We start from the raw sequence: 72,089 nt of genomic DNA on the forward strand, positions 1-72,089 counted from the left end.
AAACCGTCTCTTCGTCAAGAAAAGATTGGTCACAAAAGTTGGATGACACACTATGGGCTTATCAAACTACTTTTCAATCACCAATAGGTCAAACTCCATACCAACTAGTTTATGGCAAAGCTTGTCATTTACCAGTTGAGTTGGAGCATAAAGCCTATTGGGCACTTAAATTTTTAAATTTTGATTTAAATAATGCAGGCACAAAAAGAAATAATCAATTACATCAACTCGAAGAAATGAGGTTCTAGTCCTACGAATCTTCCAAAATTTACAAAGAAAAAACGAAGAAGTACCATGACTCCAAAATTCAATTGAAAAACTTTTCCAAAGGACAAAAGGTGTTTCTTTTCAATTCAATATTCAAATTGCTTCCCAGAAAATTCATATCAAAATGGTCAGGACCATTTGTAATTAAAAATGTAAAAGAATATGGGACAATTGAGCTTGAAGATGTTGAGTCTAGAAGAACTGGGATAATCAAGGGATAGAGGTTAAATCCATATCTTGATGATGGGTTATTTGTCATCAATGTAGAACAAAACTAAAACCTATGCGGGCTAAAAACAGGCGTCAAGCAATTGACGTTAAATGAGCGCTTGCTGGGAGGCATCCCAGTAGTTGGTTAGTTTTTAAATTTATTTTTAATTTATGTTATGTTTTGTGTTTAATTAAATTTGTGCTTAGAGGTAATATGTCATTCTTTAAAAAAATCATACACATCAAATATCTCCTTGAAACTAATTTTTCCATTAGCTTGAGGACAAACCATCATTTAAAGAGGAGGAACATGGTTTAATGCATATGAAATTTTTTAAAGAAAGTTAATAGTGTATATAAGATTGTATAGTTATTTAAAAAGTAATTTGATTGTCCTTAAAACTCAAAAAAAAAATCAAAACTAAAATCAAAGTGGCTAAATGAAAAAATTGTGGCATGATTGCATGATTAGAAATTGCTAAGAATATCTTGACTTAAGCTTTTATTGAGCAAAATGATATATATGCTAAACTTTTTGTGAAAACATCACATAATGTCATAACTTGAAATTTTTTTGAAAATAGAATTTAAATTTGTGTAACATAATCTTTGCAAACATTTTTTAAATCAAAAGTGTAAATCCAAACCAAGTGAGGGAGTGAGCCAAACACGTGAGGATGAAAGTTAAATCATCATTTGATTTGTTTAATTACTCTTGTTTGAGTCTTTAAATCTCTTAATTGCATAAAATTGATAGCAAGTGATCAAGGCATGTTATTTCTGTAGTTGAATCAAATGGCCAAAAAGTCTAACCAAAAATTAGGATTATCCTTTGATAAGCCTCTTTGAGCCAAACAAAGTAAAACATTTTTTCAAATTATCCCATAAAACCGAAAATGAAAACAATGTTCAAAGAGAGCACTAATTTTTAAAAATGGTGTTTGAAAGAATCAAGTTGGGGGACAAAATGGTGGACTTGGCTTCTAAGCTTCTTAAAAAGAATAGGGAGATTTTTTCTTAATATCTTTATAAAAACAACAAAAAAGTTGTAAAAGAAAGTGAAAAACAAAAAGAGAATGAGAAATACAAAGAAAAGCCAAAAAGAAGTCAAAGTTCAAAAGCTAAGAGGTCGGAAAGGAAAATTATGGAAAAAAGTAGAGTGAAGTGCTTCATTGGGAAAATTTTACAAAATGCACTCTTTTTACTTGAACTTAACTTCATTATCTAGAAAAACCATGATTGTCCAAACCAAACCTCATTCCAACAAAAAATAAGACCTTAGTGATCCTTGATTGATTATGCAATTTAAGAGAAAAGGTGAGACAAAGAACAAGTTCAAATTACTACAATCAAATGGTTGAAAAATTGAGTGAAACACTTACCCTTTAAAGTTCCAATTTTGAACATGTGTGCAAAAACATTTTTTGATTGAAAAATATTTGCTTAGGTAAATTTTTGCATATTTTTTAATAAACAAAAGCATACATTCCATGTTTGAAGCATTATGTGTAAAAAAATTCACAAATCATGAAAAATCTCATTAAAAATATTTTTTTATCATGCTTAAGCAAATTTGAAGTCATGACAATCATATCTTAAAAATTAGCCAAATTTTGATTTCGGGTGTACCCTACCATTTGTTTGAGGACAAAGTCTTAAGTTGGGGGGAGTTGATAAGTGCCAAAAATCCTAAATTTCATACACTTTTTATGGCACTTATCATTGGCAAAATTGAGAAAACCAACTTAATTCAACACTTTTTGGATAACATATCACAATCTTGTATTCTTTGTATATTTCTTTTGTACTATATTTTGTAGGATTTAAGTAGAAAGGAGAAGAATTTATCAAAGGCATACAAAGTGCTCAAAATAGGCTAAAATGCTCAACACATAAGCTTGACTCATCAAAATTTCACACTTGACATGCTTAAGCTTGATGTGGCAAGCTATGTGCTTAGCCTTAAACATGACTCAACAAGACTTGGCCTATGTTGAAAAATATGGAGTCAACTTGAAGCTGCTCACTAAGCAGCTTAGCTTGGACCAAGCCACGCCTAGCTGACCTGGACACCAACCTAGCACGGTCAGACCCAACCTGGCACGGTCAGAACACAAGCCTAGCACACACCAACATGCTCAAGCAGACACCTTTGTGGAGCACCTTGATCGCCCAGCTTGGAACCACACACCTGGCCAGATCAGCAAGAACCAAGCCACATCACCATCAGCACAGCTAAATCTGCTCAAGCAGACAGCTTAGCGGTGCCACATAGGAGCTTGGCGATATTCACCCAATAACTTGGTCAATTTCACTTAGCCACCAAGCAACCGTGACACATGCATGACCTCACTCCAAGTAGCCATCATAGCATGTTCAGAGGTAACTCACAATAGTTGGGCAAGTAGCCCACGATATCTTGGGTGAGTCAGCCCGAAGCAGGTGACTAAGCTGCTTGGCCAAGTGACCAAACCCATGCTGAAGGGTTTGGTCAGCAGCTTGGCAGTGGAAGAGAGGAGCTTCACGGTGGTGGAAAACTCCTATAAATAGGAGGCACCTCATGGCACTTAAGGCATTCACATTTTTCATTAACACATACTCCACATTCCACTTCTCTCTAGAATCCGAAATTCTCTCATCTTCTAAACTTTCTTCTTTGTAATTTCTTGGAGGATTTCTTCTCCAAAGTAGTTTAGGTAAGTTTATTTTGTAGTTTCTCCTTAATTCAAGAGGAGAAGGAGTAATCAAATGAAATGTAAAAATACATTTTGCAATATCATTTATGCATGGTAAAGTATCTTAAATCCTTAGATTAAGATGGCTAATGCTCCTAAATTTTAGTTGAATTTTGGCTCACTAATATTTCTTGTAATTTCTTGTTTTATTATACTGAATCATGTTTAAGTTATTACTTTGGAAATTTCAATTATTTAGAAAGTGCTTAATACGGTTTTAGCTTGATCACCTAAAACTTGATTTCAAGATCCAAAATGCTTCTTTTTTAAAGTCTTGACAAATGAACTAAAAAGTAGAAATACACCTTAGTTCATTTGTCAAATCACAGCATCTATTTTAAGCAACTTGTAATCAAGGCTAATGAATATTTATGGAGGCTGAAATAAGGCGTGACAACTTATTTCGTCGAGTGACAATTTTCTATTGATTAGTGTATTTTGCAAGGTTTGAAAATCAATTTTTCTCGCCGGGGGACTGAGGGAAATTTTATGAACTCATGTTTGGAATAACCAAGGTATTACACATAACTTTTATAAACATTTATCATGGAAACATGTTAAGAAATATTTTCATCATTCAAACTAAATTTTCTCCTCAAGAATTTGTGCATAATAGTTTTTTATTTATTTTTACTTATTCAAAGTCCATAAACAAAATAAAACCAAAAATATGTTCAAATTTTATTACTAATATAACATGTTTATAATAATGTTGTATTAGGCAATTCCTTGTGGTTCGACATAACCCTATACTATACTACAATTGAATCTTGAAAGAGATGCAAATGTAAAATAGTAAAGTGTTAACTTATAAATTTTATTTGTTGACAAAGAAAGAAACCTTGAATCAAAGTGCAATTTAATTCATAAATTGTATCTTTGTGAAAAGGAAAAATACACAGTTATAATGACTGATCTAACTACTAACTTTTATTTTCTGTCATTTACTTTCCGTAACTAACTTTTATTTTTTGTCATTTACATTTCCGCAATTAACATTTATTTATTACTTTATTCTTTATTCTTTATATCAACCTTCGAAATAAATGGTACAGTTAATTTCTAACATTATTGTTTTATTTATTTGCTTTTTACAAACCTTCCATAATGAAGTAGTTCAGTTAGTAAAGAAAAACAAAATAAATATTACTCATTATCACTTGTGTTAAATTGTTAAAAAATCATACCATTATACTGGTGTTGGAATTTATTCCAACAAAGCCGAGATGATATGAAATTGTTAATAATTCAATGAAACTAAGTTTTTGATTAAATGAACATTCATGAAACCATTATACCAATGTTGGAATTTATTCCAACAAAGCCGAGATGGCGAGCAAAGAATAATAACTCAATAAAGATAAGTTTTTTATGAAAGGAACATTCTTGAAACCATTATACTGGCCGATCGATATAAAAGACTGATTAAAAGATTTAATCAACTAACTTCGGTTAGTGTGCATACTCATTATGAATAATGAAGTAGTGGAGAGAGAAAATTTACCGAGACAAACGAGCCCCGCGATGTTGAGAGGGACGACGATGGTGGTAATTCGTCAGCAAAGTTTTGAGGGTGAGTCTAGGTGAGACGAGTCCTTTGTATTCATGGATGAGGTGTTATGTTGGATTGGATAGTTCTCATAGCGCATACTAGACGATCTCTAACAACCCCTCTTTGCATTCAGGATCGATGAGAGGGATGCCCAGAAAGTGTTTAATACGACAATGTCCTTAACAGATCGATCATATATCCTTGCGAATAATATTTTTGGTGCGTTCAAATGGGCTTGTTATGGAACCTATACTCTCGGTTATTTTTGAATAGTTTATTGGGAGGATATTGGTATAAGGATAGATGAAATAAATATAACATTCATACATTGAATTCATGGATATTAATTCTCATAGTTTGAGATATAATATCATTCATCATTTGCATTTATGTATGCGGAATATATTGTGTATATTATGTGTGTCTATCTGGATGTAATATTCTGTGTAATTTCATGCTGTCAATGAATAATATTCATTAGATGTCTTACTCCCTTTTCTTTCTGCTTGTTTTCGGTTCACGTTCTAGTTCAGATGGACCGTACCACGAGGATTCGGAGCTACCGATTCTCGATATCCCAGGAGGGGACATGGAGTAGTGACGGGCACTGATACAGCTACACAGGCCCTTGTGCCTTAGAGCTGGAGATGGTTTGTGATGGCTCTACGATGCGCTTCCCCTCACATCATTCAGTCTGCGATTCCTCACGGACCCACTACTACAGGGCCATCTACTCTAAGAGGAGTTAGAACGACGTGCTCAATTCCCCGCCATGGAGGAGAGCTGCTCGACGGACGATGTCCGATCTTCAGGTAGATGTGGGAGCGAGAAGTAGGTTGCAGGGTTCGTCCAATGACCCGGAAGAGGAGATGGAGGCTGAAGAGCAGGAACTGGAAGCCGAAGAGGAGAGCTAGGTGGAGTTAGTCTGTATAGAAGACTCCATTGAGGTGGTAGACTTTTCCTCCGATTCTGAGACGGAGGAGGACTCTAGCGAGTGTCCTAGAACACCCGCTAACACTCGAGCTAGTCACTAGTAGTCATTTTCATTTCTATTTTGCTTTTGAAGAGGGAATCTGTGTAGGGTATTTTTTTAAGGATTTAATATGTATACACTGACAGTGTAAATGTTTTTACACTGTCAGTTAATCATCCACCATTGATTTATTAACTATCATTGACTCTCAAACAAAAGTAATACAAATCAATGATAGATGATATGCTGACAGTGTAAAAAACTTTACACTATCAATGCACAGATTTTAAACTCATTTTTTAATGTGTTAAATAAATCGGTCTACTTTGTATATATTCAGTTTAGACAAGACTTGATTCTGCTTTGCTTTTCGTACAAACATTTTCCGTTATTTTCAATAAAGAATTATTCCACGATATGTTAAGTGACTTTTGATTACCATTAAGTAACAATTGTTGTCTTTTCTGCAATTTAGATTACTTAACGTGATGTCCCGAAAATGAATCGAATATAAAGAAAATAAGTTCATATTATATTATTCAAAAACAATTTACTCATTTTTTGGCAATGTTGTTAGAGTAATTTTCGAGGCGTTACAAATAGCACATGTTATGTCCCATAAAATGTATCACTTTATAATTGATCATAAAAATATTTTATTATCAAAATTTTAATTTATATTTTTTTCCAACCAATTATATCATCTAATACATAAAATGTATATTTTTTTTAGGACAAAAAGATGAATTCCTTCTTAACAAAATGGGAGGGTGTGGGGTACCATGTGGTTGGTATACACGGTTTGGAGAAACCAAAACGGGCAAATGGTTTTGTAAAACCGTGGGTTGTATTGGTGGGAATGTTTGAATTTCTGATTTAGAGATTATTTATGGCACACGGCAATGGTGGAAAATGGAAATGGAACATAGAAAAGTGAATTTGTATCACTACAATAATCACTCTCTCTTCAAAGCAATTTTTTCTTCTTCTCCAAATAATGACTCATTTGGAGTCTTCTTCTTCTTCATTCAAACCTTTATTATCATCTTCCTCCTTCTTGTTTATAGTATAATTTCATGAGACAAATAAAATATTGATGAACATGATTTTAGAAGAAACTTAAGGTTCTATTTTTGTACCCCAAAAAACTATCACTTCTTAGGGTAATTAAGATATTCTCTACCACTTTTCAACAAAATTACAAAATTATTAAAAATAAATATCTTGCCGAAAAAAGATCTTTGGATGTTAATATTTTTAAATATTACTGAGAATATCTCTTACTTTTTGGTAAGGATATATTTTTTTTGGGTCTTAAAAATAGAAACCTTAATTTTTTAATTGTTCTGAGAATCAAATGAATCTTATATGAGAAAAAGATGTATGTACTGACAATGTATGAGTTTTATACACTGTCATTGCATCATTCACAATTGATATTTAATTGTTATTGACTTTTCAAAAAAAATAATCTAAATTAACGATAGATGATGGAGCACATGTGTATAAATCTTTACATGCATAAATTTTATACTCATCTTATATTACAATCACATTCCATTATTTGTCAAATTGATATGAAAGAGAGACAGATAAAATAAATCGTTAGTTTATTAGTTGTTAGTATGTTAGTATTTTGTTGTGGGTAAGACTTCATCCTCAACCTCCTACACCCTACCATCTAATCACTTTATAACTTCTTTTTTTGTTGATGGTGGGACTCGAACTCACAACCTTCTGTACTCCATTCCTTATGAATGTGTGGTCCTTCTGAAATCAAAATATGCATATTGTTGATCTTATCTTATGTGATTTTCCATCAACAATAATACTCTGGTACAAGATAAATCAATTAAAACACATATAACCAATTCATTTTAAAAATACTTATGTATATTTAATTGAATAATATCTAATTAATAGTTTAAATAATCTTGGATCCAGTAAAATTTCAGACAACTTTCCGATGCTACTTCTGTTATTCCATCCCACAATAAGAGTCAAACCAAAATACTTAAACAATGATGAAGTAGTAACCTGAATAGAGATTTAATGTTTAAATCTTATCTTATAATAATAATAATAATAATAATAATAAAAGATTAAAAATTTGATTAACATAACATATTTTTATTGACATATGATACATGATTTGGGACCTGATCTTTGTTGGTAGTATCATATGAAAACATGACTAAAACTTAGGACAACATTTATTATCTCAAAAAATATATTAGTTATGTATTATATTGTGTAATTAATCAGAAAAATAATTAATTATTATATTTTAAATTTAGAAAAATTCAAAATCAAAGGAAGTTTGATATTTTTACAACACCAAATATATGCTCTCCTAGACCTAGGGTTGAGCAGGATCCGGCCTTACCCGTTCATTCAGTACGACATGATCGTGATTGGATCTGAATAGGGACGAGTATCTTTAGGACTAGGGCCAAGTTCGGGTTCAAAGATTAGACCCGGTCAATATTTAAGGTCGAGTATGGACCAAACATGACTCGTCCCGTCCCATTGTTACTCACTCATCATGTTTGTATGTGTCTCTATTCAAATATATATAGACTAATGTCATTTTTTGGAAGAAAATATCATTGATTCTCCACATTTTCATCATATATACATGATTAATATATATATATATATTATTGAGAAGACTTTAACTAAAAGTAATATGCATTATATTTAATCGAGTATAGGATCAGGTTTGAGTTTAATGGTTGATCTGATCGATGTTTATGGTCGGGTTAGCTTCGGGTCTAGGGTCGAGTTCAGGTTCACTAAATGACTCGACCAACATTTAAGATCAGGTAAAGATAAGTCTTAACAAGTCTCAACCTCACCCATGCTCACCCCAACCTAAGTATAGAGATCACATGTCCCAAATCGAGTTTTACTCCATGTTCCAAGCCAATTAGTATGCTCTATTTTATTATTTTTTGCTTTTAAATTTTTTATTTTATCCATATATTAATATATAATTGATTTTGGACATGAAATGGGACATCAATAGGTAAAGGTGATCCCCTTCCCCAACGCTCACTTTTGTACCAAAAGAGGCGAGGTTTCCTTTACGTGGCTTACTTTTCAGTTTTGTCTTTGCTGCATACTAATAAGATAATGAATATTCAGAATTTCTAAGAACTTATTGATGGGGGAAATTTTAGAAGAAGCTTCTCAAGAAAGCACTTGTAGAGAAATTTCAATAGTAAAAACTAATATTAAAGAATGTAGATCATTTCTCAAAATCATGTTCCAAATCTAATAAAATTTTGATATTTATTAAAACAATTGAATAATGGAAAAAAATTAAAGTGATATGTTATTTTTTTTTGGAGTAAATAACACTAATACCCTTAAGTTATAGTGAAATTACACAAATTACCCAAACATTTTTAAAACCTATACAAATCACTCATAATTATATATATACATTACACTGACAACCTCTATAAGATAGATAAGTATAATTTCTTAAATAAAAAATAGTGACGGGTGTAATTAAGTCAAACAAAATATGATATATCGTGAAGACAAATCCAAATAGTACAAGAGTCAATGTTTATTATTTATTTTGCTTAGTTATAACATAGTATGAGAGTAATTTAAACACATGCTTAGACTTATTCATGCAGTTTGTAACGAATAAAAAATAATGAATATACACCAAGTTTATACTATTTGGATTTGTCTTCACAATATACCATATTTTATTTGACTTAATTACACACGTCACTATTTTTGTTTAAGAAATTACACTTATATCTGTTACAGGTAATCAGTGTAATATATATGTATAATCAGGGGGTGTGAGTGTAACTCACTCTATTTTTTCAAAATTTTGAGACATAATTTTTTTGATAATATCAATAGTATTACATTTTTGGATAAGAAACTAATTCTTTTAGGGTTCGTGGTTGTCATTCACAACAAGTGTAAATCTCAAGAATTGAACTCTCGAACTTGTGGATCCAGTAAAACCTTACACCAGTGAACTAATGTCCTTACATACTTTTAACACATAATGAGATCAATGGGATTCTATTTAGAATTAATTAAGATATAGTAAGACTTTCTCTTAGTATATTTTGTACTTATTTAGAATTAGGAATAATTGGCAGGAAATTAGCATAGATTGAAGAAGTTGTTTATGCAAACTTTGTATATATATATTTCATTATACACTAATACTACTTCATTTCACAAACCTCACTTCCTCCACAACACAAACATGTCCTTCTTTTCTTCCTCCACCACTGAGTCCAAGGTAGCCATTGCTAAAACCGTCCTCTCAACCGTTGGCTCGGTCATGGCCACCGTAGTGCTAGTCCACTCAATAACCAATGACTTACTCCCTGACGAATTCCACAACCTTTTCACGAATGGAATACGCCGCCTTTTCTCTTCTTGCTCCTCCAAAACTACGATGGTTTTTGACGAGTTCAAAGGCCTCGACAACAACGAAATCTACGAAGCCGCAGAAATCTACCTCGGCAACAAAGTCCCCCTCTCAACACAACGAGTCAAAGTAACTAAACCCGACACAGAAAAAAACTTTACCCTAACCCTAGATCAAGGCCAAACCATAACCGACATTTTCAACGACATAAAGTTCAACTGGATTCTCATATCCCATCAAGTAGAGTCTCAAAACTTCTTCAACCCACGTGAAGTCCGCGTCGAGGTTCGTTCTTTCGAACTAACTTTCCACAAAAAGCACAAAGACATGGTGTTAAACACATACCTACCTTTCATTATCAACGAAGCAAATTCATTGAAGCAAGAAAGAAGGGCATTGAAGATATTCATGTTGGAAGATGAATACAAGAAATATTACCCAAATGATGCATGGGTAGGGACAACCTTGGACCACCCATCAACGTTTGAAACAGTGGCATTGGACACAAAGGTGAAGGAGTTTGTGTTGGAAGATTTGAAGAGATTTGTGAAGAGAAAAGAGTATTATAGGAAAGTTGGGAAAGCATGGAAAAGAGGGTACTTGTTATATGGACCACCAGGAACTGGGAAATCTAGTCTTATAGCTGCAATGGCGAATTATTTGCGTTTTGATATATATGATTTGGAGTTGGGAGCGTTGCGTTCTAATTCTGATTTGAGAAAGTTGTTTATTGGGATGAATAATAGGTCCATTTTAGTTGTTGAGGACATTGATTGCACTATTCAGTTCCATCATAGGAATGCTACATCACAAGAAGAAACAACTAAGGACAAAAATAATAATCAGGTTATAGTCTCTCTCATTGCTTATTCTGTTTAAAGATCATCTGTCTATATCTCACTCTATTTTCCAAACTACGTGTTAATATATGATTGGTTTGGAACATGGAATACGATATCATTGTGGATAAGTGATCTCCATCCTTTACTTATATGTGTGTCAAAATCATCTCCTTTAACTCTGTCTCATTCCATTAAATTTTGATGAAAATTGAGTTGCTAAAAAAAGTTAAAGTGACATGTAATTTTTTGTATTATGTATCAATAATGTGATTGGAAGAGATATGATTCATGATATAATTTTAGGTATATTTGTTCATTACTTGCTTCATTTTATACTATCTTTTTTTTTATGATTTGTAATCATTAAAAATTAAATTAAATTGTTAAGTGATAATTGATTTATGATTTTGTAGGAAAAACATTCAAAAGCATATTTTCTTATTTGTTTTGATTTTTTAAAATTTATGGAACACATGGAGGGTCACAACATTTTTTATGACTAGAGGAACAATTTATTGTTTGTTTATTCTCTGTCATGCACTTATTACCTTCTACGTGGGATTTCAATCATTTCAACATTGTTAATAATAATTATTATTTTATATAAATAATCATACAACAAGTCAGTTCATGAAAAAAAAAACAGAGCTGAGGGAAGTCATTGAGTAATACTGAAAATGATATATTCTTGGCATCCAAAATATATCATTACTTTTCTTTAAAAAATCCCAAAAAATATTGACAAATAATTGGTTTAATAATGTAAAGGCTTAAAAAATCAAAAATTTGTCAGTCACATAATCCAAAAACAATTAGTTCAAGAAGATTTCCTTAATTATATCAAAGTAAACTTTAAAATTATTTTATATAGGTATCAAAAATTTTATTTTCTCACAAATTTGACTTAATATAAAGAATTGGTGACTCTATCATGAGTTTCATCATTATGATAGAATACATTATAGTTCTATCTTATTATTATATTTTGCTGTAAATATAGGTGACTCTATCAGGACTACTGAATTTCATCGATGGGTTATGGTCAAGTTGTGGTGATGAAAGGATTATAGTATTCACAACAAACCATAAACAAAAGCTTGATCCAGCATTGCTTCGACCAGGTCGCATGGATGTTCATATTCACATGTCTTATTGCACCTCTTGTGTTTTTAGGCATCTTGTCAAAAACTACCTTGATATTACCGAACACTCTCTTTTTCAAGAGATTGAGGAGGAACTTCAGAAAACACATGTAACTCCAGCTGAAGTGGCTGAGCAACTTTTGAAGAGTTGTGACATGGAAACCACTCTAAAAGAGCTAGTAGATTTTCTTAGAAGAAAGAAAGAAAATCAGGAACAAGAGTCCAAAGATAAAGAAGAAGAAAAATGATGAGGACAAAGGAGAATGTGTTGATGAAGTTGATGCTAATGATGAAAAGAAAAGTGATAATTGAATTAGAGTTGAAACATTTTCTATAGTTTAAATTAGAGTTAAGTAATTAGTTCAATTTGGTTAAGGTCATGTGGTCTATGATCAAATGGGGAGTGATTTGGTTATGTAGTTCTATAATTTGAAACAATAAAACATCTTATTTAAGCCAATGACACTTGTATATTTTTTATTCTATGTTATTGATGTTCTTCATTCAAAACTCACTTTTTTTTTTTTGGTATATTGGAAACTTGAAAAAAAGACAAAAGATTAATTAATATTAGAGATGATAAAATGGGACAAAAATTTAAGTGGGCACAGGACAAAATTTAATGTTCTTCTCATTTTAAAACGAGTTAACAGAATTTCTAGGAAATCGGCTACTTTAATTTGTTTACCACCCTTATCACAAACTTAATTTTAACAACCTAATTACACTCAATCCAAATACGAATATTTGTGTATAAAAACATTTTACCTTTAATAAATGGCTCAAGAGAAATCTTAGATTAGTTTCACACACTCTATTCGAGACCATGTTGTAAAAAAAACAGTAACAATAATTAGCATGAAACATGGAAGAGAAACTTTAGTATGAATGGAATAGCCTTAAGTTTCGCCCAACAACTTGTTTCTTTCATTTTGTGCCTATTATTATCATTCTTCTCAATTTAGAAAACTCTTAATCCATTTTTGTCAATGGTCCTCACTGTTTCTTAAACAATAAACCTATTTTCAGGATAAACCATCTTCTTATAATAACTCTTCTCTCTTATTCTCTTTTTCTTTCTTAGATTCTCTTCGCTTTTAAGAGGTTATTCCATTACCTTCATTTCTCTTTTTGTTACAATTCTGTTTTTATTTCTTATAATTCTACTTTTTTGAAGAGCTTTTGTATTTAAAAAAAAATTCGGTAATGCAAACTTGTATGTTTTATAAACTTGGCAAATGATTTTATAACACGTTTCTTCATATTATTTGTAACAATGTTTTATTTATTTGAATAAGTGAAAATGAGGTAGTCTGTATTTTGTGTTTTGAAGTAAATTACAAAAACTTTCACCGATTATGATACACAGTGATTTGGCCGCAATATTGCAGTTGCAATGCCCCACAATTTTATCATACCATAATTATAGTATGATTATACTAAACCACAATTTGTATCACAACTACGTTAAACAGCATCAAAATATATTACGTCACATCGAATCGCATCAAATTTAGAAATATTTATTTAATCCTAAAGGCCGCAACTGCAATCACGATTTAAAACAGTGTCGATATTATTTGTCCCAAACATTATCTTAAATATATTTACGCTGTACAATATGTGTGCTATGCACTTCATTTGGGTACACATCATTGTTGAAGTTTAATGAATTACTAATAATATGAAGAAATATTTTATGCATGGCAGGGCATTTAGGAGTGCTGTTGTTATTCCGCCATCTTATGATGAGTGGCAGTGCTTAATTCTCCTGAATACCCAACACAACATATCAACAAAACTAACCAACATGTCTGGACCTATGTCCCCCAAGACAGGTTTCATTTCCGATATTTTTTCGGCTAACTAAATGTCGCTCTCATTAATCAAACTTTAATTTTAAGATTTTGGTCTATATAAAGATCTAGTAAGGCCTTACAAGTTGATTGTTTAATGTACGATATGTTTGTGGTTGTTACATTGCAGCTCTCGAGAAGACCGACCACGTCGGTTCTTTTAAAAAGAAGGCAATGAGTCTAAGGAATTCGATAACGAGAAGGAGCAGAAGAAGCAGCAGCAAGGTCATGTCTGTCGAAATTGAGGATATCCATGATGCTGAGGAGTTGAAGGCTGTTGATGAGTTCCGTCAGGCACTTGTTTTGGATGAGCTACTCCCCGAAAAGCATGATGATTATCATATGTTGCTCAGGTCATTTCACTTTTCGTGATCGGCTTAACATGGTTTTAAATTGCGGTAGTGGAAAATTGCGGAAATCGTGATTCATTGGCCCATAACGAAGTTATAATAATAAGCCTTAGTTCTACTAGATGGTGTTTGGGTCGAGACTTACCAAAATCAAAGCATTGCAGCCGCAATTGTGACTGCAAACCACAATTTAAATTATATGGCTGTTGTCCCAATTGTGGATAAGTTGCATTTACTACCTTCTAAAAATAATTATTAAAACTTTATAGCTATTGCGGCTGCAATTCGGGTTGTTATATAATTATGGATTTATTTTCTTTATCCACTTGCCGCTTTCACAAGTGCCTATTTTGCATCGCACAAAGGAGAGGAGGGAAATTGGTTCTAAATTTTCCAACAAGAATAAACTATGATATTGCGACTATAATTGCAATTCGTTTTGTTAGAAATAGTTTATATTTCAGCATATAAGTAATGTTACATAGATAAAAACCTGGAAAGAATTTATCCTGAATTTGTTAGAAGTAGTTGTAGGATAAGTATTTATTTATCAATCATCAACCAATGTAAATAACAATTCTAACACATTATTGGAAATCTAGCAAAAGCAATTCTGATTTTCTATTATTTTTCCATTAATGGATGAGTTAGAACTTGAAACATTTCCCTCTCTATTCTTATGTTTTGTTATTCAGATTCCTCAAGGCCAGAAAATTTGACATTGAGAAATCCAAGCAAATGTGGTCTGACATGCTCCAGTGGAGGAAGGAATTTGGTGCTGACACCATCATAGAGGTATTTACTTTACACCAACAATTTTTCGATGGTTTTAAGGTCTGCTTGCGAGTTGAGTTTTTCGGATAAGAAAGTGAAAGAGAAGGCATCGAAACCAACTTTTATATGCTTATCTCTTCTTTATTCCAGGACTTTGAATTCAAGGAACTAGAAGAAGTGTTGCAATATTATCCTCAAGGAAATCATGGAGTAGATAAGGATGGACGACCAGTTTACATTGAGAGATTGGGTCAAGTCGATGCTACCAAGCTGATGCAAGTTACAACCATGGATCGCTATGTCAAATATCATGTTAGAGAGTTCGAAAGGACATTCGATCTGAAGTTTGCAGCTTGTTCCATCGCTGCGAAGAAGCACATCGATCAAAGCACGACCATCCTCGATGTGCAGGGAGTGGTATGCATGATAAATAGTTACTTTCAAGGTTTTAATTTTTTGTCTGAAATCACATACATGTATAAGTGAAGTAGTTATTTAAACAAATTTACTAAGTGACATGCTAAAGTGAAGAAAAATTGAGGAAAAGATGCTGAAAAGTTATAGTATTGTTGTCATGTTACAGGGACTTAAGAACTTCAACAAACATGCAAGGGAACTTGTCACTCGCCTTCAGAACATTGATGGAAACAATTACCCAGAAGTATGTTTTTCGTCGTAAAATCGAGTTTTTGTTGTGAATAAATATTGTGGATTACAGAGTTGTAATGTCATGTAACTGGTTGCTTCACTGCAGACCTTGAATCGCATGTTCATCATCAATGCAGGTTCCGGATTCAGAATGTTGTGGAACACCATAAAATCCTTCCTTGATCCAAAGACCACAGCAAAAATCCATGTTAGAACATAGACCACATGCTATCTTTTTGTTTTGTCAAGAAACATGTTTCTTTCCTAATTGAACTTGTAATTTATCAGGTTCTTAGCAACAAATATCAAAGCAAATTGCTTGAAATAATTGATGCTAGGTGAGTTCATTATCACTGATTCAATATTAGAGTAACCTTGTTTTCTTGTGTCACAAGTAATCTCAATCCTTGTTTTACTCCATAGTTGTTCATTCTGTGTATTGAAATGTTTTCTTAACATTTGCTCAAGGTTTTTGACAAGCTTCACATTTATTGTTTCTGCTTTGACAGTGAGTTGCCTGAGTTTTTAGGAGGTACTTGCACTTGTGCTGATAATGGAGGCTGCATGCGTTCTGATAAGGGCCCATGGAAGGATCCAGAAATAATTAGGGTGGGCTTGCAATCTGTTTTTGTTTCTCTTATTATAATCTAGTATAACCAAGGCTATCTCTTCACCCAGTGTTTAAAATTGTGGTTGCAGTCGCGGTTACTGCGATTGCGGCCGTTGCAATGTGGATTATTTTGTGATTTTTGATGTCAATGCATCTGATGCAGCCTGATGTGGTTGTGTTGTGACCAAATGGGTCCGATGCGGTTGCATTGCAGTCACATCATTGTGATTCAGTGTCACACCGTAATTGCGGTGTGATGCGGTTGCGGCAGTCACCGCAACCGTAATATTGCAGCCGCATCGCTTGATGCGGTCCACAATTTGAAACATTGTCCTCACCCTATGGGGAATGAATTAATCTTTTTCGCCCTTTTGGGATACATGATTGGCCTTCCAACAAGTGTCGCTTCCAATATTCGTACATTTGACCTTCTTTTTTTTGTCTATCTGGGATCCAATAGAGTCTTATACTATTAGACCAGCACTTTGTTGTTCTATTATAATCTAATATGATAATTTGTGTTCCATTTATGGATGGATTCAGAAGCTTATGAATTTGATAAATGGACTTGCAGATGGTTCAAAATGGGGAGCACAAATGCTCAAGGAAATGTGAGCCTCAAGTCCTAGAAGAGAAAACAACTTCTGAGGTAAGATAGCTTATTCAAAGGCATTGCTTCTGTTAAAAAACACATTGGTCATTCATTAAAATCTCTATAAATGTTGTGGTCTTCTCTATTTTTTGTATTATATTTTAGTTCCCTTTGGTATTGGTGAACTTTGAAACTAATCTTTAAGCATTCTCAGGGAAATCAAACTTCCACTTTAGAGGCAAATCTCACTGCACAATTGTCTTCTGTTTTTGCTGAGGTATGCAACTATCCATCCATTAGTATTATCCATGCTTAATAGGGTTAGCAATGAAAATATGTTACTATTACTTCTTTATTATACGGTTTATCTAAAAGATTAGTTTATCGGATACGATACTTATCCGATACGTCGATACGCATATTCTTGAAAATACAGGATATGATACATTTGTATCGATGCTTCATAGCCTCCTCGTGTTTCCTAAACCGATACGTCGATACGCATAATATTGTTGATATTATCTTATGTGATTTTCATCAACAATAATACTCTTGTATTTTGAAATCTTAGTGTCCCTTGTTACCTTAGTTCTAACTTTTGTAAGAACATAAATCCTACAGGTTCCTGCTACTAAAGCTTACAACTATGAGGACTTTGTCCCTGCAGCTGATAAAACTGCTTGGAAAAAGGTTGATGATAATGACAAATTTGCAGTATCAAAAGGTACACCATGGACAAAAATGTATTTCTTTGTTAGTTCTATAGTATAATATATCTTCCTTAAACATTTGAAGTCTAGGCCAACTCAACTATGTGTGGTGACATATGGAAATCACTTGTCCCGGTGTCTCAAGCCAATCAAAATGTTACTTTTTTTGATACTTTTTTTTTTAAATTTGCTTTTATTCGTGTGACAATATGTGATTGGTCTGGGACAGGAAATAAGACACTGTTAGAAACAGGTGATCGTTTTCGTGCGGTCACATCCTTCTGTTTATGACATTTCTTATGCAGCTAATTCAACTATTATGTAACATTCCTTAGAGGTGTTAGACATATTCATTTATTAGGTAGTATTTGGTAAATGTGTTAGAAGGACGATAAATAACTAATTAATTCATAAATAAAATATAACATGAATATGAAGTTCAAGGTCCATTTACGAGTTGAGTTTTGGAGGGTAAAGAACAGAAAGTGAAAGTTTTAGAGTCATCTCACAAGTGTATTTTATATCACAAGTGTGTTTCATGACTATGACGTCTTTCCTTTCCATTCTTCCACTCTAAAACTCGACTCGTAAAGAGACCGTAAGAGTGAGATGAAGGCTTATCCTTGTGTTCCCTTGGCATTTATGAACTGAATTACTTTTGTTAAACTCATGGTAGCTGGAGAAGAAAGTTACAACACCATGGCTGATTCATGCAAGATTCATGAGAAAGTGAATTCCCAGATTTTCACTGGTGTAATGGCCTTTGTCATGGGAATAGTGACAATGGTGAGAATGACAAGAAACATGCCAAAGAAGCTCACTGATGCTAACTTCTACTCCAACAATTCTGTGTATGCTGGTGACCAACAAGTTTCTTCTAACCAAATGACTACAAACCCTGCCATTTCTGCTCAAGAATTTGTCACTGTCATGAAGCGCATGGCTGAGTTGGAAGAGAAAATGGTTCACATGAACCAGAATGCTTCTATGCCACCAGAGAAGGAGGAAATGTTGAATGCTGCTATAACCAGAGCAGATGCTTTGGAGCAAGAGCTTATGGCAACCAAGAAGGTAAATAATATATATATAGTTGTGCCTAGATAGATTATTCGATCCATGTAGCCAATCCTACCTGGCAGGATAATGGCTTGTTGTTGTTGTATAGTTGCGCCGAGAGGCACCTCAATAGGTAAAGATGTGGGACATAAAGTGTGAGTATCTGAGTTCAAACCTTAAGCTGCTGCACATTTCTCCTCTCGAAATATAAAGTTTAATTATGCACATGATTTTTGCTTTTATTTTTTTTCATTCTCTTTGATATCATTTATCTTATTGATACTCAAGAATTTATAACATTCTTACACAATAATGTTTTTTTTTATAAATATGATCATCTCTCATATTTTCACATATTTTTAGTGATGTTATTTTATAAACCTATGCTCTCTCCTTATTATGAAAGGTTTTTTCTTAATGTTTCTGATTTATAGGCTTTGGAAGATTCACTTTCCCAGCAAGAGGAACTTTCTGCTTATATTGAGAAAAAGAAGAAGAAAAAGAAATTGGTAAGTATACTACCTACCCATATATTGCACACTTAGTGCAGTAGTAACTCTGCTCCATACGGGTACAATTCTAGTTAATTGTTTTCTGAAACATAGAGGGTGAGTTTCAGCATTAGCATTGATAATTTGAGTCGTTCTGTTTATCTTTGTATGATATCGACTTAAATTAGGGCATATATGAGCATACTTGTTTTTTTGAGAAGGGTCTTATTCACTCTAAGTATAGGCAAAGTGGGCTTGTGGACTATAGCTATACAATTAAAAAAATAAAAATTACATAAAATTAAAAAATAAATTTTATGTCACTATAATATTTTATTAAATTACATATAACACTATAATGTGATAGTTTAAACAATTTAATATTACATATCCTTCAAATCTAATAGAAAATTAAAATATAACACTTAATAATTAAGATTATAATGTCTGTGAGCGGCTCGTCCTACCCGTTAAAAAAAGCACATTGGTGAAGCGAGCATTTTGGTCTAATTGACAATTTTTTTATCCGCCCAACAACCACAGATGGGCCAGGCCCATGGGCATAGTTCAATTTCCCAATGACAATCAAGATAATAGTAAGGTTATTTGACTTGTGACAAGTTATCGGTCCAAATCCTGAAAAGAGATTCTTTGATTACGACAGAAAGATTGCATAGACCTTCCCAAACCCCACTAGGTGGAAGCTTATGCACTAGGCCACCTTTTTTATTTTTTGAAATGTATTCTTTTTTTTTGTTTAACATTTTGTTTTATAATGCAGTTCGCATGGTAAGCTCTCAATACATGTGGGGATTATTCTTACTTTGGGCTTTGGAAGAATTCCCAGATACCTTTGTTATGACATTCAATATTTGAAATATGATATTAAGTGGTGTAGGGTAGGACTTGGTCTCTATGTATATAAAAAGTGATGCACAATGTATCAAAAGCCAGTCCTATTTTGGACCTACAGGAATGAATATCTTATAGTAAATAAAAATTAGTCAGGACATCTCGATATTTAAGAAAATCTAACAAACAAATTTAGCAATTTTATGGTATCTTTACAAGTTGATTTTTAGAGGGTAGAAAAAAGTTTGAGACTCATAAAATAAACTTGTAAGATGACTCTCATACCTTATATTTTCATACATTTTTCTCTGAAAATTAACTAACGAACAAACTTATTAATGCATCCGATGTAGCTAATACACAAATTATTGCATCCAAAATTTGGTGAAAAATGATAAGTGCAACAGTGATAAAGCACATTTCTGCAGTGATAGATATATGGTGGGATGAAAATTAAATTTAAAAATTATAGAGCACAATCGGATTATATTTACTTATAGAAAAATATAATTTAATTGTTCTGACTATATAAACCTATTTAAATAGAGATATATCAACCTCTTAAAGTCTCTCTAAAACATAACTGAAATGCATAATTGCATAATTAAAACAAATTATATCAAAAATATGACTGAGATACTAGTACAATAAAAATGATGAAATTATGTTGAAATATCAACAATATGTTCTTATAAATTTGATTATCATAGTTACACGTTCTGATTAGTAATATGTTCTTATATCTTGTTGGGTATTCCAAGTGTGAATGAAAAAATCTCACATTGGGAAAAATGGATAAGTTAAAGAGCACATAAATAGATGAACTCATAGACCTAATGCTTTAAAGAGATGTGATGTTAAGTCCACTTATATGTTTCTTTCACTCATGGATAAAGATCTCCAAACATATCTTAAGTTGTTCAAAAAATAGCAGGCATGAGGAGCTCTTTTATGAGAATAAATATATGTTTTGGGAAGAAGCTAACAATTATTAAAAAAAATCAATAGAAAACTTGCATATATTCGTAGTTAAACTCCTTTTGAGAAAAATCATTAAGATTTCATACTGATAAAAGAAATATTTAATTATTAATATATTTGGTACATTATTGATCATAAGCTATACTAATTATTAATATATTTGGTTCTTATGCTTGAGAATATAGGTGTATACAAATTATTATAAACATGTTAAACATTTTCATTCAAATTTTATAATACCATAAATTTAAATCAAATAAGCAATTAACCTTAAAGAGTAAAAACACTAACATTTTTTTGTGGTATAGGAAAAATTAATTCAACTAAGTCTATTTCTTTAGGAATTAAACAAACTCATGAACATATTTATTCTAAAAATATGAAAAATCTTAACTTCCAACGAGAACAAAATAATATAACTAAGAAGTGACATGTAATTACCATTGTAAAAACAAATTCAAGAAGAAAATAACAAATCTAATTAGAAAAAAATAAAATTTTCATATAATGTATCAACAATAAGATCAATATATGTAAAGGAGTGAAGTTCTAAATCTGAAATATACTTTAGTAAATATGACATTTTCTTTATTCATATTAGCATGTTGATTGTTCTATAAATGTTAAATATAGTAATGTGTGTTAGATATTGTAATTTGTAGGTGAATATATTTGATTGGAGTAATTGTTCAATCTTATTTTTAAAAATTGAATTACTCCCAATTATTTTTGTAGGTGGAATGTATAATTAGGTATGTAAGTTCATCATAAAATGTTTGTCAACTACATTCTTATTTTGATAATAATATTTGTACAAATCAGTAGATATGATTAACCCAATAATGTATTTTCTTAGATAAGATAAATTGAAAAACAATTATATTTTTAAAGTGTTGTTATTGAATACTGAAGCGGTAATGTCCCATTAGAGTGAACATTAAATTTTTTATATGTTTTGGGAAAAATATAAGAAGTAAATTGTCTTATGTATGCAACCTGAAAATGAGAGCACATTAAATTATGACACCTTAAACATGTTTTTGACATTAGAAGAAATATGAATTACACTTATATTGTTGTATAATTACAATTCATGGTCAATTTATATATGTATAACATCACTATACGATTGCTTCTATTGACTTAATTTAAATCCATAATTATTAACATAAATTCTTATTATTTTTAATCACATAGAAAGCATGTTTTTCAACATTCTCATTGCCCACCTATAGTGAAAGTCGCAAAAAATATTTGGTGTACAAATTTAGAAAGTAAGTGGTATATAAAAAAAGTAAAAAATGTAATAAGGGACCACCAACAATAGTGCATTCTCAAAATGAGGGGACACCAAATTATGAGACATTAAACATGTTTTTGACCATGGGAGACAAGGGAAGTCAACATTATGTATCCAATTGTCCTCCATTCATATTGTGATAAAATAGGCACCATAAAATTCAAGAAATCAAATGAAAAAATTGATGTTATTATTCGTAAAAAACAAATGCAAGAAAAAGATTCCCAACCTCTCACTAAACACACATGGATTTAGAGGAGAAGTAAGTAAATTAATTACATCTTATACTTACTGAAATGCACTTCTCCAAAGTCTCATCACCAATCTAAAATTTCAAACAAAGGAGTATATGAGAAGTTGTTGAAAGAGTTGAAGAACAATATAGAAGTAAATGAGTTAGAAAACCAAAAAGACTTATAACAATAAATGAGTTGAGTCAATAGTGAAAGAAATGGAGAAATGAGCACCTTCTAAAAATGTCTCCAAATTTATGACTTGTTCTGCTTGTTCAATTCATATTCAGCATTTGCACTGTCTTGAAGGTCATCAAATGGTCAAGTAATAAATGACCAAAATATAAATAATACCACCACCAACCTATAAATGTAATGAACGACCAAAAGTTAAGTTTTACCACATGCAACACAATAGTAGACTACTGACTTTCCATTCCCTTCAAAGTAATGGTTCATTAATTATATCTATTGTCAACCTTAGAAGAAAAGAGAAATAAAATTTGAATTTGATATAGGAAAATATATGTTAATCAAACACATGAACAAATGAAGCATTCTAATGAAAATAGGGGCATAAAACATTTTGTTGTGTTGAAACAAAGTAGGACAAAAAATTAATTTATCCAAAGCAAATACCATCAACATTACATAATTTATTAAATAATATGAAGTAATTTAAGATGACAACAAAATAAAAACCAAGTAGAATGACTACTCTAAGCAAGAATAAATAAACTATGTTCATGGACGATAATTTGCTTTTTATGATTTTTGTCAATACATATGCAACAAAAAAATTTAGTTGCCATTAATTCAAAGGTAAAAATTGTCTCATGGTTGCATTTATTTCAATGCCATCACCAAGGTTGGAAGATTTCTTGTTGGTTATGATTTATGACCATAATATGATCAAAGAATCTAAAATAGTAAAATCAATAACCACAACTTTGTATAGGTCGTGAACAAGAAGCAATGTAATTAAATAATTAGCATTAGCATCTCCTTTATGGCCTATTCCATTTCTCATAGTCATATGTTGAATACATTTTCCCTTCACATATATCATAGTCATAAGCAACATGAATGTAAAGTGAGACATAATTTTCCCATTATAGTGAACATTAAAATTTCTATATTTTTTGGGGGGAATATAAGAATTAAATTGTCTTATATATACAACCTGAAAATGAGAGCACATTAAATTATGACACGTTAAACATGTTTTTGACATTGGAAGAAATAGGAATTACACTTGTATAATTACAATTCATGGTCAATTTATATATGTATAATAGCACTATAGAATTGCTTCTATTGACTTGATGTAAATCCATAATTATTAACATTAATTCTTATTATTCTTAATCACTAATAGAAAGCATGTTTTTCAGCATTCTCATTGCCCACCTATTGTGAAAGTAGCAAAAAAAATTGGTGTACAAATTTAGAAAGTAAGTGGTATATAAAAAAAGTAAAAAATGCAATAAGCGACCACCAACAATAGTGCAATCTCAAAATGAGGGGACACCAAATTATGATACATTAAACATGTTTTTGATCATGGGAGAAACGGGAAGTCAACATTATGTATCCAATTGTCCTCCATTCATATTGTGATAAAATAGGCACCATAAAATTCAAGAAATCAAATGAAAAAATATGTTAATATTCGTAAAAAAAAATGCAAGAAAAAGATTTCCAACCTCTCACTAAACACACATGGATTTAGAGGAGAAGTAAGTAAATTAATTACATTTTATATTTACTGAAATGCACTTCTCCAAAGTCTCACCACCAAACTAAAATTTCAAACAAAGGAGTATATGAGAAGCATTGTTGAAAGAGTTGAGAAAAAATATATAAGTAAATGAGTTAGAAAACCAAAAGACTTATAACAATAAATGAGTTGAGTCAATAGTGAAAGAAGTGGAGAAATGAGCACCTTCTAAAAATGTCTCCAAAGTTATGAGTTGCTCTACTCGTTCAATTCATATTCAGCATTTGCACCGTCTCGAAGGTCATCAAATGGTCAAGTAATAAATGACCAAAATATAAATAATACCATCACCAACCTATAAATGTAATGAATGACCAAAAGTTAAGTTTTATCACATGCAACATAATAATAGAGTACTGACTTTCCATTCCCTTCAATGTAATGGTTCATTAATTATATCTATTGCAACCTTAGAAGAAAAGAGAAGTTGTTACGTGCCAAAATGTTAAGGAAATGTATATGATTTTGGGGCACTTTGTGTGGATTTATGATAAATTGCATACAATTCCCGATAATCTAGTAATCTTGTATTGTTTAGGAATTTAATTATGTGTTGTTGTTTGTAGGTTAAGAGATGATGAATAAAGGAGGAAAGAAGAGAAGAATAAGTTTCTGAATAGCACAAGCCTCGCCCAAGCGAGGGAATGGTTGCTAAAGCCACAATTCAGAGGAAAATCATCAGAAAACACTGATACCCCACGCCCAAGCGAGGGACTGCCGCCCATGCGCTATTTCAAGACCAAAAAGCTGATACTCACTGTTTCTCCCTCGCCCAAGCGAGGTGTTCAGGTGTGGAAAGGTCATCTTCTCTCGCCCAGACGAGGTGTTCATGCGTGGAAAGTCATCTTCTCTCGCTCAAGCAAGAATATCTAGCTTGAGCGAGAGAGTAGCAGTTAGTGCCTGATATAGGCAGTCCTGGAAAAAATGGGGGTTATCGAAGCACTTCTGAAGCAATTCTTGGCACGAAATATAGGGAGATTATGATAGAAATCGTGGAAACGATTCTATTTCACATTATTCCTTGTATAACTTCATGATTCGAGCGTTGTAATGGCGAGAATGAGTGATTAGATTTTGTTGTGGGATTTGAAATGTAATCTTCTAACCTTTGTACTCCTGAATTCGATTCCATTGTAATTGTTATTTGATTTTTGGGAAATTTATCTTATTCTTAATGCATGAATTTACTTTGCTTCTAATTTCTTGTTTTTAGGTTCAAGTTTAATTGGGAAATTAAATTTGACACTGACCTAGATTATCTTCCTTCATACATCATTGCTCTAGGAATGGAGAATGATGCATGAATTGCTTTTACATGGAACTTAATGCTAGTTAATCAGTCAAATATCCAAAGAATTGGTATTTGAGTGATTATCTAAGAATTTTACACTCACAGGATTGAGGTGAATGATTTGAATGAATTGTGCATCTGAATCAGTAAATTCACAAGTCACTTGGAATTGAATCCATGGATGTCAATAGGAAAGAAAAATGCATTTCGATCCCAATTTATTTTATTTATTTTTCATTCAATTTACGATTTTTCACAACTAAACACAAATTTTATAAAAGCGTCATTGTAAATATTGCTCAACTAATTCTTGTAGGAATTAGTGTAAATCTACTCTGCTCCCTGAGGACGATATCCCTGTACTTTACTAGATTTTATTACTTGGACGATACGGTACGCTTGCCGTTCCATAAATTTCTAACAGAAATAAAATTTGAATTTGATATAAGAAAATATATGTTAATAAAACACATGAACAAATGAAGCATTCTCATGAAAATATGGGCATAAAACATTTTGCTGTGTTGAAACAAAGTAGGACAAAAAATTAATTTCTTCAATGCAAATACCATCATCATTACATAATTTATTAAATAATATGAAGTAATTCAAGATGACAACAAAAGAAAAACCAAGTAGAATGACTACTCTAAGCAAGAATAAATGAACCATGCTCTTTTCTAACTAGTAACTTTGTTCATGGGCGATAATTTGCTTTTTCTGATATTTGTCAATACATATGTAACAACAAAATTTAGTTGTCATTAATTCAAAGGTAAAAATTGTCTCATGGTTGCATTTATTTCAATGCCATCACCAAGGTTGGAAGGTTTCTTGTTGGTTATGATTTATGACCATAATATGATCAAAGAATCTAAAATAGTAAAATCAATAACCACGACTTTGTATAGGTCATGACTAAGGAGCAATGTAATTAAATAATTAGCATTAGCATCTCCTTTGCGGCCTATTCCATTTCTCATAGTCATATGTTGAACACATTTTCCCTTTAGATATATCATAGTCATAAGCAACATGAATTTAAAGTGAGAAATAATTTAACACATGTAGTGACTGTTAAAGTGAAATAACTTTTACCTCATATATCTTATGTATAATCTACACTCTAAAAACCTACTCTTGGTCATATTTTTTTAAAGACTATTCTACACTCTAAAAACTCACTCTTGGTAATATTTTTTTAAAGACAATTTTTCAGGTTAAGTACATACTTAATCCAGTAGTTTACACGATATTATATACATGTTATAATTTTTTCCTCTTCTCACTTGGATGATTATGCTGCATGTTCCAATGGACCAATATTTTTCAATACCTTGAACCTTGTTGAAGTGAATTATAAACAAAAGCAATATCTTCCAATTGCTACAACTCATTCAAGTTTTTATATCTAAAATATTAAAAACAAATTAGGAAATCAATGAAGATGTGTGTACCATTACCCGAGTAGAAAGTGTTCATATGAAAATGGTGATGTATTAGACATTTGTGGAAACATTTTCCAATTATCCACTGGAATAACCACAAATATATATACTAAATAGAATTTTGGTGATATTTGTAAAATATGTTGTTGTTTTCTAAAATACATTGTTGTTTTGTCAAAACAGTTGCTGATTGTATAAGTTTGAATGCTGTTTTTTTTTTTTAAATTGTTGCACTTTATAAGAAAGTGTGAAACTATAATGAAAAGTTTGTTTTTTTAATGTATCTCCCAAATCTATTGCACAATGTGTTGATGCCCAACTCTTAGCATCAATTTTAACTTGAAAGTAAGATATATAAACTTATATTTAGACATTAGAACCAACCCAAATAAAAAGACTACAATTGTGATTGTTAAAATCATCACAATAGTCATAATCCACCAATAAGAATAAATCAGGAACTTATTTTGGGATGAGAATGACTTTGAAAATGGATAGTGGGAGATGCAATTAAAAACAAAGTATTCATGCATGCATTGACAATATAATTCACTATGTCATTTCATCAAATAGTTGCACTACAGGCAACGAAATTCACTTAAACATCTTAGAATCAAACCCCAATTTAGAATGAGAAAGAGTAAAATAATCCAAACATAGAAAACAATATAGCAACAATATAAACCAGAGATTGAAGAAAAAACACAAATTGTCAAATTTGATTTATTACCAAATGTTTTAATATCGTCATAGAAACCACCAAATGATTTTATTTTTAAACTGCCTATCATCACTGGTTGAAATCCATAGAGCAATTTTGGGGGAAAGGTTTGAGGATCCGCCACTTTTAGCCCCATCATCACCTTCAATAGTGAGGGACTCAGCAAAGGTTCCGTAACATTTTGTGGTGGTTTTAGAGAAGACACATTGGATAGAGATGATTTTTGTCATTCAGTGAATGATTTTTTTTCTAATTGGAGAGAGGATGTGTTGAAAGAGTTTGTTATTGTGGAGAAAGATAATCTAGTTTCAACATTAGAGGAGTAGTTTTAAAGTTGGGAATAGAAGTTTTGGAAGAAAGTTAATATATAATAAGGACAAAATTGGAATTAGAAAATTACGTCATGACAATTAAAAAGAGTTTTGGCTTTATAGAATGGTATAGATATCTCATATGAAATAATAAAAATATTTTTTAAATTTATAGTTTGATTCCATTCAATCAATTCATGTATTTGTAAAATTATGGATTGAATCAATCTTAAAACAATCTTCCAAAAAAAAATCCAATTGAACTGTTAAACATAAATGAATCACATTTTTCAGTTTGATTTGGTTTAATTCCATCAGTATTACGATTTGAATTGGAACCACTTACGCCCAATAAATTTGGAATCGTTTATCTAAAGAGTGTAAAATGTATGCATTGATAGTGTAAAGATTTATACACAGCAGTGCATCATCCACCATTCATTTGCAATACTTTTATTTAAATGTCAATAATAACTAAAAATTAATGGTGAATGATGTAATGGCAGTGTAAAAAATATTTACACTGTCGATGTATATATCTTTTTCCCTTATCTAAATATCAAAAAATTAGGGTATTTATATAATATCATTATATAAATGCACATGTGTAATTAATATTCCAAAAAAAAAACACAGAGAACCACTGGCACATTGGCTGGTGGTATAAGCTAACAAAATCGCAGTCTCCATTTTTTGATTCAAAGACGTGAAATTCAAAATGTCTTCTTCTTAAATCAATTCTAACTCTGTAACACAAATTCCGATATGTCACCGGGAACAACCAAGTCTCAACAATGGCAGTGGGAGAACGCCGTCGCTGGCTCCGCCGCAGGCTTCGCCACCGTCGCTGTTATGCATCCCCTTGACGTTGTCCGAACTAGGTTCCAAGGTTTTTACTTTTTATCTTCTCTCATATAAATACTGATATTAGATCCAATTTTTAAATAATAATAATTATTATTATTATTTGATTTTGCAGTTAATGATGGTCGAGTCTCTCATCTCCCGAGTTATAGGAACACTGCTCACGCCGTTTTCACAATTGCTCGCTCCGAGGTTTGTTTCTTAATCCCATTAGGTATATGCAATTAAAAAAAAAAAGAATCGGCAGCCTAATTCACGAGGCTCCTAGCTTTTTTATCGGCGTGAGGCTCCCACTTAGGTAGATGTACGCAGCCTTACTTGATAAGGCTGATATGATGTTTTCAGGATTTGAACTTGTCAGTTCATGACTACTGAGTAACAACCTTACTGTTTGGAGGATGCAGTTATTAACTTTAATGAACTTAATTTCGTATGCGGTTAATTGATACAATTTCTTCAATTACTACAGATATAGATTTGATTTAATTGAGTTTGCTTAGCCTAATACAATGTTATTTTCTAGTTACTCATCAAAATCATAGCTCACAACTCAAGTGTTATTGAGTTTAAAATGAAAAATTCCACAAAATCTCTTTGTTGTTTTTTTCTCTGCTATAAAAATAACAATGATTATAAATGGTTCCTTAAGATATTAGACTTCATTTTGCACATTGTACATGATATTACTTCCACAATTGTTAAGATAACATGACACCTTTTGCAATGAGAGAGAAGGTTTTGTTTTAGGTGCTTTGTGTATATCATACTATGAAATATGAATGTGCTACTTATGTGACATGCTTTATCTTGCAGGGCTTACGAGGTTTATATGCAGGTTTTCTTCCCGGGGTTCTCGGGTCTACTATTTCATGGGGTTTATATTTCTTCTTGTGAGTATCAATTTCAATCACTGAGGATTTGATATTAAGTAAACTTCTAACCTGTTGTTTATATATTTCATGCTCACTTGGAGAGAATGATACCATATAGGTTGGCAGACTCTTTGATGTTTGTGCATATAATCTGCGTTAACTTGTTTTCATTGAGTGTAATAATCTTCTCTCACCACACACATCTAACTATTTTTTTAGACTGTGTTTCGGAGTTACGAGAGAAAGGGAAAAAAAGATATCAAGGGGCAAGGAGGGGGAGGAAGGGAAGGAGAAAGGAAGACAAATCAAGCTAAAATTATTCCTTGTTTGAGAGTGTGAAATTTAGATGGGGAGAATGAAGGGTTAAAAATGCAAGAATATTGTTTACCCCCTTTAAAAATCTAATTAACAATGAGAAATGAACAAGAAAGTAATTTTAAATTTTTAGTAAGGGTGTTAAGGTATTTTGGCATGTATGTCTTCAGAAAAACCTCAAGTTGGGGGTCCATAAAAATAGGCATGTGTAGGGCGTTAGAGGGCTCCAGAAAAACCTTCAAAAAATTTCCCTCTCTTTCACCAAACTCCCAAATAAGGGAGACACTTTCTAAAGCCAAATTTTCCCTTCATGTCCTCTCCAAAACAAAAGTACCAAACATAGCCTTAGTTGCAGCCAAACCAAAATGTCATTGTCTCCTAATCTGCAGTTCATGATAATGTTAGGAGTATTATTTTATGCTTTGTGTAAGACATACATGACACTCATTATTTGTTAGCACTTGAGTATTGGTTTGGGTATCTGTGCATGTGTAGAACCCTGTGGATTCATTTAACATAAAAACTTCTGGAAAATCATTGTGCTCGTTCCCTATCTTGTGAATGGATTCTCCCCTGCCCTCAAATTCTTTGTTTTTTCTCCCAGACTTGAATGATTGTCTTAGTGGTCACTGATCCATTTGATTACTTTCCTATTAGAGCAAAGTCATAATACCCAACTCTTTTTTTTTCAAATGTAGCTATGACAAAGCCAAACAAAGATATGCCCTGAACAGGGAGGAGAAATTGAGCCCAGGTCTTCATCTCGTCTCTGCTGCTGAAGCTGGAGGGTTGGTGAGTGTTCAAAATTCCAATACTGTAATTGATAATCACAGATAGAATAATTAGTATGAAATATGTGTTATTTCATATGTTGATAAGGCCTGCTGGCATGTTGTCATTTGTTGTTTACTTGGAGTCTAGGTAGTCGATTGCACGTGATAGTGGTGGTCACGGACGTTGGCACTCGCACCCATCGCAGGTTGATTAGCAGCATAATCACACTTTAGAACCCTCTCCAAAGTGATGGAATCCTAATTTTAATGGGAAATTTCCTTTTGCCCTTATTTTTTAATACACAACATTGGTTTTTTAGGTTTTTTTTATAAAACACTCCTCCTCTTCTTTCTCTTTTAGAAAGACACGTGAAAACACATGACTGCTTGAGAAAAAAACTGAAGAGTTAGCCGCAATTCCTTCCTTTCTTCCCTTCCTTCTGCGACCATATTCCTTTCTTCCCTTTTTTTATTTCCATTTTCTTTTTCAGGTTTGCTTGTGCACAAATCCGGTTTGGTTGGTAAAGACAAGATTGCAGCTTCAGACTCCTCTTCATCAGACACGACCATATTCTGGACTTTATGGTCTGCTCTCCATCTTAAATTAACTTCATTTTAATTTTTAAACTGTTCACTTTGTGGTTTTAATTTCTAAACATGATGAGGCAGAGAGTGGGGCAACCTGTAGGGCATTAATCTTCACATCTTTTCATATCTGGGCTGTATGAAACCCGGTCTGGTTGTTGTTTGACCTGGAGGTGTGCGAATTTCACAATTCAGTTCAGAATCACAATTTTTCGGAGTCAGATGCAATTCAAACAACTGATGTGATTCTAAGTCGAATTCGACTTATCTTGTGATCTGTATATCAATGGTTGTGGAATTGTACGGAATCGTGATACAAATCATATGATTAGTGCTATACTGATAAGGCTGATCGTTGCTGCTACTTATATAGGGACATCATTCACAAGTCCTCATCATCTGAATGCATTGTTTGGATCCATGTGCTCTATGATGCAAATAACAGTATAGATGCTATGGCTAACTTAGGACATGACTTATTATTTATGGTTTTTGTCCAATGTGTTCAGCTTTAATGTTCCCTATATATTATGATTTTGCTGGAACTCACTTCTTGAGTGCAGTAGTTTTCTTTGTTGTTTAATGATCTCCGATCCATTTTTTCAGCAAAAAAGTCACTTTTTTCTCTTTTTAATGGGGGGATCAGGGTCGGCGTGTTTCACTCAACTACCCAAAAACATGATAGTCACAGTATATTTTATTTGTACTTATATTCATTATTGTATAATTTGCTTAGCAATCATGCAACATTTTTCCTGTAAAATTAAATAACAGATGCAGTTAGGACCATAATGAAGGAAGAAGGATTTAGTGCACTTTACAGAGGGATTGTTCCTGGTCTATTTCTGGTATGTTGCTATCTCGTTATTTTGCTTGTTGATCTTGACACTTATAAATTCTAGTTAAAGATTAAATGTAATGTGTGGAATTGTGCGTAAATAAAATTAAGGGTCTTTTTCACTCCAAAAAAAAAGATAAAGGTCTTTCTTTTCCATTCTATAATGAAAATTGTGCCTGTCGCAACCAGTCACCATGTACTATTCAATCCTCCAATTAAACTCTGACTATCAGAAACTTCCGTCCATTTGCCGTTAACTGCTAAGTTACTAATGGAAGATGTTTATCATGAATCTGTCATGTGATCACTAACATATGTCTGCATATGATTTCATCATATTACCATCTCCAGCTGTTACACATTGCTGATATGTTTCTATTTAGTTATTCAACAAGCTAATATAGTTTATTGTATATACCAAAGCCGCTATTAGTTTTCTGCTTTAACTTGGGTTGGGTATAAACAAAATCATAATCATGCTTGTTATTGTGTTCCTATGATCTATAGAGCTATTTTTGTATTTGTGCTACAGCAGGTCTCTCATGGTGCTATTCAGTTCACAGCATACGAGGAGCTTCGGAATGTTCTTGTTGATTTAAAGAATAAGAGAAGTAAAATACATCATCAAAACCCTGATAAACTGTTGGTAAGTTAGTGGAGCTTGGATACTTTAACTTTAAAATTTTACATGTACTGGATTATTTACATTTCTTATATGATTGTTTGACGATTACCGTTTCAACTACTTGTATGGTGCTTTAAGTTATCAACTTATTCCTATAAGACGTTGCTCTTCTGGTTTGTTGAGCAAATTCAAGAATCGTGACTCTGATTGTTGCATGTGTGTGGACAGTGATATCTATTGTTTGACTTTTGATTAATATAATAAATTAAACTGTTGTCATGGCATGGTATATTTAAGCTGATAGTAGTTGCCTAGTTAAGTTTCAACCACTGACTTGGGCCAGAATGTTGTTTCATGAGAAAGACTTGTGTGGGGACGTATCTATGTAGAGACAACCAATAAAATCTTGACAACAAATTAAAAGAATTATTCTAATTAAAATTTAGTCCTAACTCCTAAATGATAGCACCGAAAAACATAAATGCATTTGTCTCCAAATATGACGTGTTGGATATGTTTTCACACAAGTTTTTCTCTTATTTCATATAGTTCAATGCAGTCCAAACTTGGTGTGTTATTATCATATAGAATATGATATCAGTGCATCACGTTGCCTCTTCTATCCATTCATCAGTGTATTTGGCGAAATTGCTTAGGTTGGTCAAATTAATTCATTTTAGAGTATTATACCAATCCTTCCATCACATTTTATGGCTTTATTAAGTTGTTCACTTTGCCATGTTTCAAGGGACATGCGAAAAATGTAGCATTGTGTATATCTTGATATTCATTTGCTACTAGCTTATGGGTTTTGAAAACAGTTTGAAGATGATGCTAACAAATGATATCAATTGAATCTGTGTAATATGCAACTGCTCAAGTTTTATTCTCTCCTAAACTCACGGTTTTAGTATTCTGATATTTTACTGTTTCCTCCAGAATTCTGTTGATTATGCGGTTCTTGGAGCAACATCAAAAATTGCTGCAATACTTATAACCTATCCATTTCAGGTACAATTATCTGTCCCCCTCTCTTTTGAAGGAGAATGATTCTAGAGTTCTTGAATATGATCAAACCAATCATTGACAAAGTTGCTTTCTCGGGATGCATAATAATGGCTTGCTTTTCTTGTCTCCAGGTTATACGGGCTCGATTGCAGGTAAAAAAGTGTGATTGCGAAGATCGGGATATTCTATACAACTTTACTTTTATAATCCGTTTGTGAGTTGAGTTTTAGAGGGGAATAAAGAGAAAAGAAGGCTTGAGAGCCATGAAATATACTTGAAGTCTTCCCTTCCCTTTCCATTTTTTCACCTTCAAAACTCAACTCTCTAACAGACCCTTAATAACACATCTTTGTCGGAGCTGGACTGAAATTTATTTCTATCTGCAGCAACGACCCAGTGGCGGAGTTCAAAGATATACGGATAGTTGGCATGTTTTGAGGGAAACTGCAAGGTACATAATAAAACCCATCCATGTGTGTTTTACATCCTTTAGTGACAGTAAAAGCTGAAACTTGATCAGGGCTCATAATTATTCTTGGTTTTTAAGATCAGTGCATGACTTAGGTCATGGCAACACAATAGGTTCTTGGAGTAAATCTGCAATGAACTATAACACCTTTATAACTTTTTTGTTTATCTATTTTTTTATTGCAGATTTGAAGGTGTTAGAGGTTTTTATAAGGGGATTACAGCAAACCTTTTAAAAAATGCTCCTGCTTCTTCAATAACATTTATTGTTTATGAAAATGTTCTAAAATTGCTTAAACTGACTAGAAAGAATGACTGAGCATTTTCCTTTTCCTCCATTGTTTTTTTTTTGTATTGTTATTTTTTCCTATAATGGGTGAGTCTCGGTTCATCAATAAGGTTACTTGCCTTGTGACTTTGAGGTCACATGCTCAAATCTTGAAAAAATAACTCCACGCTTATCAATCTGGGTACATCTACCATTAGTATACCCCTACCAGGTTGAAGTCTCGTGCAAAGAGCTATTAGCGTTGGATAATTACTTTGTTTTTCAATCTCTTTTTAATGATGGGATTCTTACACTGTAATTTTAAAATAATGGAAGCAATTTATGAATGTTATAAAGCTTGTTTCCTTGTATGTTCTTATTCCTTCTGTTTCTTGGCCTACTTTGGATGCTGCTTACAATTTGATCAACTATTCTGTACCCTATTGTTCTAAGTTCCTTTTCTCCTCACACTTGTGCTCTAAGACATGAAATTAGTCAAATTAAATGTTGGGAAAACCAAGAGTACTTTCAAGTCTCCTCAACTATATCCCAAAATACACACTTAGATTTAAAACAATGGTTTATGCATGTCATTTGAGAGAAAATGAAGTTGTCCCATGGGTTTTTTTTTTTTAAATATGTATATAGATACAAAAATTTAAATAAACAAAACAATTTATCTCTCAGAATTTGTCAATTTAAGTGATAGAAAATTAGAAATAACATTTGTCATATTAATATTTTTTATATGAACAACAAATCTAAACACCAATATTATAATCAAAATGTGATTTGCAAATAAACATGTTGAAAACATTATTGTAATTATATATATATATATATACATGTAATACTTTTATGGAAGCATAATACTAGAAGCATTCAAACAATTTGTAAAACTATTTCATGAAGTAAAGGTCTAAACAAGGAAGTGTTTAAGATATTCTAGTCCAAAGATAATTTATGAATGAAGGAAAGGATTTGATCAGAAACTTGTTGAGCTCTTTCTTGATGTATAAAATGATGACCATCTATGATAACAACTTCAAGATTGGGAACAAGGCTTTTGAACAAATCTCCTTCTACATAATCCCTCACACCACCACTTTCAAAGCCAAAGTCTTTGTCTCCAACAATGAACTTTGTTGGTACTGTTATCTTTGATCCTTGCCATGGTGCAAGAAGCTCCCAGTTTCTGTTAAAAAAAATGTAAATTGATTAATCAAATTAAACCGAATATGAAAGACAACATGAATCGAACTAAACTATTACATCCATACTTTTGAGATAAAAGGGTTGTCTCCATTTGTAAAAAATTATATAGGGAACAAAGTTGTGTCATGTCTTTTGAAAATAAGGTGACAAAATGGAACAAGGATTAACTGTACAGAAAAATTATCGTCTCCATGTTACAAACCAATCACATTCCAACAAGTAACATACAAAAGTTATTTTATGTTTTTATTATTATTCTTTTTAATTACATGACAATCTTTAATTGGATTGGGACACTTAAAATGAGACAGGTGATCTCCATTCGACAAAATGAAGATCAACATATTAATGATGAATAAGTTCATAGTATACTTGGAATTAAAGGGTGGCTTTTAAACTTGATTTTGTAAAAGATTAGTACCTGCCACGAGCCAATCAGAAAGTTATTTTTTTGTTACTTCAATTTCTTTTATATGTGACAATATGTCATTGACTCGGAGACAGGAATAAGACACAGTTGGGAATCTGTGATCTCTCTTCATGTCATAGTGTCATTGTTTACTTCTTTCAAATTTAACAGAAAACAAGAGAAAGTATTGAAACTACTTACAAGTCCATTGCACGATAATAATTGAATGCACCAGTGAAACCAGATTCTTGGAATTTGTCTGCAAAGAACATGAGTTCCTCTTCAGTTATCCATGATGGTATAACTGATGGTGTTGGTAAGAAATCAACAATCTCCATTCCATGAGGAGCAACTAGAAAATGTGGCCAAGTTGTCAATACAAACTTCTTCATCACTGTCAAACAATCATATCTTGCAAACGATCTCTCTGCTCTACCTGGATTCTTCATAACCAAAAACCCCAAACCACACCGATTTAGTAAAATCATAAGGAAAATGATATATTCTTTTACGAATCCTTTTATCGATAAAAAAGTGACGTGTGTCACAAAATCATACTTTATTTATTATTAATTGGTTTATAAGTTATATATATATATCACTTTCTTGTATGCATTACTCAAATTACTATGGTGTGATACTGAATCAAACAATGCAGCTACATCGATCGGGTCGCAGTGCAATTATATCGGACTACATTTGGGCTGCATGAGGCTGACACAACCACATCAGATTGCATCAAACCACATCAAATTCAAAAATATATTCTTAATCACAAAATAATTCACTATACAATAGCCACGATCCGCATTGTAATGACCACAATAACAACAATCGTGAAATCCACAATCTCAGCCACAACCACAATATAAAACACTAACCGGATACGAGGAATGTAGATGTACGCAAACTAATAGCTGAGAAGAATGTTTTCGGTAGAAATATTATTTAAAAAGTAAAACAATATTTCAACAACTATTCTTGACAATATGGACAGTTTCACTTTTCATAACACATAATATATGTGTCATTAGTATTATAAAAAGCAAAGTTGAATAGAATGATTGTAGAAATAAGATACCTGGAATTGAGAGACATGAGTATGATCTCCATATAGATTGGTGATAGTTTGTAAAGGTTTTAGAGTTGAAGATCGTGGATAGTAAGGAACACTTAGACCAATAAATCCTTTCACTCTATCAGGCCTTAGTAGACTAAGATACCATCCAATTGTTGCTCCCCAATCACATCCAACTACAAATGCCTTTAAGGATATATAAAACAAACAATATCAAATTCTATTTATCGAGATAACTCTCTCTAAGAAACTCGACAAAATAGCCCCATAATTTTGGGAGAAGGGATGCCTCCTCACAAAAATATATTACATTATACTAAGTTATCCCTACGATGAATATAATGTTTTAAATAAAATGGATTATAAGTATAATTAAATTAAATTACAGTTCTAATTTACTTTTTATAACATATCAAAAAACATAAGTCAATCCAAATTGAAGAACTATATTTTTTCTTCTCAATCAATTAAGTCAAGGAATGCAACAGACTGGAACTAGCATGGACAATACTTCCCTGTACCAATACTCACACTATTTGCAATGATCTACATGGGTAGTAATTATTTAGAGGTACCCAACGGGTTTTTAAATTTAAATATATAAATATATGTAATAATTAATATATAATAATTATCACATGAATAATAAATTTTATTTACATGTTAAATTTATTATATATTTTAATTACTAAAATTCATTATAAAATAATACTAAAATAAATAATATATAATTTTAAAATAACAAAAATATATAATATATTATATTATTTAATTAAAAAATAAATTTATAAATATGCGGATGTATGTAATTCAAATACTTTTGCCATACTAATTAAGTGCAAAATTTGTAAAACGGAATAAACAATGTAAGAGGAAAGTTGCTATAAATATTTGGATAAAAAACCACAATAATATTTAAACAAAGTAGTATTACCCAAATATTTCTAGGAATCAACAAAAATCGCTTGAATTTTGTGTTTCAGAGGTTGATAAATGAAATTAATTTTTTTGAGCAAAAGATAATTTAACATACCTGTTTCTCACCAAAATGATCAAGCAAACCTATAAGATCACCTACAAGGTGGTGACAAGTATATGAATTTGGACTCATAGGAGAATCAGAATCACCATATCCTCTAAGATCTGGTGCAACAACATGATAACCATTTTTGGCTAAGTACTTAATCTGATGCCTCCAAGAATACCATATTTCAGGGAACCCATGAAGCAATAGAACTATTGGTCCTGTTCCTTGTTCAGCTATGTGAATCCATATTCCATTGCTTTTTATTCTTTGGTGATTTACTTCACTTGTTATGCCTATATGATCCATGTTTTTTTATGGGTTCAACACAAAAATGTAAGAGCTAGCATGTAACATAAGATGTTGTATAAGGTTGTTGAATGAGATAGCTGAGGTAAGAACACAACTTTGACTTGTTAACCTTTCTTAATCTTTAAAAGTGTTTTAGTACAATGTTTCTTTTCTTTTTTTTCAACTTTCTTATATAAGCATTTCTAAGTTTTTGCCAAATATTGCACTTGTGACTTGTCTTATTATCTAGGTAAGTTTACATAATTACATAGTGTATATATAATGGAGAGATATATTTACACACAATTTAAGTTATAATAGTTACATTCAATTCTAGTTATTTATTTTCTTAGACCCAACAGACTAAATGAGTGACTATAATAAGTGATGAGAGAGAGAAAGAAATCTTAAATAATTTTAAGTTTCACTCATTTGTTCAGTTGGATCTAAGAAAATGAATGATTGAGATTGAGTGTAACTGATATAACTTAAATTTGGTGTAAGCGAATTCATCATCATATATGTATATATAATATTGTACATTCATCTATATCATGATCATTCCTGAGAGTAACACTTATTGAAAAGACAATCACATATTCTAAAAAATGTTAATTTCTTATTCATTATGGTGAAAGAAAATAATTGGTCATAACAAAAAAAGACAAATAACTAGTAGCTTTCATAAGCATATTCGAAGGGCTACATATTTCACTCTTTTGTATCACTTCATGTGCCAAAAAATATTATTGATTAGAAAAATATTTAATAATTATTATTTTAACTTAAATAATTTTATTTCATCTAATCAAAAGTTATGGGATCTACGCCACTCATATTATCTTCCCATTTTCTTCTTTCTTTCCTTCAGTCTCTTCTTCCTCAACAAAAATGTTCTCCACGTTATAATATTCTTCATTTCCTTGTCCAAATGCCTTATCATTTCTAATTGAATTCGAATTTATTCCCTTGATATAAATTTTTCAAATTTTTATCGATGCATCAATCTTTTTTATTAGAGATAGAAAGTTGCATAAAGTGAATTTGAATATTAGGTATTTCATAATCTTCATTATACATAGAATTTCCAATCTTGATCATAGTTAAGATAATGAGTAGTGATATGATTTCTGATTTCCTCCATGGCATATCTTACAAATAAGAACTTCATGATATTTGGTTAGATTTTCTTACATCCCTCTAAGTCATGAATTTTTTTTACTAAGTATCAACTTACTCTAAGAGTAAGATTTTTAAATTTATTTTTTATCATAGTTATCAATTCTATAAACATCTAATAGTGTAGATCTATTCACTAATTCAAACCATTGGGTTTTTTATAATTAAAGGCTAAAATGATGAGTAAAAATTTTAAACTTTATTCATGGAGTAACTGACTTTTTTTTTTGACATACTTTACATTTGTTGGAGGCCCTATTAACATTTGTGAGGTGCCTTGAATTGTTGTACCACATAATTCCTCATAGTTTTTTGCTATGGTCATAGCTTATTTTTATAGGATACTCAAAGTAGAGTGCATATCCACTTATTTATAAAAGTATATTTAAAAAAATTTATTCTTACATTTTAGTCATCAATTTTAGTGAAATTTAATAATTTAGATCTATTTACTAATTCAAATCATTGAATTTTCTTAGAATTGATGACTAGAATATGAAATAAGTTTTTAAAACTTATTCTTGGAGTAGGTGAATCTGTTCCAATAAATAAAAACAAAGGTGCTCCTTTTGCTTAGTTAGCTACTCGTGTCTTCTTGCTGGAAGAAGAGTTAAAACATAACTCAGATAAGTTACTCAGTCAAGAGAAAGAAGATAAACAAATTTACTTAAATGTATTTTTTTACAAAAACTTAAAACAACAAAAGTTAATGCAATGCTTAATATATAGACTTTAGTCCCACAACAACATTATTTTGCTTACGAATAAATCGGTCAATAAATTATTGAAGCGATTTTTTTTTGCAAACAAGGATAAATAGTTAATATATTCGTAAAGACTTGAGAGATATTAAATTATTTAAAAATAATTGTGATATTATATTAAGGAGTTTTTTTATAACTGATTTTAATTTTAGAATTAAACAGATAGAAACTAAAATAAAGATTAAATGTTATAAAAAATATTGAGATAAATCTAATACTCAACTTTTAAATATCCAAATAATTTAACCCACAAAACTATCTACAATTTGAGTTCATCAACATTATTAATCCTAATGAGAAGATCAATAACTCTTAATGATTAATTATTGAAAGATTTATGAGACAACTCGTAATAACTTTTAACATTATCTTCTACTAACTAATCTAATTATTTTCCTCGAAATTAGACCCACTAGATTATATATTATGGTTTAATCTTAAACATATGGTTCCCACATTACATTCAATATCTAACATCATATTCTATGTGGTTAAGGTAAAATAATCATTAAGAACAATAATAAATCATTAAGTAGAAATGAAAATATGTAAATATGAACATATCAAAGTAAATAATTACATATCCTAACAAGCAAGAAGCTAATTATTATTTCTTGCAAAAATCCTAAAACTAATCTAACAAAAAATAATTTTTCGGATTTGAAGAAAGGGAAAATGTTAAGTTATAAGCCATGTCTTTCCCTTTTGTACTTGCAGAAAATCGTTGCAAATTCAATCAATGCTTATAAATTCACATATCGTGTAAATTCAGTGAATTTGCTTCCCTAGAAATCCAATCATCATTATATAACTAGGAATGATTATAATTAAAAATTATTTACTAGTCATATCATCAAGTTAAAAAAATCATATCCAATTATTTTTAAATTTTAATTATTTACATCAAATCCAATAATTCATACTAATTATTTTTATTTCTTACGATAACAATTCTTTTCCCTTGAATCATTTAGATTACATTTTTAAAGAGTAACGATGATTAAATATGAATGATAGATGATACCAATGTTATAAAAGATGTACCGTACCAGCCGGTTCAACCGGAAAACCGGTGAACCAGTCCCTTAACCAGTATGGTACATATGTTGAACCGGCCCAGAATCAAAACCGGTCAAAACTGGTCAAAACCGGTGAACCGATCGGTATTTGACTAAACCGGCCGGTTTATACATATATATTTTTTTGTTAAACAAACTTCAAAACTTAAAAACACATTATAAGGTTACTCATTCTTTCAATGCATACTTAGATTACACATTTTGGTTCCTAACATGTGTAATCTCGGTGACATTTGTGTAATCTTGAAGTATTGTTTGAAGATAAGATTTAGTGCAAAAATATAATATGGATATAAGCCAACTTTGACTCATTGATATTAAATGTTAAAACTCCAAATTTATTTGTTTTATAAAGTAAGTTATGAACTTCTGTCATTTATTTATGTTTTGCGGTTGTTTAGTGATACTTTTAGATTGATATATGTTTTGTAATTTAGACTTTGAATTTGTTAAAGACTTGAAAAATTTGTTTATGTAAATTTTAAGTAGATTATGAATATGTATTATAAATTTGAGTATCTACTTATTTGGAAATTTTTTATTTTAGATTTATATACATATAAATATAAGTATATATATCTGGTTTAACCGGCATGCGGTTAACTAATAAATCACTGTACCATTATATCAGTACCCTGATCAGTTTGATAACCGGTACAATTTTAATAACACCGGATGATACAATAATTGTATTGAACTCATACATTACTACATTTTTGTCATAGATTCAATGGTGATCTTTTTGGAATAATATTAAAATTTTATTTTTTATAAACACTAACCAATCTCTTAATAAATCATAATAAATATGAGTTTAAAAATTAATGCTGACAAAATATAAAAGCAAATATATACAAGCCTATTGAAACTAAATTAAATTAAATATATTTGATGGATTGGGTCAATTTCTTAATGAAATGAGGGTGTCTACTCCTAGAGCTGTTTATTGATATGATTTTATTTTTTCTTCGAACTTCGGCCCTTTTCACATAAAATAATTAAATTAAATATAAATATCCTAAATTTTATGCATTCATCAAATATGTATTATGATCTATTTTTTTATAATTACCTCTTAAACTTTAATCATTAGTGAAATTGACCTTTACATAAAGATGGATCTTTTTTTTATATATATATCACATAATGAAATGAAGTACTGCATGAATGGATATATAAACCCAAATATATCGAATCACTCAGTTATGATCTTCTACATCCTAGGTTATCTCGTTCCTTCATCTAGCTTATGTTAAATTAATAACAATGAAAAATTATAACCTATGCATTTTTTAACACCAACCTTGCTATCATTCTAGCGTGTCGACAGTCTTTCTGTGTTTGCCGACTCGCATTTTTTACTTTATTGAACATTTAATTTTTATATATTTTATTTTAGAGAATTATATCACCTTTTTGTACATAATATTATAATTTTTTAATAAAAATATAGAAATGAACTGTGATATTATTAAAATATGCATTGATAGTTTGATATATTAAGTGGATGTAACTTCCTCTGACCTCCATTTATATTTTTTATTATATGAAAAAAATTTAAAAATTATTAATTATAAGGACAAAATAGGTAAGTGAAAATTATGTCTATAGATAGTTATAATATGTTTTGGTTTTATATATAGTATAGATTATTATAAATATATAGTAATATTATTGTATTAATCATTAAATCTGAAATTTACTTATAATCAATTTCTTATTTTGATGTCAATCTTTTCAATTTATCAATGTTGATAGTGTGCGATATTGTATTGTTAGTATTGTGTTTCTGATTGCAACGATTTTTTTATTGCCCATTAATAATTTAACAATATATTTATACATTAATCAATTTCAACAACTTAATAAAATTTAAATGATAATTAAAAGAAGAAAAAATAATTCATACTAGTTAACAAAATAAATTTTAGAGGGACTTCAGCACTTTCCCTATATTAAATATAGCAAATTTGACATTTAAAATTAAAATTATATATCATAAGAGATAAAAAAACTCAAATTTGTCTTTTACAGATGTCATTCTAAAAGATCGAACATTTAACATTTCGATCCATGTTTTGATCTAATAAGAAGTTATCCAATTTTGTCTTTAAAAAACAAAAAGACTCTTAATTCCTAAAAATCGACAAGTCTAAGTTTACACACTCTTGGATCAATTTAGATATTTTTTGAAAAAGAAAATATATTAGAATGAGATTCAATGAATTAGCATTTTTTTCTTCCATTTTGACCCAAAAGGAGAGAGAGAGAATGAGATAATGGTTGCGTTGGCAATGAAAATTGGAGCATTGGATTTGACCCAAAAGCTTTTTCATTTCAACCTTATCTCAACCATTCCCTTTCAACGCACCATTCTCTTCTTCCACCAACCTTTTCTTATGGCCGAGGCTGCACCTTCCAACACTACACCCGCACCACACCCGATCCAACCCGATAACAAGGATATTCCGATCAAACAGATTCCTCCTCCGCCGCCGGAGAAGCCGGATCCCTTCGATTGTTGCGGCAGCGGATGCGTGCGGTGTGTCTGGGATGTGTATTATGATGAGCTTGATCAATATGATAAGCTTTATAAACAGGATAACAATAACACCGAATCTTAGTCATCTCTTTTCTTTTCATATACTTTTCTCGTTTTCGTTTTTCTTCTTCGTCAATAATTCGCCGTTCGATGAAGGTAATTTTGAATTGTTGTTATGACTTTGCGATTTGTTGGTTAATTGAAGTGGATTGCATGAGAATATGATGAGAATGTTTTAGATTCCTTTGACGAAATAATATGAATATAATTGTTAATCGGAGGTTCGATACTTGTCGGGAGGGACAGTCACTTAACATGAATGCTATTAGTTCCTTGCCTAGGATCACCTTGGTATTACCAACAACAACAACAAAAAAGACGGGCTAACTACAAGATTCCCAATTAGTAGGATTCAGATAGGGTAGATGTATACAACCTCGTACTCAAAAAGACTAATGAAGGTAATTTTTCATTATTATGACTTTGCTTGTGTATTTGTTAATTGAAGTGGAACGCATGAGCATATGATGAGAATGTTTGAGGTCCCTTTGACAAAATAATATGAATATATTTGTTTACAATAAATCATATCAATGTTAGCAAATAAAAAAAGGGTGGGCTTAGAATGACCGTAAACGGTTTAATTTATGAGAGCGACACTTGTTGAGAGAGAAATGCTATCATGCATCCCGGAAGCAGTTAGTTTTTTGCCCAAAAATGTGAGAGAATATCCTCGGTAGAACAAAAAAAAAAGAAAGAACGGGTTTAGGGGCTTAGGACACGAGATTCCCGATTAGTAGGGTTCGGAGAAAAAAGTAGATGTATACAGTCTTATCCCACAAGCAAACTGCTTTCAGAATTTGAACTAATCTCATCTCATGATCACTATACAAATACCCTTGCTATTGTGCCCCTATATGAATATTAGTTAATATATTGCACATATTTTTTGAGGTAAAATATGTAATATATATTTCAGTTTGCTTTTGAGAAACATCAATGTATCTGAGGAGGTTGTTACCCAAGCACTTTATGACCTGGCTGAAATAATTGGATGAATGCTTATGTAAAATTGAATTACTATTTTTTAATTCATAAAAAAGTTGACACAGTCCGGGAGACTCCACCTAATATGGTGATGTAAGCCGTCTTATCGGCAAATGGAGCGGAAAGACTGTTTTTGGGAGTCACATGTGTCATTATTTGAAGGACCCTCTAGGATTCTCATCCAATTCAGATATATCATAACAGAAGTACAAGTAAATTTGTTGAATAATGGGTTAAGTTTGTTATCTTTAATTAGTTGCACTACCTGGTAATTCTCCTTCATTTTCTCCTACATTCATGTCATACTTACTTGTATATATAGTCTGTGTAGATTGATACTTTGAAAATCAATGAAACACAGCTTTTACATGTCTTTCACTGAGGATTTAAAACTTGGTACATTGTAATCTTTGAGTTTTTTTAGCATTATTTACTTCCCTTGCTCAATTCTAATGAGTTAAGTGGATCCTCTATCAATGCTTATACAGATTATTAGGAGTTTTTTAGTTTCCCAGAACTCGTGTAGTTGTTCTTGGGGTTCGGGAACTCCTACATTACAATCCACTTCCCCTCTCCCCCACAACTAGATTAAGTTCTGAGATTATGACAAAGTTACATTCAGTCCAAGAAAAATTGTTTCTATTAGCAGCAATGCTTATAACCATTGAGTTTAGGAATTTTATTGTTCTTTGCATTGGTGAATAGCTTATTGTTCCGTTGTCACAGTTTCATCTTGGTTATAACATTTTCATGTTTCTTTCAGGGGCTTGCTATAGGGTGTTCTAAAAGATTTTTATGGAAAGTGGGGCTAATGGTTGAGGTCAGTTGAGTCATATGTATATTCTGCCATCTTTCTTCCCGACGCATCATTCCCTTTTAACATTTATTTTTCTGAATTAGAGAGGTGTTATTTGTATAATTATTTGAGACAACTTTGCTTTCAATAATGCATAGCACATGTCTCTAAAAGTTGTCCAGAATGGTTGTTCAAGAATCAAATAACTGGACTTATTATACTTCCCTAGCATGGTATGGTCAAGGTGCAATTTACTTTTAAATTTGACATCATAATGATGTTGTCTATATCTCCAGATTATTGTTTATGATACAAGGATTTGTACAATGATGTGGTTGGACAATATAATAAGCTTTACAAACAGGATTCAAAGCCCAGATTTTAGTATTCTTTATCACAAATAAGGTTGAAAACTTGGGGCATGAAGTTTGTATAATCTCAGTTTAGTAGACATTGGTGGCCTCTATGTACAAAGTTGCAAACTTAGTGCCCAAATCTCGTTATCGTCTCCATGGGAATGCACTATGTTTGTGAGCCACCAATAAGCTTTTACATGTCTTATTATACCTAGGACTTAAAACTCTTACTTTTATGAGTCCTAGCATTTTAGCATTGTTGTCTCAGCACAACGGTAATGTTATTTGCCTTGTAATTTTAAAATTGCTTTCAGATTAGAAGTCGATATGCCATTTGACCAATGTTCCAATCCATTGAAGTAAAACATCTCCACTCTAACTAGTTTTACATTTACAACTACCAATCTAAATCTTCTGGGCAGCCTCCCATTTTTGTAGTATGTGAGTGATGTTCATCACTAAAATGGTGACATTTTCAGTAGTCATTGTCCTATAGAAGATGGATAGACAGGCCAAACACCATGTAATAGCCACTGAACACATTTATTCTGAAACATAATCTTAGATAGAGCCACCAAAGCCTTTATGACCAGTGCAAAGTTACAAATGAGTTTGGTGGCTAGTTTTTTTGGAAGTTATTTCCCAATGCAGAGATTTCAGCAAATTTTCAACTTCCTAAAATGCACTGGATTTGTTGTCATGGACAATCAATTTAGTCATAACAGAAACAAGATTGCACCTAAGAAGCCAAAACAATAGAATCAGATCAAAAAATAGCAGCATATCTTCTAGTCTAGGTAGATAATAACAAGGTTTAATACCCAAACAGGAAGATCCTTTGGTGATGCTGCAAATTTTCACAATCATGAAATAACTACAATGACTATCCCTCATTCATTATTCAACAACTCAATAGTATAGTCACATTATTAAGACTCAAAATGTGGCATACAAATAAGAATGTGTAGTATTTATAGTCTTGGGAGCTAGTTTTCCATGGACCCTCTATTTTGGAAATGAAATGAAATGCTTCATAATTATCTCACATGTTTATTTTATTACTCCTAAGTCTTTTTTTCTCATTTTTCGTCTCCAAAACTGAAAACGCAAACAAACCTAAGACGCTAAGGTTTTGGACATATTGATTCTCTCTCATATGTAATTGGCAACCTATGCACATATGCATGTAGAGGTATATACATGCATAGTAGTTAAAATCGAGATTTTACTTAGGGTTGGGAGGGGAGTCAAAGATCATAAACATGATATTGTAGTACAACTCTAAGATCCTATTTATTCTATTAGAGAATTGAAAAAGTTTCACATGTTTCAGTGTTATTTTTTTATAGGTAATTATATATTTCAATATTGTTAGTATAGTCAATTTAATGGTTTAGAGCATAAATGTTTTTATATTTAAAAAAATTAGTTTATTAAAGAAGAGGGTCTCCTTAGTTCATAAAAAGTACTACAAATATAAACAAATAGGTCTCTTTAGACAAAAAGGCAAAAACGGGTCTAACCCAACCCATTCTTTAAAACAACTTGTTCAAATCCTAATTGTAGCAAGCCATCTCATTCTTTCCATTTTGCATCAGAGTATAATACATGCAAAAGATAAATCAAAATGGAAAGTGAAGAAAGAGAGAGAAAATAGAAAAGAGAGAAAGAAGAGTTAGATCAATACACGACAAATGAGAGAACAAAGGAGAAAGGAGTAACACATGCGTTTAGGGTTTTATTCCACCTAGATTGTAGACCAAAATGGGCCAAAGATGGAATTCGCAGGCTTGTCGATTCCATCGATCTTACGCCCCAACACGACGATTTCACTTGATTCCAAGAAGGTTGAAATGGAGCTAAGATCAAATATGGGTAAGCTCTTATAAATCATAAAATTGTGCGATCCCACAAGTGGAATCATGATTTTAACTACCATGCATACATGTAATATACTATTTTTGGTTATCAAGATTGCAAGGATGGTAATGTGTTATGGAGCACTCGGGTTAGGTAAATTAGACTGATCATATTGGTTCTTTTTTAAAAGGGAAGGGGAAGAGTGGCTCTCACACTTCATTCATGTCACATATCTCTACCAAGTGTTGTTTGGACATATTGATTACATTAGATTATGAGATTAATTATTAACTATAGTAGTTATTAATTAATATTGTGATTAGCCTATTGCTGCCAACTTAAGTACATTAATTCTATATTATAGTTAGTTGAAATGGGGAGTATATATTTTGTCTCATAAAATATGACACTTTATAGTTTATATGTTACTTGATTGATAAGAAAAACACTTAATTATTAAACTTTTAACTTAAATATATGTTTTTCATTTCATCATAGCAAGTAACACAGAGTGATACACTTTGTGGTACAATAGACGTGTTCCATATGTCACATAAAATATATGCAGAAAAGTTTCCAAGATATTTACCAAACATCATTGGATCATCATCCTTGAACATAGGAGGTTCATTTTTCAGCATTTCATTAGAACTAGGTTTGCGTTAGAAGGCAGCACCCACTTGAATCCAGTGTTGTTAAAATCGTACTGGTTATCAAACCGGTCAGGGTGTTAGTATAGTGGTACAATGGTTTAACTGGTGGTTTAGTAATTAAACCGTATGTCGATTAAACCGGACATACCTACTTATATATATATATATATATATAAACCTATAACAAAAAAATTTCAAATAGGTAGATACTCAAATTTATAATCCATATTTATAATCTACTCAAAATTCACATAAACAAACAACTTTAAGTCTTTAACAAATTCAAAATCTAAATTACAAAACATATATCAATCCAAAAGTATTACTTAACAACCGCAAAATATAAATAAATGACACAAGTTCATAACCCATTTTACAAAACAAATAAATTTGGAGTTTTAACATTTAACACCAAAGAGTCAAAGTTGTCTCATCGATATTATATTTTTGCACCAAATCCTATCTTCAAGATTACACAAATGTCACTGAGATTACACACCAATGTTAGCAACCAAAATGTGTAATCTAAGTATGCCTTGGAAGCATGTGTCTTGAAGTGTTGAAGAATGGTTGGAAAGATGAGTCACCTTGTAATAGATTTTTTTAAGTTTTTTTTCAAAAAAAAATATATATGTAATAAACCGGCCGGTTTAGTGAAATACTGGTCGGTTCACCAGTTTTGATCGGTTTTGACCGACTTTGATACTTGGCTGGTTCAACATTTGTACCGTACTGGTTAGGAGACCGATTTACCAGTTTTTCAGTTGAACCGGCTGGTACGGTCCGGTTTTGACATCATTGCTTGAATCTGTTTATCCCTTTTTATTATGTCACTAACTCCAAGCACATGGCCTTGTCACTAAAGTACTAAATGTCAAGTCCTATAAAAATTCTAAATTAATTCGCAGTCAAAATAACCACTTGGTCTAACATCATGATTTAACTCCAAAAGCAACAAACTACCTAACTATAACTAAATATATTCCTCCCTAACCAACATCAATGCAAAATTGAAAATCTCAAGGTTTGAAATTGCATTTTGCATGACAATTTGTTTGGAATTGACTACATCAAATTATTCACTTTCATCTACCTACAACCGAGAACATCAACAGATTTGAGAGTTTGTGTGTTTGAACTATGAAGACATTTCATGAAATCCTAACCAGGCCGGATGATATCATATAATTAATAATCATATAAGAATATATAATTATAGGGGAGGGATCTACTTAATCCTCATCCTAGCTATCAATTCTAAGAAAATCTAATAGTTTGAATTAGTGAGTAAATCTAAACCATTAGATATTTATAGTTATATATAAATGCAAAATTTTATATAATTAGTAATTTTATATCATAAATGTAATATCTATATACCAACAGTATAAAACTCATACAGTATTAATATATACATATTTTTCTCTTATATAATTATTTCGAAATAACATTTCTCTATCATCTTTTATATCAGAATAAAATATACGATGTAAAACTTAATTGTAGCATATGTTCAATCCAAGAACATTTCATGTGTACGGAATGACATGATGTGATACACATAGAAATTAAGGGAATGAGATAAATATTTACTCTAAAATATTTAAAAAAATAGTACAAAGTAAAAGATTACAATAGTAGTCAAAGTAGAAAGAACAATGGACTTCATCTTACAATAGATCCACTCCAAACTTGTTTCACTCACTTCATTAATTAAATACAAACACAATACACAATTCACACACAAGGGTCCCAATTTCAGACCCTTGATTTCATATTTAACTATCTAACAATGAATAATTTACACAAGATTATAAAATAATTGCATCTAGAACCACCAACATTTCACCATAATGCTACTTTTACACTAACAATATTATGACACTCAACCTATTCAACTACCATTAACTTTTTACCTATAATAATAACATTTTATTATTCATTCATTTTTTTTCTTGTGGTTTAAGTTACCTACACACTAAAGGTAAAAGGGTTACTTTTTTATTTGATCAAACCCTTGAATTGGTTGAAGAGCACACAACTTCTACTGATAATCGCTTCAAGACATTTGAACATGGGTCTCCAAAAATGTTGTTTGTTACAGTCACTGCACATCTTGCTTTTCCTATACACTTCTGTGAAAAATTAATGAAAATAAGAAAGCACAAGTTAATTATAATCCACATAAACACTTTTTTTTAAAGTAAAAAAAGAAAAAGAAAAGATATGGATGCACTGACAATGTATACACTATCATTGTATCATTCACTATTCGTATTTATGTGTAATTATTATTGACTCTTCAGATGAATGTGGATATAGTGACTGTATATAAAATAGTGCATAGATATTACACTAAAAGAAAAATTAAATTGATCCCCTTCACGTTCTAACTTAATTACATTTGACTATTGTTTTAAATTACACTCCACAACGACATCTCAACCAAATCGGCGTAATGTTCCTGCCAGTGATTCATTGTGATGCGGCCACAATATTGCAGTTGTGATGACCGCAACTGCATCATAACTGCAATTATAGTGACATTGAGTCACAATAATGCATCCGCTTTGAGTCGCATCACAACTGCATTAGGCCGCATCAAATTCAAAAATATTTTTTAATTACAAAATAACTCAGACCACAATCACACTAACCATGACCGCAGTTGCACCTGTCTTTTGACACCAAATACTATATTCGACATCTCATTTGTTCCAAAAGCTACACTTTCCTAGTCTCTTTCGAGATTCAATTATCATTGCACGCGTAAGTGTTAGCTTCTTTTGAAACTAAAAAAACCCGGAATGTAATTAAGCTAAATTTCAAGAAGCTACTCTAATTTCCCATGAATTTAATGAAGGGGATTGTGAAATAAAGAGTAATGTAGATCACCTTCTCCAAAATGGAATAGGAAGTAGGAGAATGGCATACTCCTTGCTTGTAATTACCGCAAGTCCCGAAAGGAGTTCCAAAGCTTGCAAATTTAATGGAAGAAATGATCTGACCAGGGCTACAATTCAAGCGAACCTTTGCTGGACGAAACTTTTCCGCATTTCCATAGCTCTGAATGTGCCAATTCTTAATATTCGGATGATACTCCGTCACATCGGCACAGACACTTCCCACCGATCTCTTTACAAGAGAAATCGTTGAAGGGTTTCCTTCGAGTTCCTCAAAAATTACAAGTAGATTTTGAGTTGGTTTCAACCAAGATCGAGGTACATGGTACCTGAAATATTTTGAACAAATGAAACAGAAATGTTAGATACTTTTTGTGCCTTAGTGAGCCCTGCATCTTATATTTCCAATTAGGATAATAATCATAATTTAATGTAGCTAATGTGGTTGCGATGCGATTGCAGAAGTTACCAAAGCCGCAATATTGCAAGCGCAATTGCATTAGCAAACCACAATTTAAAACGTTGATGATAATGGTTGCAAAAGCTGCAACACGAACAACACTTACCATCGCTGGGTCGGTTGGCCGCAACCAAATTGGCACTTTGGAGGCCTGAATCCTCCAGCATAGTTACAACCGTTGCAATTACCATTAGCAAATGCTGTCCAGTATCTTCCAATACTCTGTCCATTAATCCATATTTGACCTTTACCCATACTCTCCATATCCAATGCCAACGGTTCATCTCCATCCGGAGCATCGAAATAAGTCTGCACAGTTTACAAATCACTATTATATGTTTTGAAGCTAAAATTTGTTTTCGGTCAAACTTGATGACATTTCTCTTTAATTTTACCTTGTGCCATGTTAATGGCTGGTTTCTTTTTATGACTATTGCTGACTGCATCCATTGAACCGAAGAGATACCATTTGGAGAGACAAGATTCATCGCCTCTCCTTTCAGCCCAACCTGTTCCGAAGCATCGGTTATTAATGTTTTCGTTTTGAAAGTTAGCTAACTTGTGCTTATAAAGTAAGACGAAGCAACCTGGTAAGTCCATTTCTGCCTGGACAAGTCCCAATTTCCCTGGTCAAGTCCATGGATTTCAACTGGACCCAAGATTCCTGTGTTCCAGGTCTCATAACGTCCTCCGACATTCTTAGAAAACAAAAACAGAAACATTTGGTGAATTATATTAGTTTTATTATAGGCGAAGTTAATTATATTAGTTATTAGTTGACATAGAATTGAGTCATCAATTCTTACTTTATAATGTTAGAAAGGTTTAAGTATTGAATGAATTTGAGTACTAAACCAACAACCACCATTTACCGTAACTCAAAACTTATTAACAGTAAAGTATAGGAAAGTAAAGGAGGAAACAAGCTTACAGGAAGACCAACAGCAACGCTGAGAAGAGCTATTCTGTTTGTTCCGGCCCGAAGGTTTACCTTGTCCGTGTATTTGAATCTCCTATACTCCCTCGTTCCAAATGCAGAACCTAGTTTTGATCATATATCATGTTTGATTTTAGTAATCATCTAGGAAAGGGTAATGGAAAAGCAAATAAATTTACATACCAGAAAGTTGGCCATTGATGAAAACATGTACAGCATGGCCTGTAGACTGAACAACGAGAGTCGGGGTTTCTCCTCCGCGTAGAAAAGATTCTGATGAACCTATATCGACACTGCAGAAAGATAGACATGAAATGAATCGCAGTATAAGTATATTCAAAATGTTACTAAATCTCTTTCATCTAGCAGTTGGAGCCAGTAAGAGATTCCATCATAATGTGAGTTATATTTTTTAACCTTCAAAACCTCAAAGATTGATCTAAGGCATGTATATCATAGTTAGACCAAATCCATAAATGTTAATGGTTTATGTTCACGACTCTTTTCTTTGCTCGGATAGTTAGGATTAGGAAACTAAAGGCTTAAAAGAATTCCTAAGATATTGCGACAAAATAGTTAAACCATTAAAAAATCAGGCTTACCTAGTTATATACCAAAGATAATCACTTGTATCTCGTGTCACATTTATCTGTTCCAAGAGACCGGGAGCAGTAACTGCACTGTCATCCATAGAAGTAATATCTTCATCGACGCTCTCCCATAAGAACATTTGATTATTTGTTGGCATCATTTGCATCTGAGATGTTTGCACTCCAACCTAAAAGTGATGGAACGGGAATTCATCAGTTCGACTAAATTTTGAACTATTGAATCTTGTCGAATGGACATGTCGAAGGTGAAGGAATTTTGTCCTGATATGAATGAATAGGATAACTGAATACAAAATCGGATGATTTTAAAATATGACAGATTTTTGTTACATACTTTTGCTGTATTGAAGACAACGTTTCTACAATCGGGAAGAATGCTAATGGACCAAGGAGGCAGAGTATAATGCATATTATTGAACAACACTCTAACAGAGGAATTTGAATCATGATTTGAGAGAAAAGCAGCACAATCTCCAGATTCCGTATAGTATACATCGGCCTGAAAAGGTTACATATCCACTATGTCAGAGTAAAGATGGTAAACACACATGAAAAAGCAAAGGAACTTCGAACTAATTAGAACCTGTTGGAACTCTCCTAATGAAGTAACAATTGGGTCAGCTGAAACCAAAGCTCGCTCACACATTTTGATAGCCCTGTGAAGCTCCTGTAGATGACCATATTTCGGTTGCCTAATCAGACCTGCAAAGTTTTATTGCAGAAGTAGTCAGTTAAGTCGTCAAAACCCGAAAGTGTAAACATTCAAGAAATATTATGTTACTGTCAATGCACTGTTGTAGTAATAAATTTTCGGACTTAAGATTGTTATAACTCATGCAGATGAAGTTAGTTACTAAAAAAATGTCGGTAGTTACTTGATCTGCATAAATTATCTGCCAAGGATTCTTGAATGGAAAGGTAGTTACCACTTACCATGATAGTAAAAACTACAATTGACTGAAGGCACAAAATTTTATGGTTCTCACCATACTCATCTAGTGGAGCATCATAGTCATAGCTAGTAGTGATGAAAGGGCCTCCGGCTGTTCGTCCGAAATTCGTCCCTCCATGATACTACAAATAAATATAATGCAACTTACTCAAGTTACAAGGGTTGGTGCCAGCATTGTAATTTTTATTCAGCTTAAGAAAACAAACCATGTAGTAATTTATAAATGATCCTCCTTTTGTTACAAATTGAGCAACTGCAAATGCCAAATCCTGTACGGGTCTTTTATGTATCGGGCCTCCGAATTCGGTAAACCTTCATATTCGAAAGAAAAATTATTCCAAATCATGTTCATTTATCGGTTTCCAATATTTAGAGTAACAATTAAAATAGCTTACCAGCCACTCCAAGCCTCAGTCCAAAGTGTAGGCTTATAAGGTCTATTAGGAGTGAACTTATCACAGTAGAAGCCATTGCATGTGTTTATCTATCCAACATAGGAAACATGTTAGTTTAACTACCGGAATTATAGGTAATAAATGTGTGAAGTTCTTGAAAAAAATGAACAGCTGGTTGCATTGTGTTTTGCATTTTTTAATGTAATACTTGTTGGATCTAGGAAAAATAAAAAATAAAAAGGGTTGTCTAGCCCCACTTGGACTTGGTGGTAGACAACATGACATGGTGGAAATACATTAGTTCAGGCTATGCCTTAAACTTAAACAGATCGAAATTATATAGCATATATGAGACGGGGTTTGACCTGCTCACCTGTTTAAAAAAGTTTTAAAGCCTAAGTCTGACATGACCTATTAGCTTATTTAAAAGCATGATATACTATAATACATTTAAATAGGTTGGCAAGTCTACCTTGAAATAGGCTAATAAGTTTGCTTTTGTTTTGTCTCATCTAACACTAAGGAATAAATTATATTTTTCTATATATTTTTATAATAAAATTTGATATATAATAGTATTAGTTATATTAAAATCGAATGATATGAATATTATTATGTAATATAATTAAATAGATCGGTTTGATAGACGTAATAGGTATTTTGTATGGCCTTAAAACCTAACATGTTATGCTAAATAGGCTTTTCTAAAAATCTGAATCTAACCGATTCTCACAACAACAACAAAATCTGATCTAATCTAGCTTGTTATAGGTCAGGTCGCCTATTTCCACAATTACCGAGAGGGAAACTAGAATTGCTCACCACTGGATCTGGTGCATCATCTTCCTTGCACATCACCCAAGGCACTCCAGTTCCTAACTCAACTGCCATTTTTGCTGCCCATTTCACATAATTTTGTCCTGCTGCTCCTAGTAACTTACTCTGTGCTCCATACTCATTCTCAATCTGCAACAACATTTTGTTCATTCATCCTTCTTATACCAACAAGTGTCTTATAAGTTGTAACATTTCTTTAATGGCATTGGTCTAGTAGTATAAGGTCTCACTAAATCCCAAAAAAGATTAAAAGATCGAGAGGTTCAATTCCTGATAGCAACACACCCTGAGAGGGATTACTAAGAAATAGAGATTCTGACCTGAGATAGTATAATAGGGCCACCCTGGGATTCAAAGAGATTCTCACTCTTCATCATTCCAACAATCTTCTCAGTGAAACCTTGCATTGCTCTCTACAACACAGTTTATTAGTTACTCATAAATAAAATTGCTTCAAATTCAAAGGAGTGAATAATGTAACTAAAAATATTAAGACCTTGAAAGGTTCATTGTCTGTTCTAAAGCTTATATCAGGAATATACTTCAACCAAACAGGAAATCCTCTGCACAAAACAAAAAAGAAAGATAATCATTAGATAATTAAGAGAAGATCTCAAGGCTAAACAGAGATATGTTGTCCCAAATTATGTCTCATACGTTGTCCCGTCGAATAATAATGAAGCAAAAATAACAATAATTCAAATCTAAACTGCATTTTTAATTGAGACTATATGTTTTCGTTGACACGAGACAGAATTTGGGACGGCAGATCTTTGTTCGAGGTAGATGGTGAGAAATGTAAGTTACCCAAAATTCCATTCTGCACAAACATAAGGTCCAATTCTAAGATGAGCATAAAGTCCTGCTTTCTGTATTGTCTTTATGAATCTAACAAGATCATATCTTCCTTCAAAATTATACTGAATTGAATTGCATGCATGCATAACACAGTAAATAAAGCTCAAATTAGAGAGAGTAATAACAAAGGTTAAAAATAGATCTAAACAAAACAAGTAATAATGATAGTAAAGTACATTGCCCTGAGAAGGTTCATGAACATTCCAAAACACATAAGTTTCAATCACATCTAAACCACCCTCTTTTCCTTTCTGAATCAGATCTTCCCACATCTGCACATAGTTCATTTCTCAACAGAATCAAAAACATAGACTAAAACTTAAACTGTGAAAATATGTGAAAAAGTTCCATTGTTTTTGTCTTAGAAGAAGGTTATTATTATTACATCAGGGGTACTTCTAGGATAATGTATGGAGCCAGAGAAAAGGATCCTCCTTTGGCCATTGATGATAATGGCTTTTCTATCATAAGTGACACTTGAGTTAATCAAGTTAGAACCCAAGTAAAAAGCTAAGAAAAATGCAAACACCACTTTAGAAACTGAGCTAGTTTCCATTTTTCACTATGTAAGGTGATGAAGACCAAATAAAATGCAAGAAGAGAAAGAATGAATGAAAAAAATGGTGTTCTAAGAGTGTATTAATGGTGGAATGGTTACTTAAACAGGGACCATTCCTTGTTTTTTTTAAGGTCTGAGGCTCTTAGAGTATAGACCAATTTATAAGTACATTGATGCTTAGTTAGTTACTATCAGGAAGTCGGAACAAAAATCTGTTGTCTCAAATCTTGATCCAAATTTTATCTCTATCCAATAATAATGAATGTTTAAAATTTTAAATTGTCTGACATATTTTCACTAGCTCATGATAGACATTTTTTAGTACTACTAAAAGTATTATCACCCTTTGAGTAAGAAACTAATTTTCTTTCATAGTTCGTGACTGCCCTTTCCAAAAAGTGTGGCTACCAAAAATCGACCTTTTAACTTTAGGAATTCAGTAAAACCTTATACAACTAGACTAACGGTTTATCGAAGCATTGAACTTTTACTGACCGGAAGACATAGTTACAAGTGTCGAGGGGCAGCACTACGTGTCTAGGATGAAACATGGTAAACTGACATACACAGTGCACTGTTATCTGCCAGACATTGAGAGAGAGATTTGCTGTAAAAGGGAGAATGACATTTAACACAAACACATGTAAACTGATGTAATTATAGGTAGGTGTCCAAAAGTATCTTCTAATAACTTTAATAAAACAGTAGTGTATGTATTTCGTATCAAAATACCATTGTTTTAATTTGTGGTTGTGATTATGTTCACGATTGTAGTTATTAAGATTAAGGTCATTGTAATTATTACGATATGAGTATCATTATGATTAAAAATATCATTTTTCATTCGATGGATCTGATACAGTCTGATACACTTATGTTGTGACCAACGTATTATAATTGGATGTCATATCATAATTATGATGTAATGTGATTATAACGATCATTATAACCATAATGTTACTCGCATCACAAGATGCAGTACGTGATTTAAAATAATGATAAACACTAATAATGCACCTCAATGTAAAATTGTCAATTTAATTTTAATGGAGTTGCATATTGGTTTCATAAGTTTTATTTATATTTTACGTAAGTCTCTCAAAATTTAGACCTCCAACAAATAAATACTTTAATTTCTAACATTATCTTTTTCTTTCTCTTCTATCTCTTCTACCTTTGTCTAATATATTTTGACTCTAAATAATTATTTTATATAATTATAATTGAGGTTTTGATAATAAATTATGATATAAAAATAATTTAAGGACCAAATTACTTTATGGAGCGAATAGTAACCTAAATATAACTTAAGGACCAAATTTATGGATATGTAATACAAAAATAATTTATGGAGTGAATAGTAACCTAAATATAACTTAAGGACCAAATTGCTTTGCCTAAAAATGATAATCACATCATATAGCCACAAAATCTTAATTATGATGGATAATGGATTACATTAACCACATCATATCACAATGGCCAAGAATGTGAATTTTATATACTAGGTTTTACTAAAAGTGAGTTTGATGAAGCTAAGATACTTCCAGCGAATGTACATTTTATAAATTAATATTGTTCGAATTATGTTATTTAAAATAATTTTTACTGTCATTATTTAGGTATGAAACTAATTCTTTTCGAAAGATAAGTCTCCCCCTCAACAAACATTGTTCTAGAAAAAAGTTGAATGTTGGTCTTCCAATAAATGAAAGTTGATGTATGTTGTTTAAAAAACGAGTAGAGTTATTAAATTGAAAATAATAAACATACAATTTATGTTAAATAATTAGTAAAACATAAAAAATTATATTGTCTGATACAAAACAAGAGTTATAGTAGGCAATAATGAAGGAGAAAATAATTATTGGAACCACGGTTAAATCATATATATATGTGAACTTGTATATAAAATTCAAATAGGAATATATTCAAATTTATAATTTATATTCATAGATTGTTCGTAATTCACATAAATAATTTTAAAAAATTCAAAGTTTAAATTATAAAACATATATCAATTGAAAAATATTTATCTCACTTAATAAACTCAATATAAACAAAGGATACAAGTGGAAATGGAAGCATGGAACCCTCTTGTATATCTATCACTTAAGTCTATAATGGAAGGTTAGGGTTAGCCTCGTGGATTTCAGATATCCCTCATTTTCGTTTCACTCATTTTAGAAGTACCAAAAAATGATGTTGTTTGTTGAATTTGTTTTTCATTAAAGGAACAATAAGCCGCTCGGTTCAACAAATATCGGCCAATTGATTGATTTTCACTAAAATTGACTATTTTTGACCAATTTTTTCGATTTTGTTATATGATAGATACAATTGACATATCATATTAGTAAGGAGTCTGATTTTTTGGTCAAACTAGTCAACCTAGTTGGGTCCATATGGTTTAGTATGTAAAATTAGTGAAATGAAAATGAGATACACATGTGAAATTACTATAATTTTATTTATCTAATTAACTAAACAAAATATTTAATATATAATTATACATATTACTTTAATGATGTAATATCTATGCATTATGAGTATACGATTTATACGCAATGAATATATTATTTATCATTCATTTATATTACTTATATTTAAAACTTAACAATGACTAAATATGAACATTGAATGACATAATGACATTGCCAAAATTTCTTATACTTTTGGTGTATAAATTTTTTCACTTACTTTACTACTAATTCTTTAAATTATGAATACAATCCCACTCATAGTTTAGGTTATATGGTTTAAGGTGGATAAATATATACATATTTTTCTACATAATAAAATATTATTTTAGGATTCGAGCTCGTGATATAGAAATCAACTTTTTTATTTCACATTAAACTTTACCCTCTTAACATTTAAGGATAAGAAACTAATACAAAATGAAAAACTAGTTAAAATGAATGAGATTCCATGGTGGAATCCATGAGGTATATAGCTTGAATCTTACAAATGACATAAAATGTGGCAAATAAAGTAAAATAAGATAGATATAAAGTAATTGCGTAATTCAGTGAAGTAAAGATGGAACATAATGTGGGTAACTGGTCCCTAACATAAGGAATTTTCTTTGTGAGCACATATGCTGTATCACAAAGTACGACACTCCATATGTTACTGTTTATAATTGGTTAAAAAAATATATTTAAATTAAAATTTTAATAATTAATATTTTTTTAACTAATTACAAACGATGACATATGAAGTGACACACTATTTTGGGACATATATCCGCCTCTCTTCTTTCTTCCTTCCTTTATTTTTTGTCGGTGGGACTATGTGGTCAATCATTGACTCTGAGAAATTAATTTGTAACTGTCCTTTTATATTTATTTATTTTCATTTTATATTGATTTGTGCTTTGCTAATATTATAAAATTATAACCATACACTTTTTAATATTACTCATTGATTAAAGTCTTATATAATATACAAATAATCAAATATTTTAATACAAGCAAATAATAAATGCCGCATAAAAATATAACGTGTCATCTAAAAATAGATTATTAAAATCTTGTATATGATTGTTTTAATAAAAGTAGTATTGAAAATTGTAAAAGTAATTGCATTTACTTATACTTGAGAGGGAAAAATGTTGGTAGAGATTAGAAAAAACATTTTAAAGACTAAATTACACGACTTTTCTTCGAATTGTAATGTAGATTTAATATATGAGGAATTTAGATAAAGTTTTAATATAGATTCAATAATTACATATAATAACTTCATCATTTATCATATGCAATGGTTAAAATAATGTATTTTAGCCGCTAATCCCATGCCATAGAAATTTAGAACTACTTATGCGATTTCAACATTTGCAATAAATGGTTTGATTTTTGTAAGTAATATTTATTGAGAGACAATTAAAATGTAAAGAGATACTCTTAATAGTATCAAAAAATATTTACGATAAAGTGTCAAAATTAATATTCTTCATAGCTTGGGGGCTTATCTTACTCTAGATTGGGACAGTAAAATTATTTAATTAATAATTGTTACATTCTATTTTTTCATGTTTCCAAATTATTATTGTTTTGCAATTTTAAGGTTTAGTCATTTTTTCTTCTAATTTTATCATCCTTCAATAATCATACATGTCATTTTATTTTGTTACTCCCTCCCTTCCAATTTTTTTTGTTGTCTAAAATTATGTATACAGTTAATAAGTCAATATATGTGTAAACATTTTGAATATAATTTGACTAAAATATTTCTATTAAGTTTTTATATATTTTTGCAATTAATTTTTCACCATAAATTTGAACTCAATTCCAAGAAGTAGAGAGAAAAAATTAAAAATTATTAAGAGAACAATTACTAAGAGATAGTAGTACATTGAAGAATGTTGAGAATAGTTTTATCACAATTCCATATGTACTTTGAAAAATAATAATAAGAGAGTGGAAATAAATTTGTAAAAGAAGTTAAGATTGTTTATTAAACTAGGCAGAAAAATGTGCTTAAATAAATAAGGTAGAACTGAAAAAGTTTTACACAATTTATCTTGAATTGAGATATATGAAATATGATGAAAAAGTAAAACATCTAAAGTTTTGGAATGAGTAAATTAGTTTATTCTATTTTCTTATCACTTAGAAAGTAAATAGGAGTGTTTTAATAAATAAAAAATTATTCATTATTTATTAGTTTACGTGCATTCATTTTAAACCATAAAAATGAGGAAAAATGTATACAAGAATAAAGTAAATTTTATATATTATCATTGTATTATTTATTATTCGTGTTTTATCATCATTAACTCTTAAAATAAAAATATAACAAAATAGTGGACTATAAATTTTATATTGGTCATATATAGATATTACATTCTAAAAAAAATGAAATGAATAGGGGTAATTAAATAGAAGCATATTAAAATGAGTATTGTTATATAATCATTAATAATTAAAGTATTTTATTGTATCACATGTCATCTTCTTGTGGGTATGAAGATTAATATGATAATATAGTAGGAGGATATATCATTTTCCTATTAAAATGATCGAAAATTAACCTTTTAAAGTGGAGTCACTCTCATAAATTAATTGTTTTTGTCGTTGAATTAGCAATTAAACCGAGTGTCCGTGTTTCACAGGCACACTTATGACTCACTTCACTTAATTAAACACGTGCTTATTTATTTCCTTCGTCATTGTCATTTTATTCTTCAAAGTTGGGATATTAATACATTTTTTAGTTACAATAATTCTAGTGAATACTCAATGTATTAGATTCTTTAGTTACAACAATTATTTGTGGTGTAAATGCATAGATATTAAGTAATGTTATTTGTTTTGTTTGCATTATAACAAGGAGTGATGGGTTGAATAATGAATGAGTTTTGATGGGCTATTAAGTTGTTGTCGGTAACGTAAACCAATCTAACATGATCTGTGATTGCCTAGTTGGTCATCATATCTCTCAAAAAGTTCCCCACATGGCACATGTTTCCTTCTCTCAACCAAGTCACCTAATACTAACGATCGTTGATTCAAGTGGTACATGCTTGATTCTCCTTAAGTAATAACCCAAGTTTGATCTTGTGGATGGAAAAATGTCCGTTAGGAGAGTTAGCCTCACGTACCCGTGGATGTTCCCAGCTCGGACAAGATTGCTTCCAGTGCGAGAATACATGTGAGAAACAAAAAAAACCAAGTCACCTAGTACTTCCTTTTCATTAATGTTCTTTTACATTCTAATTCATGTTTTACTACCGGACAAAACTAATTTCTAATTGATGTTTCCATTATTATTAGAGTGTAATATCTATATATCTATAACTATATAAGAAAATAAAGTTCCTCCATGCCACGTGTCAAACTCTCAGCAAAATAATTCCCTCCTAAAAGACTTCACTTCCTCACATACACCCTACCACACATGATCAAAGCTAACTTATACTCATTTGACCTTTCATATGCTCTGCTTTATTAATGAATTAATGAATAATGATAACATCACTATAACTTTTCCGTAAATTGATATAATTAATAATAACTTATTATCATTTTAAAATGTGCACAATTACCTACGATGCATGAAACCAACAATTGTTTAGGAAATATGTGTTTTTATCCAGTCGAATGCATGAGAAATGTGTGTTCTTAATCATACAGCAAAAAAATATTGTCTCGTGCGAATGCACGGGTAACTTGCTAGTTATTCCTATAAAAATTTATATATAATCAGTATATTACTTTCTTCATTTAATTGTATTACTTTTTTGAAAAGTTAATAATAATTGATGATTGACATTATATAAAACTCTTATATTTGTTATAGTATTTTATAATTTGTGGTTGTTTTGGTCTTAATTGCAGGTATGAGTAGTGTTTAACGGCGGAAACACCGGCATAAGATTAGAATTTGGCACACAAAAGCAGTGAGGCGTTAGTTGGCCACCCACTTCATTTTATCAATGTCTCATTCCCACGTGGCGTGTTTAGATATCGAGAAAAAAAATGTACATAATGATAAGAACCAGGATCTCCACATCCTAGCAATAATTTAATTATCAGTTTTGCTTTTAACTTTTTTTTCATTTAGTCTCTCCATTATGTTTATATTCTTTTGCCGGTGATTTGTTAGACGGTTATTTAAAAGAAAAAAAGATGTATAAACTGACAATGTAATAGTTTTTTTACACTATCACTATATTAGCTACCATTTATTTTCGGGTGAATGATACATTGATGGTATATAATTCTTTACACTGTATGATATTGTTGTCAGTTGTCACCATCACTCTTGCACAAGTGACGTTGCTCCTCCAGATGGATGGAGGTTACAACTGTAGACAAAGGATCATCTGTCCCACAATTTTCCTGTCTTTCTGTTCGGACCAATCAAACATCACAAAATAATATTAAAATATTAATTTCTGTTTTTATAGTTTTTCCTTTTAAATGAATGAAACTCTATAATTGGCTGAATACACCAAGTGAGACGTGAATGGGGACATGTAATCCCATCTACAGAGTATAGCAGTGTCGATTGAGGATCAAGCGAAGGACTTGTAATGTTGGTCTAGTATTAGATGACCCAAAACTGAGTGACAAAATGACCAAACATAAATAACTTTGCAAAAAAATAAATTAAGTTGATTGATTGACCAAAATAACACTTTTGCCTATATATTACTTCAATGTTTATTTATTTATTTATCTATTTATTTTTGTTGTATTATAATTTGTTTCCACATTAAATTCTTTTTTTGATTCTTTAATGTCACATAATTAATTGAAGTGGAGCTAGAATTTTTAGGTTGATAGTAGCAGTAGTAACTAAACATATATAACATAGAGGAGAGTCACGATAACAAAACATAATTAAATACTATGTAATAAATAAATATATCATGAAACCAAAAATAAAGGTTGAATCCTTTGCACTGATTTAGGCTAGTGGTTTTTCAGACGATGATTCTTTGCACATTCTACATGTCCACACATATATTGTCGGTGTCTATTTAATTTGGAGTTATGATCTTAAATATATTTGTCGTCAATTGTTATGTCCTAATTAATAAGGGCTCAATAAGATACATAGGCACAAAAACAAACATATATAAAAATTTAAGAGCTCTTAAATTCAGATATAATTTAAGATCGATCCATCATTTTCTTCAAATTCTACTATTAGACTCTAAATTATAGGAGAAGATCTCAAGTTTGATGTCATGTTTATATGTTAATTTTATGACTAAATTAAATTGAATTCTCATATTAATAAAGAGTTAATTTATTTTCTTATGTGCTTCCTTTCTTTCATTTATATGGAGCAAAAATAACTATTAAAAAATAAAATAAAAATTAAAACAACCCTAAACCATTTGTATGTAAAACAATATTCTACTAATCTTCTCCCCATCGTTGAAGGTAAGAAAACAATTTGTAAGTTATAGCATTGAAACTCACAATGTTATATCAATAAAGTTCAACACAAATGTAGATAGACATATTTATAATGTTTCTGATCTACCAAAAATATATAGATGTATTCACTTATGTCTCCAGAGTTTCAAATCTGTGCACCGATAATGTGAAGTTTTTTATACTGTCAACTCATCATCCACCATTGATTTGTATTACTTTTGTCTAAAAGTCAATAATGATTAACAAATCAATGATAAATAATTTATTAACAGTGTAAAAAACACTTACACTGACCCGTGCATAATATTAAATCCATGTCTCAAATGTTATCAAAATATATTGTAAAAACAACATAAGTGAAGCTAAAATTACATGTATGACATTGTTTGGACATTGGATTCAGAAACATCAAATTTCTATGAAAAATAAGAAACAGAAATGTACACTTATTACAATGTCAAGTTGAAATTGAATACACACACAAGTACTGTAAATAGGGTACCAAACAAGACAAAGAAAATCCTTAATTGTATTTGTTGAATCCCAGCATTTGTAGAAATAGTCCAAAGTAGTTAAATCTATAGGCCTTTCTGATAAACTCTAGCTTGAAGTTATTCCATGGAGGGTATCTTGGCTCAATTTCAAGGCATAAGTTTCTATGCATGATAGCTTTTTCATGGCTGAAAGTGTCAAATGAGTACTTTCCATGGTACCTTCCAAAACCACTTTGCCCAACACCTCCAAATGGTAGGGTATCACATAGAAACTGTAGATAGAATGAAACTATTAATAAAGACTAAATTTTGCTTCATTAAAAGAAAAAATAATCCAATTGGTTTAGTACTGTAAGGTCCAGTTAGACCCCATGATAATCAAAAGGTCAAGAATTCGATTCCTGAGAACGACAATCGCACACCCCAGAAATGATTAGTTTCTTACCCAAAAAAAGTGAGGGGATACCTTGGTAGTACTAAAAAAAATAAGGACAACTTAAGTGAAAAAATATATATACTAACTGTGTATGAGTTTTATACAGTATTGACACATCATTTACCATTTATCTTTAATCATGATTGACTCTTCAAAAAATAATACAAATGAATGGTGAATAATGCATGTATAAATCTTTACGATACAGAATATATATATATATATATATATATATATTAGAGTAAAATAAAGTAGTACTTGAACCAATGTATCATTAAATATGACACTTCCTGAGGATGTTTCTGATTGAATCTTTCTCTTGAAAGTTTCATCTTTGGTGAAGGCATAAATGGCAAGTGGTTTAGGCCTTGAATTGATAAACTCAATGCTTTCCTGAATTTTATTCAACTGTGTAGATGACAATTTAAGAGTTCAATGATATATTATACATAATAATAGTTGAGAAGATAAAAGAGACTTGTTGATTCTCACTGTGATTACTGGAAGCAATGGGCCAAAGATTTCTTCCATCATTATCTCAGCATCTAGTGGAGGATCTAACAAGATTGTGGGCTCAATGAACCTGAAAAGGTTGTAAGAATAAATAAACCAAACCATGTAACATTCCATGTCTCCCAAACCAGAACACATCTTCTGTCTCACACAAAGTGTGTCATTCCATGTGTCACTTGCTATGATTGGTTCGAAAAAAATGTTGAAGTTAAAAGTTTAATAAATAAATGTTTTTCTGACCAACCATAACAAATAGTAAATGGAGTAACATACTTTATCGGATACTAAACATAGACACAACAAAACAACATATATAGTAGATGAGAGTGAAGAGCTATTACATGTTTTCTTCATCAACTGAACCACCATGAACTATGCAAGCAGCAACAAGAGGATCCTTAAGAAGATTGCAAAGTCTCTCAAAGTTCTGCTTGTTCACTATTCTAGAAATGACTTTTGATTCTATTGGATTGTCACCATAAAATTTGCTGATTATCTTCTTCAATAGTTCTATCTAGAAATGAAAACCAACAACAACTTAATTACCATTAGAAAAACAAAAACTTTTAGAACAAATAGAAGCCAATTATGAATACCAGAGTAGATGAAAACTTCTCCTCAACAAGCACATAGTCTATTCCTATACATGCTTGTCCACTGCAAGGTCCCCATTTTCCTCCTACAATTCTTTTCACTGCCAACTTTTCATGTACATAAATGTATTCAAAAACAAAGTTAGACACTGAAGTTGAACATGGGTAAAGAACTAATCATTTTCGGGGTGTGTGATCCCCTCCCAATAAGTTTCGCTCCCAGGAATTAAACCATTGACCTTTTGGTCATCCTAGGATCTAGCAGGGCCTTACACCACTAGATCAACGTCTTGTTGGTACATGTCAATTATATAATAAGTTGCAATGTGAAATACCTTAAAATCTGAAGGATTGGAAAGGTGGTCAAGTATAGCAGGGCATTTTCCACCAAGCTCAAGAGTAACAGGTGTTAAATTCTTTGCAGCTGCTGTCATGACTATGCTTGCCACACGTGGACTTCCTGAAAATGTCATGCACCATGGACAAATAATGAGGTTTTCGCTCACCAAGACTAGCTCTCCTTTACCAAGACGAAGTTTTGCAATACTCGCTCAGCGAACCAGAAGATTTCGATGAGCGAGGTTGGGCTCGCTCAGCGAGGCAGAGGCAACATATTTGGTTTTTCTACATTTTCTTTGTCTAACAAGAGGGTTGCAACTTTCACTAGTGTTTTAAATTGTGTGGCTGCAATATTGTAGTTTTGAAATGATTTGCAGTGGCATCTTGACCGCAATTGGGGCTTCATTTACCCACAATTTTCTGGTATTGTAGTAAACACAATCGTAATTGCCACCACAAATGGAATTTAAAACATGGTATATACCATAGGTGTCTGTCTAAACATATGTATTCTATAATTTACTCTGCACATTAATGACATTACAAGCAAACCAACAAAAAAATATAAATGAGTGTTCAGCCTATCCATTGAATTTAAGTTTTGGTATAATCAAGAGTATCCTCAATCCTATGGACAAGAAACTAATTTATTTTGAGTGTGTGACTGTGCTCCCAACAAGTATCGCTACTAGATATTGAACTTTTAACCTTTGTTCATAGTACGATTTTCTTGGGATCTAGTTAGACCTTAAATTGCTAGATCAACCCATCGTAGGTATTCAATTTATGTTTGGATATAATAGTATATGTTCCCCTATGTAGTTTATTGTTATGTAAAAAATACCAGTGAAGAATATCTTGTCCCATTTTTGTAGAAGTAGTTGTTCACACACATTTGTTCCACCCTCAATCACCTTGACAGCATTAGAGTCCAAATACTGAGGAATGATATTAGCAAGAAAATTAGAGCATTTAGGAGCTTGATCTGAAGGTTTTATCACTACAACATTTCCCGCAGATATTGCACCAATTAATGGATCCAATGCTAGCACTGCACAAAAATAATTAGACTCAATATATTCTCCAACTACAACAGAAAAATATAATAACATTAAGTTTATAACACCAAAGTTTGCAACATATGAAGCATATATTATCTTAGCCTTTGGCAATTGATGATTGATATTTCTATAAGATCTAGACAAGCTTTAATAAAAGTAAAATAATTACTCATTTAGATCGCTCGTGTTTTTTGTTGGCACCTACTTAATTCCTCGTAAGTTTATATTATTATTTTAGTTCTCAACTTTTAAAATGTGAACCTTAGCCCCTGTGTTATTCACTGTTTAAAGTTAACAGAATTGGTGTGATACATGTTAATTGCACACATGATAATTCTATAAAGTAAAATTTGTCAACATATTGAAATGATGTTGTTTTAATTTTTTCAAAAAAATTAAAACACAAAATAATGTCATTTTGTATAATCTTCTTCCCTTTCGCCAGCTTCAAGAAAAAACATCAATTTTAGTCTCGTAAACAAAATTTTGATCTTTAAATCAGGTTTATTCACCCCAAATCATATTTCTAAAAATATATGTTTGGATTTCCTTCTTGAATTCCTCTGCTTTCTAAAAATGAATATGTGAAGTGATTCATAATAGTTTTGAAACCTCACAAGTAAATATGAACATAGGTATTTTTGGACTCACTAATAGGGAAGTTCCAAGAAGAAAATATGAGAACCACTCCAAGTGGTTCAGACAACACTTCTCCTTTGGCCGGGAAGAAAAGCAAAGGTATATTACTCTGCAAAAACAACCCCAACAAATAAAAAAAGTTAATAGCTAATAATACAAAAGTGTAATATCTATTCGTAAAGATTTATGTATAATCACTATATTATTTATCGTTTATTTAGACTACTTTTTCTAAAAAGTATAATTTTTTTTTGTTTCCCACAGCTATCATCGCACTAGAAGCAATCATGTTCGAACCGAGAATATCACAGGTACGTGAGGCTAACTCTCCCAGTGGGCATTTTTTCCTTCCACAAGACTCGAACCCGAAACCTTCCTCAAGGAGAATCAAACATGTACCACTTGAACCAACATCCGTTGGTTCTAAAAAGTATAATTAAATATGAATGATGAATAATAAAATAATAAGTATAAAATCCTGACCAGAAAATTTGAGAAAATGCAACATAGTTGTTATTAGAACAATGGTTAATGAATTGTTATGCAATATAGTCAAATTAGAAGGACGAGAATGCAATAAATGCGTAAAAGTACATAATCAACCAATGTTAACATTTATATATTTGTCTGTTATTTGAACAAAATGAGACAACAACACTACACTCTTTTTGTCTCTTTATTATTGAAGTCATTGTTACAAATTATTGTATTTTAGGTTATTATCCATAATTCCTTAAAGTTATTATCGATAATAATATAATCCATGTAACTAACTAGCACTACTTGAAAAAAAGAGGGTGAACCGGTGGAAATAACATATATTTTTAAGGAACAAAATTCCTCTCTAGTAATGAAGATGTAAGTATTTATTTTTTCTTGTATTTTTAATGATGAAGTGTTATTTCATTATATATAAAAGCATCAAAATGTTTTACTATATTATTTTTTTCGTTTGTTTTTATAGCATTTGTTCTTCCATTAGTGGAAATAATTCTTACTTGTTTTTAATACATATTTCAATAACACAAATTGACAAGTCTTTTAGATTTTTTACATTCAATATAGAACTCAATTTTCAAATTCTAAAGGATAAGCTTTGATGTTGAAGATTTGTTGTACAAAAATCATTTTCCGCCAAATCAAAAGAAATATTATATCCCCACTAATTTTTAGTACTTTTTATCATCCATGAAAAAGAATTACTTTATTAAAAAAATTGTAACTTTTTTTAAACCATTTAATTGTTTCTCATTGTTAGCAAAGAGAACTGTTGATATTGGAGATTTATGTTTTCTTTGAATTACCTTGTGACTATAAAAATCGACCCCAACACTATAATATTATGAAGATCTTCTATACCATTATTTCTCTATTTCTTCTATTCTATTATATGTTTAGGCAACAACTGGACCTAATAGATTTCAGTTCCTCATTTATATTAGGAGTTTGAAATGTAGACAATTTCATTCGTTTCCATGCCATTTTTTTAAAACTACACAATATAATTACACTATCTCAAGTATTCTTCTGTATGATTTTTTTTGTTATTTGGATGGAAATTAAGGAGGTTAGTTTTTTTTATCAGCAATTAATAAGATTAAGATAACAAGTGTTAGGAGAACAAATAATACTCAAGCATTAAGCAATATATTTAGATAGGAAGAAAGAGCTCCAAACCCAATCCATAAAAGAAAAAAAGAAAAAAGAAAAACGAGTACGTTAGTTTTACTAATTTATCAAGAAATAGATATATTATCACAAAAGTAGTGGATCTCCTATTTTCTCTTTTCACTTCTTCCTTGTAAAATCATGTAATGTACTTGAAATTTAGAAAGGGGTCTTATATAAATATCACAATTAGGGATAACAATAAGATAGATAATGGTAGTACTTATATGTGTTTGTACCCTACACCTATTTACTAGTATTTAACATATTTTTAAGTTTAATTATATATTGTAATATCAAATTTGTGTGTATCTGATTTTTTTTTGGTGGCAAATACATTAACTAAATTTCATTATGAAATTATGAAAAGTTAAGTCATATATAAATAATCTCAAAGTAATAGAAAATTTATAATATATATAAAATATTATTTAATTTTTTTTTACGAACATGGACAAATCACAATGCCACAATGCAATAGAAATATTATGATATTCATCCTCACCCACAATTATTATTATGGGAATATCTAACATATATTTTTATAATTACATGAAAACTTTTGTCATTCCTAATCATTATCAATCTAAACAATCTATTATAACAACTTAGTATTTACTTAATATATTTATGAATATGTTACTCATAATATTTTATGTAAAGACATATATATAATTTTTATTTAAAAAGTAACAAGTTTTGGGAGCCATGGCTTCTTAGCTTTCAAGAAATAGAAGAACATGCCTTTTTAGGAACCATCCATTTCTCAACACAGCTCAAAGAATTGTTGGCTGATTTTTCAACCCCTCCAATCTACACAAAAGCAATCACCCAATCAAGGAACCATATATACAAATATAGAAGGGAGGCAAAATAAAAAATAAAGAA

General features: G+C 31.2%; 7 protein-coding genes and 1 long non-coding RNA gene across 11 annotated transcripts in view; 4 read left to right on the forward strand and 4 right to left on the reverse strand.

Annotated features, from left to right (window-relative positions):
- LOC109350917 (protein HYPER-SENSITIVITY-RELATED 4-like) lies at positions 9,962–12,533 on the forward strand. Its single transcript, XM_019592225.1, has 2 exons — positions 9,962–10,997; positions 11,994–12,533. The coding sequence occupies exons 1-2, from the start codon at positions 9,984–9,986 to the stop codon at positions 12,381–12,383; spliced, it is 1,404 nt and encodes a 467-aa protein (XP_019447770.1). The 5' UTR covers positions 9,962–9,983; the 3' UTR covers positions 12,384–12,533.
- Positions 13,812–20,232, forward strand: LOC109350159 (phosphatidylinositol/phosphatidylcholine transfer protein SFH12-like). Of its 3 annotated transcripts, XM_019591319.1 has the most exons (14): positions 13,812–13,973; positions 14,122–14,344; positions 15,037–15,136; positions 15,266–15,532; positions 15,699–15,776; positions 15,870–15,971; positions 16,052–16,101; positions 16,273–16,372; positions 16,948–17,022; positions 17,180–17,242; positions 17,587–17,689; positions 18,343–18,746; positions 19,166–19,240; positions 20,004–20,232. In XM_019591319.1, the coding sequence occupies exons 1-14, from the start codon at positions 13,820–13,822 to the stop codon at positions 20,013–20,015; spliced, it is 1,806 nt and encodes a 601-aa protein (XP_019446864.1). In that variant the 5' UTR covers positions 13,812–13,819; the 3' UTR covers positions 20,016–20,232. The 3 variants fall into 3 exon arrangements, with proteins under 3 accessions (XP_019446864.1, XP_019446862.1, XP_019446863.1); XM_019591317.1 differs by lacking the exon at positions 20,004–20,232 and having other exon boundaries at positions 19,166–19,291; XM_019591318.1 differs by lacking the exon at positions 20,004–20,232 and having other exon boundaries at positions 18,352–18,746; positions 19,166–19,291.
- On the forward strand, positions 28,844–35,137 carry LOC109350160 (folate transporter 1, chloroplastic). Of its 2 annotated transcripts, none has more exons than XM_019591320.1 (11): positions 28,844–29,028; positions 29,119–29,195; positions 29,817–29,893; positions 30,889–30,982; positions 31,455–31,548; positions 32,323–32,396; positions 32,919–33,032; positions 33,951–34,022; positions 34,151–34,171; positions 34,406–34,470; positions 34,674–35,137. In XM_019591320.1, exons 1-11 carry the CDS (start codon positions 28,905–28,907, stop codon positions 34,804–34,806), a joined length of 945 nt encoding a protein of 314 aa, XP_019446865.1. In that variant the 5' UTR covers positions 28,844–28,904; the 3' UTR covers positions 34,807–35,137. The 2 variants fall into 2 exon arrangements, with proteins under 2 accessions (XP_019446865.1, XP_019446867.1); XM_019591322.1 differs by having other exon boundaries at positions 32,922–33,032.
- Positions 35,676–38,915, reverse strand: LOC109350161 (bifunctional epoxide hydrolase 2). The gene is made up of 4 exons (XM_019591323.1): positions 38,491–38,915; positions 37,461–37,643; positions 36,581–36,822; positions 35,676–35,950 (listed from the first exon to the last, which is right to left on the reverse strand). Exons 1-4 carry the CDS (start codon positions 38,788–38,790, stop codon positions 35,701–35,703), a joined length of 975 nt encoding a protein of 324 aa, XP_019446868.1. The 5' UTR covers positions 38,791–38,915; the 3' UTR covers positions 35,676–35,700.
- Positions 44,074–44,418, forward strand: LOC109350524. The gene has a single exon (XM_019591756.1). It carries the CDS (start codon positions 44,074–44,076, stop codon positions 44,416–44,418), a length of 345 nt encoding a protein of 114 aa, XP_019447301.1.
- Positions 50,719–57,694, reverse strand: LOC109350162 (beta-galactosidase 3-like). Its single transcript, XM_019591324.1, has 19 exons — positions 57,387–57,694; positions 57,178–57,273; positions 56,951–57,063; positions 56,640–56,706; positions 56,464–56,556; positions 56,129–56,272; positions 55,307–55,395; positions 55,118–55,223; positions 54,946–55,033; positions 54,543–54,661; positions 54,294–54,458; positions 53,951–54,126; positions 53,532–53,641; positions 53,343–53,452; positions 52,999–53,109; positions 52,807–52,920; positions 52,518–52,720; positions 51,944–52,280; positions 50,719–51,183 (listed from the first exon to the last, which is right to left on the reverse strand). The coding sequence occupies exons 1-19, from the start codon at positions 57,555–57,557 to the stop codon at positions 51,058–51,060; spliced, it is 2,538 nt and encodes an 845-aa protein (XP_019446869.1). The 5' UTR covers positions 57,558–57,694; the 3' UTR covers positions 50,719–51,057.
- LOC109350164 overlaps positions 65,774–72,089 on the reverse strand; it is a 17,922-nt gene continuing 11,606 nt past the window's right edge. The window contains exon 3 of the long non-coding RNA XR_002108080.1: positions 65,774–65,980. This is a non-coding gene — a long non-coding RNA (uncharacterized LOC109350164). The remainder of the gene's footprint in view (positions 65,981–72,089) is intronic.
- Positions 65,982–72,089, reverse strand: part of LOC109350163 (aldehyde dehydrogenase family 3 member F1) — a 6,762-nt gene continuing 654 nt past the window's right edge. The window contains exons 3-11 of the mRNA XM_019591325.1: positions 71,946–72,014; positions 69,546–69,642; positions 68,678–68,884; positions 67,830–67,954; positions 67,498–67,602; positions 67,243–67,415; positions 66,881–66,971; positions 66,647–66,796; positions 65,982–66,224 (exon numbers count right to left, since the gene is read on the reverse strand). Coding sequence (XP_019446870.1) covers positions 65,982–66,224; positions 66,647–66,796; positions 66,881–66,971; positions 67,243–67,415; positions 67,498–67,602; positions 67,830–67,954; positions 68,678–68,884; positions 69,546–69,642; positions 71,946–72,014 — 1,260 coding nt within the window. The remainder of the gene's footprint in view (positions 66,225–66,646; positions 66,797–66,880; positions 66,972–67,242; positions 67,416–67,497; positions 67,603–67,829; positions 67,955–68,677; positions 68,885–69,545; positions 69,643–71,945; positions 72,015–72,089) is intronic.

Source organism: Lupinus angustifolius, chromosome LG06, assembly GCF_001865875.1.
Source record: "Lupinus angustifolius cultivar Tanjil chromosome LG06, LupAngTanjil_v1.0, whole genome shotgun sequence".
Taxonomy (NCBI): Eukaryota; Viridiplantae; Streptophyta; class Magnoliopsida; order Fabales; family Fabaceae; genus Lupinus; species Lupinus angustifolius.

Coding starts and splice junctions, on each gene's coding strand:
- LOC109350917 (XM_019592225.1), top strand. CDS start 9,984: ATGTCCTTCTTTTCTTCCTCCACCACTGAGTCCAAGGTAGCCATTGCT. Junction 10,998..11,993: donor AGGACAAAAATAATAATCAG/GTTATAGTCTCT, acceptor CTGTAAATATAG/GTGACTCTATCAGGACTACT.
- LOC109350159 (XM_019591317.1), top strand. CDS start 13,820: ATGAAGAAATATTTTATGCATGGCAGGGCATTTAGGAGTGCTGTTGTT. Junction 13,974..14,121: donor ACCTATGTCCCCCAAGACAG/GTTTCATTTCCG, acceptor GTTACATTGCAG/CTCTCGAGAAGACCGACCAC. Junction 15,777..15,869: donor ATGGAAACAATTACCCAGAA/GTATGTTTTTCG, acceptor GCTTCACTGCAG/ACCTTGAATCGCATGTTCAT.
- LOC109350160 (XM_019591320.1), top strand. CDS start 28,905: ATGTCACCGGGAACAACCAAGTCTCAACAATGGCAGTGGGAGAACGCC. Junction 32,397..32,918: donor TTGTTCCTGGTCTATTTCTG/GTATGTTGCTAT, acceptor TTTGTGCTACAG/CAGGTCTCTCATGGTGCTAT. Junction 34,023..34,150: donor TTATAACCTATCCATTTCAG/GTACAATTATCT, acceptor TCTTGTCTCCAG/GTTATACGGGCTCGATTGCA.
- LOC109350161 (XM_019591323.1), bottom strand. CDS start 38,790: ATGGATCATATAGGCATAACAAGTGAAGTAAATCACCAAAGAATAAAA. Junction 37,644..38,490: donor ATCATTTTGGTGAGAAACAG/GTATGTTAAATT, acceptor ATATCCTTAAAG/GCATTTGTAGTTGGATGTGA. Junction 35,951..36,580: donor TATTATCGTGCAATGGACTT/GTAAGTAGTTTC, acceptor TTTTTTTAACAG/AAACTGGGAGCTTCTTGCAC.
- LOC109350524 (XM_019591756.1), top strand. CDS start 44,074: ATGGTTGCGTTGGCAATGAAAATTGGAGCATTGGATTTGACCCAAAAG.
- LOC109350162 (XM_019591324.1), bottom strand. CDS start 57,557: ATGGAAACTAGCTCAGTTTCTAAAGTGGTGTTTGCATTTTTCTTAGCT. Junction 57,064..57,177: donor ATGAACCTTCTCAGGGCAAT/GTACTTTACTAT, acceptor AATTCAATTCAG/TATAATTTTGAAGGAAGATA. Junction 56,707..56,950: donor TGTGCAGAATGGAATTTTGG/GTAACTTACATT, acceptor TGTTTTGTGCAG/AGGATTTCCTGTTTGGTTGA.